Here is a 72,089-nt window from a genome sequence, read left to right as displayed (position 1 = left end):
GGAGGGTTAGGTCATATTGGGGCTTCTATTAGGAAGATTGAAGGAATAGTTCATCCAGCAAGATCCATTAGAAGTGTGTCTCTTCTCATTGGCATAGCTAACAGATAGTGGTCTGAGAAAATAAGAGTTGACTAATTTAGTCCACTCTTATGATATAATCCTGGGGGCATTCTCCTTCTTAGATTGCCTGGGCTAGAGATCATAGCCTAAATGTTGGATGTTATTTCAGATTTAGCATGTTTGGTTTTCATTTATTCACATGTGTGTTTGCATGTGGGTATTGAGGGGGGTGATCCATGTTACATATGGGTGGGATGGGCAAAGTTCTTCCTCTGGATCTTGGCATCTGAGAAAAGCTTGTTTGATTTGTTAACTGAGAGTTAGAACTGTTGCCACCAGGCCTCAGGAATATAAAAGAAATCATCTCCAATAGTTGATCAGTCCACTAACAGCCTAAATAGTTTAAGAGCTCATCAACTGACCTACCACCCACCAGTGCTTTGACTATCCTGACTTCTGAGAGTAAGGTGGAGAGTGTTATCTAGATGGAGAGAAGAAGGGACAAATTTTGCTGTTTTACCTGGCATTGACACCATTTATATTGCTGGAAACCATCTTGAGCTACCCTCCTGGATGTCACATGTCCCTGACCAAGACCTTAAAATGTGCATAACTTATGAAAAACAGGACCGAAGAAGTTAAGTAGATCAATGATTGCACAGGTGGTCCCTGGAGAAGAAAACACAGAATATAGGTTAGGAACTTGGCATTAAATCGTTTGGGTAACTAGATGCTGATAAAGCCACTGATTTGTACCGTAAAGATATTGGGCTCTAGGAGTCAATTGAGAGTATAAAAATCCTGCCTCCTAGTTGTGTGAATTTGGACGAGTGCTCTCTCCCAATGTCTGTGTCCTCACTATTAAAGGCAGCAATGATAGTACCTACCTGTGGGTGACTGGAGGTTTAAATAAGAACAAGGCTTTTAGCACAGGATCTGTTACATAGGAAAGTGAACATCACAAAAGTCACTGCAGGTCATGTGGGTTCCCCAGCTTCTTTTCTAGTTGTTTCTTCATTTTGAAGAACATTCAGATGACATGGAAAAAGGGATTTCTCTAAGTTGAGGATTCCATTTTTACTAGAAACCATTCCTAAACATGATCAGAAATTTTGCTTATCCTAGATTTCATTCATAAAGAAGTTAAACACACAGACACCTTTAAAAGGGATTGATTGTTTTTATTTTTTATTTTTTTTTAAGATTTTATTTATTTATTTATTTGAGAGAGAGAGCATGAGAGGGGGGAGGGTCAGAGGGAGAGGCAGACTCCCCGCTGAGTGGGGAGGCCGATGTGGGACTCGATCCCGGGACTCCAGGATCATGACCTGAGCCGAAGGCAGTCGCTTAACCAACTGAGCCACCCAGGCGCCCAGGGATTGATTGTTTTTAAAATTTTTATTGATTTGACACAGAGAGTGAGCATGCACGCATGCACATGCACAAGCAAGGGAAGTGGCAGGCAGAAGGAGAGGGAGAAGTAGGCTCTCCGCTGAGCAGAGAGCCTGATATGGGGCTCAATCCCAGGGCCCTGGGATCATGACCTGAGCTGAAGGCAGACACTTAACCGACTGAGCCACTCAGTCACCACTAAAAGGGATCAATTTTGATGCCATTAGAGACAACTGCCAACTGGTTTAACATTCATCTTCGATGACATTCAGCTGAGGACTCTGAGCAGACAGAGTCGGTAGGGATGTAGGGATCTGATACAGGGACTGGAAGGATCTCTGCTAATGAGCCAGTTGATTTCAGTTCAGTATAAAATCACACTATCTAAAAATTATACCTGTCTTAAAATTTAATTAGATTCTCCTGATCATGGTGAGCTGTGTTACTGGAGGTTTCCAGACAGAAGGGGGACAATCGTTGATCAGAGATATGATTGAGAGGCTCCCATACAAAATGCATATTTGGGCTAGGTGACTGCTTAAATTATGCTTACTTCTGAGCTGCTTTGACTATGCCTTAATTTCTAGCCATGTCAACATAAATACAGCCTTCATTTAGAATTTGATCTATTAATAAGCTTTTGTAACTCTTCAGTTGGTGAATCGTCAATGCCAGTCAGAATGTATAATTCCTTGGAAAAGCCAGCAGTTAAAACTACTCGCTCAAAGACAAAGCCTAATCACCCCGAAGTTACAGTTATTGAAGTAGTCATTGAAAAGGACCTCAACATGACAGTAAAAAACAAATAAAAATTGATGAGGCCAAGAGAAAGGTAAACACAGTCTTTTGGAGAGAATTGAAAAATTTCATGCATTTACCTTTACTCACTGCAAAAACAAGGCAATTACAAGACATTTGACTTTTTAATTATACTTTTGCTACATATTTTAACTTTAATGTTTTGAAGAATCTTGGATGAAATTGTTTTAATTAAGGCCAACTCAATTTTTGGTTATTATTTATAATTAGAATTTTCCCTTAATGTAATTTCGCTAAAGCCTACAAAACAGCTAAAAAAAGCTAGCAGTATATGTAATGAATAGTTATTTATACTACCCTATTTTCTCATCCAATGAACTGAGCAATAAAAAATAAAGGGGAAGAAGGAAGCTAATAGTCACTGGGCCATCACTGTGTAGATGCCTTGCATTGCACGCGGTACCTTATTTACCTTCGAAGTAACCTGGTGAGGCAGACGTTTGATATATTTTGTAGATAAGAACTTTCAGAAACATTAAATATCTTGTCCATGGTCACTAAGCCAATAGATGATGGAGCTGGAATTTTGACTCAGAGTTGCCAGAATCCAAATAAAATCCATCTCTGTTACTCTAAGGTGGAGGCATTCCTATCTGGAACTCACATGCCTTCACCAATTAGGCAGGGACATAAACGGCTGATTCTGAAGGGTAGGTGGGAGGGGGTATAAGCCACATAGAGGCTGAACTGGACAATGTCTATTTTGCCTAAAGGCACTCGCATCAAATTTAAAAAATCATTTTGGCAGCGGAACAAACTTCTACCCTTATCAGGCATGCATACCAAGAGTTTGCAACCTCCTAAATGCTGTTAAATTTTCATGCTTTAGATTAAATGAATGCATAGATTGAACAAATAGATTGGAGAGACAAAATCAAAATGCAGTTTTGACTTTGTCTCCCTCTATCTCTCAAGTTTTATTTAGTGAAAAATGCGAGCGGGAAAATCCCGCTAAAAGTGTGAGCAGGTTCAGTGAACTTTTCCTAGGTAAAAGACATGGCCACAATGGATTCAAGTCACAAGCATTCAGAAATTAGAATCTTCGCTCCTCCGCAATAACCCATATTTCGTAATTGATTTGTCACGTGTCTTCTTTCCCTCAGCTTGGCCCCCTGCGTGGGAGAGAGGATTATGTCCTTTTCTTTCTTCCTCAGATTCTCTCTCAACTCACAGCTTTTTGTTATCCCCAGCAGGGGAGGAGGAGAGAGGACAGAGAGAGGCAGGGAGGTACAGATTGTAATAAAGCTCCTCCCTGAGATGTGCTAGAGTGAGCTGGCTCAGGCAGGTACTTAGCATTCACTCTCTTTGGGGTTCTTTCATAGCTCCCCCCGTGATTCCCATTGCTGGGGATTCCTCGCCTCTAGTTGTCTTGGGAGGAGGAGGGGATGCAAATGAGTATCAGTTTGAGGTTTCATCTGTGAGCTCTAGCATGTCTGAACTCCACCTTAGCTTTTTGTTGCTTGAGTCTTTTCCTTCCTGCTGGACCCGACTGATGCTGACCTCACACTGGCTCTTACTTTTGTATGGCCAGTGAAGGCACATGGGGATGCTTGTGTGTTCTTTCCTCTGGTAATTTCTGGGAGGACAGGCTAGTTCCAACTCTTCTCAGCAACTCCCCTCTACGGTAGTCAGTCACTTGTCTGCCACCCTGGATTTCTCAGGCTAAGAGTCAGCTCCCAGTCCACTCTGCCTCCCAAAAAGGGGGATGTAAATCACATAGACTGGGCTCTCTGAGTAGCTATTTGAAGTCCCTGTTTACTAGGCTTGAGGTGAGGGAGCAGTTAGGAGAGGGGTAGTTGGGGCCAACACTGTGGTTTTGTTCAAAGGAATCCTTTAACAAAAACCCCTTCTCGGAACTTTTTTTTTTTTTTTAAATCCTTAGCCTGGCCGACAGGTCCAAGAGTCAGGGGACCAGTTTTCATTATTTTCTCTGTCAACTCTACATTTTGATCTGCTATCTATCACAGGTGGCTGCCTCAGGGTGAAACCCCAGTTTGGTAATGCTCAACTGTCACTCTGGGTAAGGCTGATGCCACAGTGAACAGGACAAAAGTAACCTTTGTTTGGTTCGGTACTCCTCAATCTGATGGAACCTTCAAAATCCGGATTTAGAAGCGGTTCAACAAAGACCCCAGGATGGGCCTTCTGGGATCTGTAGCCTCCTGGAATGATGCACAAAGTTACAATGTCAAAAGACATACGTTTTTTGGGGGCGTGGTTTAGGACTCCAAACAGGTTAGGAACCTTTGGACCACGTACTGCAGAATTTGTCCATATACAGTGCCTTTTTTTCTGAGAATCCAGCCACCTGTGAGTACAAAGCTAATCCGGTTCCTTACTCAGGTTATCCCTCAAGTTGGTGAAGTCCCAGAAAGAGTAGATGTCACTAACTGTGGCTTCCACTCTGTTCCTTTCCTCAAAACTTAAAACTTTCAATTCCCTGGTTGTCAAAGTTAAGCTAGCTTTTAAAATAATTTATATCAGTTTCTTCCAACATGCTTTAAAAAAAAAAGTAATATGGTGGCAGTTGGTGAAGGGGAGTTAAATCATGTTTTTCACCAAAAACATCATTATCTCATATATATATTTCTGGTTAGATTCACATTTTTTTTGTTACTTTATTTCAAAAATCCTAAGGAATTTATAGCTATAGAATCTTTAATGCAGTTTAGGGCAGAAACTATTAAGGCAGCACAAATAGAATTGGGGGAAAAAAAACACACCAAGTAATGGAGCGGTTAAGATGTTCTAATTAAAGTTATAATTGTAAATTGAGTGCATGAAGAAAACTTGAAATTTTTTCTCATCTGGGCATTTTTGTTCTATATTTCAAATTCTTTATACTGAAATTTCCATGTTTTACTGAATCTATGCTGAACCCTAAATAAATTAGCAAGGAATTTAAAAAATGAAACTTTTCAGAAATACCAATAATCAAGATAATAAAAAAGGCATTATTTTTATATGGGTTTTTCTCTCCTGTTCCAAGTACTTCTCAAAATTTTTCTCAGACATAACTTCTCTTATGAGGCAGATGACAGTAAGTTTGAGCACCACTCAGGAATCATTTGGGTGACCCACACTCAGCCCCCTTGCAGAGACCTTTACTATTTCTTTCAAACCCTTGGCTCCCTCCTCATGACAGTCTCTACTCTTTGCACATAATTTTGTTGCATCAGGACTTCAGAAAATAGAGACCTTGAGGTTGCAGCTTTATCACCTTTCTGCCCACCACCGTTCAAAGCACATAAAACTGTTCTGTGCTTTCCCCACTGTTTGGGAGCGAGCGGCTATCTCCTGTGCCCTCACCTAAGCCCTCACCTGTGCTGGGCATCCTGTGTCCTCCTGTTTCTCGTCACTGACTATCAGTTTTTTCCTGTCTCCCATATTTTCCGATGCTCCATCGTTTACAGTGCTTTCACCTGAGCTTACAAATATGTTTTCCTATTTTCACCTCATTCTAATATCTCTGCACCCAATTCTGTATCATCCTTGTCACACGTCTTCCCCACTTTCTTTTTCTTTAAAGATTTTATTTATTCATTCGACAGAGAGAGACACAGCCAGAGAGGGTACACAAGCAGGGGGAGCGGGGAGCCCAACGTGGGGCTTGATCTCAGGACCCTAGGATCATGACCCCAGCTGAGGGCAGAAAATCTTAATGACTGAGCCACCCAGGCGCCCTTCCCCACTCTTTCAATTCACATTTACCCTTCCACCCTTTGCAGGCCACCAACCTACAAAAATGGTGCTCGAAAGACCATTTTAAAGGAAGTAAAAATGCACAAAAAGAAATAAAGACCACGTATGGCATTAGCACTCTTCTGAGCCTTTCCCCATATAGGTCCTATTGCTGACAACTTTATCCTCACAGTCATGCAATTCTGTGCCCTGCCTCTGTTCGTTGAACATAATGCCTGATATATCGTAGATGTGCAGTGGGTGTTGAATGAATGAATAAATATTTAACAAAGTTTGTGTTTTTTGTATTAGACCAGTTATCTATTGCCACATAAATACTGCATAACAACTATAAAACCTCTGTGACAAGCAACAGTAAACATTTATTTCACAAATCTGCAGAGATCAGCTGGTCTGGGTGGGCTTAGCTGATCTCATCTGGGCATCCTCATGTGGCAGCTGTGGGCCATCTAGGCAGCTCTGCTGATCTTGGCTGGGCTCCCTCATGTATCTGGGAGTTGCCTGGCTGTCAGTTTAGAATACCCTCAGCTCAGACAATTGGGGATACATGGCTCCACTCCACATGTCTTGGCCTCTAGCAGGTTCTCCTGGAATTATTCTCATAGAGATGGCCATGGTGCTAGTGTGGGGACAAGAACATTTGGGCCATGTTTGCTCACATCTCGTTGTCCAAGTCCTATAGCTGAACTCAGAATCAAGGGGGAGGAAAACTGACTTGCCTCTGTTGAGAATAATTGCAAAGTCTCATGGCAAAGAGTGTGAATCTAAGAAAAGGTAAAAAAAAAAAATTGGGGTCATTAGTACAAGCAATCTATCAGACTCATATTCTTCAGGTTGTGATCATTTAAATCTGATTTATTTGCATCACTATTCCTAAACATTTGTAGGTAATAGGTTGCCTTCCTTTCTCACTCCTGTAGAAAAATCTTGTAATAGTCATAAGCGTATCACTTTTTTCTCCTCTGGAATTCATTCCTTTGTGTATCATCAAGTGGCTCAAATAAACCAGGGTTTGTTTTTCCTACATAACAAGTTTGGAGGTTACAGGGTGGTTGTTGGCATGGGTGTGGTGGTTCACTGATTTCAAGACCATGTCTCTACAATATTTTTGGTCTTTTATGTTCAGAATATGGCTACTACAGCTGCAACTACCACTTTCCCATTTAAAGCAGGAAGAATAAAAGGTGCACCAGCAGACCTACTCTTATTCTCCTTGACCATTAATTACTATGACGCATGGCCACATCTGGCCAGATGATGGCAGAGGACAGAGGGCTGAGGATGGGTCAGGGACTCGACAGTGTCTGTTCTATCTGGTATACACTCCCAGGAGGGGGATGGTCAGGTCAGGGTGCAATGGCTTTTTTTTTTTTTTTTTGTGCCCCTTACTATGTATTTTCACATTGCTTTTCAGCAGGACTTTCCAGTTCACAATACCATTGGCAGCATGCCTTTATCATACTTTCACCATGGCCTTGCCCACATTCTTTGAATGCTAATGAAGTTGAACACATGTGCTATTTAATAATTTCTCCTAGAAGTTTTCCATTTATATTCTTTGTTTTCTTTTTAAAATTATTTTCATATTCATTTAAAAGTGCTTTTTACAAATTGAAGCTATTAACTCTTTTTGTCACATCTGTTGCTTGTTTCCCATTTTCCTTTTAGTCTTGAAGCCTCCCATTTTAGAGACATTTAAAGATTTTATTTATTTATTTGAGAGAGAGAGAGCACGAGAGAGAGCATGAGAGGGAAGAGGGTCAGGGGGAAAAGCAGACTCCCTGCTGAGCAGGGAGCCCGATGCGGGACTCGATCCCGGGACTCCAGGATCATGACCTGAGCTGAAGGCAGTTGCTTAACCAACTGAGCCACCCAGGCACCCGACATTTAAAGATTTTTATATGGTTGCCTTGCCTGGCTAATATTTTATAGATATTTCATTTCTGCAGGACCACTGCTAGCCCATAAGACATCTTTTTGTGAAATAAAAAAGTCATCCTTCTGTAAAACATTTTACTTCCATCTGTTAGAAAATTATCAAGTCATAATGATTTTGTTAGAGTAAGCCACTTGAGTACCATCTTCTAGAAACATTTTCTGATAAATACACAGCTCTCACATTTCTGTAGGTAATTGGTACCTCCATCGTTGTGGTATGTGTTTAAACTTCCTCCGCTGAGCATGCATGTTGAGTTTTGAAAAAGGCAGAAAAGATTCATGCAAATGGTTAAGTTGCACAAAAGGAAGATTATTAAGAATTGGGCTCTGTGGGAGACTAGAAATAAGGCATAATTGGCTTCGGAATCAATTAAAGTCATTAAAAAGGTGTCTGTTTAAAGATTTCCTACATTGAATTAATTGAAGATAAATTTAAGATTATATTACAGTTACTGACAGTAATAACAGCATATGGAGTTATCCAACTGAAATTTAAAAGGAAAGTAAAAGATGTACGTTATGGATTTCTGTGTTTTAATCCAAACATTTTTTTTTTCAAATTAGAATAAAGTTTATTTAAAAATATATTTGTAAATTGTGACTACTTCTGAATAAGCACAATAAAGGTGGAAGGAAACCTTTATTGTTAATTCTTTTGTTAATTACTTGTATGATTTGGGGAAATCAGTCTCTATGAGCCTCAGTTTCTTCATCTGTAAAATGAAGACAATGGTATTGGCTCTGTGTAGCTTATAAAGGTGTTACAATAATTATTTTAAAGGGATTTAATGGAGTCCAAAGGACTCAACTTGTTTAAGTAGGATGTACATGGGAACTATTATTCTTAGCAATGCATTCAACTTTATAAAGTATTAAATTTGCTTACTTGATTTGAAATGATTGAACGTTAAGTTAAAAAACAAAACAAAAACCATCCCACCCCTATCCCAAAATCTAAAAAAACCCATATAACTGTATCAGCAAGAAAGTAAAGTGAAGTTAAGGTCTTTTTGTGACCAGTATCTTTTCAAGCCAATTTGGTGTGACTTCATGGTTTGGGGAAGAAACCTTGATATGGAGAAGAAAAGCTTCAGCTCTAATATTAACTGTAAACTGAGTCTTCTCAAAGGTTGTTTAATTTGGTTGTAAATTAAAGGACACAAAATCTAGTGGCTGTTTTCCTTTTGGTTTGGTTTAGATCCAGATTTTTTCTATTAGCTATCTCAAACATACATTGACTGGTAGATATGTAGAAAAGATACTAGTTGAGGGAGTTTGGCTTATAAGTATAGACAGTTTTGGCTGGATCTATATAGAGAATCCTTTTGAAAAAAATACTCAGTAGCTTAGTTAAAAAAAAAAAAACCAAAAAAAAAACCAAAACAACTTATCCATTTAACTTGGTTTGCCAGAGATTTTAATTCTATGAGTTTCTCAGGAATAATCTGTGAGTTACTTAAAATTAAATACATTTTTAGGGGTGCCTGGGTGGCTCAGTCGTTAAAGCATCTGCCTTTGGCTCAGGTCATGATCCCAGGATCCTGGGATTGAGCCCCACATCGGGCTCCCTGCTCGGGGCGGAGCCTGTTTCTCCCTCTCCTTCTACTCCTCCTCCCGCTTGTGCTCCTTTGCTCTCTCTTGTCAAATAAATAAATAAAATCTTAAAAAAAAGGCTGTTTTCATCATAAAATTATCAGTTGTTTTAGTTTATATAGTACATAAACTTGTAACTATAATTCCAGTTTGAACAGTAATTGTCATCACTGTGGAGATAAACTCTAAGCTGATAAACGCTCTGTTTAAAAGAAGAACATGTGATTCATTCTCTCGTTCCAGACCACAGTGTGCTAGTAGAAGATTTTTGCCTTAGGGGTAGTGCTGTTGCAGTTTTATTGGTATGGTGTATTATAATCTTAGCTACCGCTCTCCTTTTCTCTATCTGTCTCCCCTTTACACATAAAGTTAAAGAATATAGAAGTCAACTTTCATGAAATTAAACCTAAGTACCTTAAATTCATTGTAGACACTCTAGACCACAGCAGGACTTCAATATGGTCAACTAAACATTGGGTAAACAGAACACTGCATGAAAAAATTGGGTTTGGTTAGGAGTGAGACAGGGCTAATGAAAAAAGCTACTGGTTTCTGTTTTAGATGGGTTGGGATTTAAATGTGAATTACTGAATTTTATTGTGTCTTTTAAGTACTATTCTGACATTTCTAGTGATCTCCATAAACTTTCATTGCTCTATAACAGTTTATTAAGCTACGGGGTCTTCATAAATATGCAAACTACCTTAATAGGATTGCCTTCAATGACTGCTCATCAATTTGGTATTGAAAGGGCACCAACCCAGTTGATAAAAGTATCTGGTGGTGGAATAGTCTTTGGCATTCCTAATCTCAAAGCTTATTTCTCTCAATGAGGGATGGACATAAACTGTTAAAATAATAGAGTCACATTATTTATATGAGGGGAAATGGCTATTTTGTTCATTAGGCCTAATGTCTTTTCTGTAGCTACATTTCACAAATCTGTAAATAGTCTTAATAGAGGAAAGTTTGCCTCTTAATAATTTTATTTCATTACACAGGCATTTATTGTTTGGGAAATAAATCATTGGCAAATGAAATGGGCAAAAAATTGGTCTTAGAGTAGATCAGGAAAAATGCATATTTATTAAAGAAATTCTAGGGGCACCTGGGTGGCTCAGTCAGTTAAGCATCTGCTTTCAGCTCAGGTCATGCTCTCAGGTTTCTGAGATAGAGTCCTGAGTCTGGTTCCCTGCTCGGCAGGGAGTCTGCTTCTCCCTCTCCCCCTCCCCTGCTTGCACTCTCTCTCTCTCTCTCAATAAATAAATAAAATCTTAAAAAAAAAAAGAGAAATTCTAGAATAAAATAATTTACATACATTTTTAAAGATTTTTTTTTTTATTATTTATTTGACAGAGAGAGATAGCGAGAAAGGGAACACAAGCAGGGGGAGTGGGAGAGGGAGAAGCAGGCCTCCTGCTGAGCAGGGAGCCCGAGGTGGGGCTTGATCCCAGGACCCTGAGATCATGACTCTAGCCGAAGGCAGTTGCTTAACTGACTGAGCCACCCAGGTGCCCCTAAAAGAATTTATTTAGAATAGGGTCTAATTTCCTGCAGAGAGAAAGTTTATACTAATATTTTAAAAAATGAAGTTGTTTAAGTTTAATTTTTATTTTGAAATAATTATAGATTCGTAAGAGGTTACAAAGAAATGTGCAGAGAAGTCCCAGGCATTCCTTCCTAAATCTTCAATACCAATATCCCACACAACCATGGGACAATATTACAACCAAGAATATGACATTGGCACAATCCATAAAGATTAGTCAGATTTCATTTGTTATACATGCATTGTGTGTGTATGTGTAGATCTATGCAAATTTGTCACTGTGTAAACTGTAACCACCACCACAATCAATACTCAACTGTACCATCACAAGATTCCTTTGTGTTCTCTCTTTACAGCATATCCATCCCCTCTCCTATTTCTACTCCCTGGCAACCACTAATCCATTCTCTATTTCTATAATTATGTCATTTCAAGATTGTTACAGAGATAGAATCTTTCAAGATTCGAGATTTGCTTTGTTCACTGAGCCCATTTTTTTTGAGGTTCATTCAAATTGTTGCAACAGTATATTGCTTTTGATTACTGAATAGTATTCCATGCTGTGGATGTACCACAGTTTGTTGAACCACTCATCCTTTGAAAGACATCTGGGGAGTTTCCAGTTTTTGACTAGTATGAATGAATCTGCTATGAATGTTTGTGTATAAGTTCTGTGAAAATAAATGCTTATTTCTCTGGGATAAATGATAAGGAATACAATTGCTAGATCATGTAGTAAGTCCATTTTTAGTTTTGAAAGGAACTGCCAAACTATTTTTCAGAGTTGTTGTACCATTTTACATTCTCACAAGCAGTGTATGAGTGATCTAGTTTCTCTGCATCTTTGCCAGCATTTGGTGTTACTATTTTTCACTTTATTTATTCTGATATATCTGGAATGGTATCTCCTTGTAGTTTTACCTTGAATTTTTCAACTGGCTAATAATGTTGAGCACACTAGCTATTGTTTAAAGACTCCACTTTTCTTTAATATTTTTAGAGACTATATTAGGGATTTCCAGAGAAACAGAATGAGTAGGATCTCTCTCACTCTCTCCCTCTCTTTTTAAAAGATTTATTTATTTATTTATTTGAGAGAGAGAGATTAAGAGTGTGAGTGGGGGAAGGGGCACAAGGAGAGGGAGAGAGACCATCTCTAGTAGACCCCCCACTAAGCACAGAGCTGGGTCTTGTCTCGATCTCATGACCCTGAGATCATGAACTGAGCAGAAATTAAGAATTGAATTCTTCACCAACTGAGTCGCTCAGGTGCCCCAGGATCTCTCTCTCTTTCTCTCTATCTCTCTCTCTGTCACACACACACACACACACACAGGGAGAGAGAGAGAGAGGAAGAGAGGTGTTTTAATTTATTTTAAGGAATTGACTATGCAAAGGTGGGGGCTGGCAAGTGTGAAATCCATAGGGTAAGCTGTAGCCTTGAGTCTGAATGCTGGAAATTCAGGCAGAATTTCTATGTTGCTGTATGGAGGCAGACGTCCTTCTTTGAGAAACTTAAGTCTTTGCTCTTACGGTCTTTAATTGATGGGATGATCCCTCCCCATTACCCCCATTATGGAGGGTAATCTGTTTTACTGAAAGTCAAGTGATTGCAAATGTTAATCTCATCTAAAAAATACCTTTACAGTAATATCTAGGCTAGTATTTGACCAAACATCTGGTCACCATAGTCTAGCCAAGATCATGGATAAAATTAACTATCAAAGATAATTTTCAATGAATAAACATGTTATATAAAAGATTATTTTTTTAAAATTATAAAAATATATATAACAAAATTGACCATTTTAACCATTTTTAAGTGTACAGTGACAATAAGTACATTCACATTTTTGTGCCACCATCACCATAATCTACCTCCAGAACTGTTTTCATCTTGCAAGACTAAAACTCTGTTCCATTGACAGTAACTCCCTATTTCTCCTCCCCTCTCTCTAGCAACCACTATTCTACTTCCTGCCTCTCTGAATTTGATTACTCTAGGCAGCTCATGGAAGTGGAATCACACCGCATTTGGTCTTTCATGACTGGCTCATTTCAATCTACGTAATGTCTTCAAGGTTTACCCATGTTGTAGCATGTGTCGGACTTTCTTTCCCTTTTAGGGCTGAATAATATCCTGTTGTATGTGTAGACCACATTTGGTTTACCCAGTCATCTGCTGATGGACACTTAAGTTGCTTTCACCTTTGGCTATTGTGAATAACACTCCTATGAATATGGGTGTGCAAATACCTGTTCACGTCTCTACTTTCAATTCAGATGTGAAATTTTTGGATCACATGGTAATTCTTGTGTCTGGTAATAAGCATCTTTGCCGCAGATCTTTGCTGCAAGTATTTTTGCCACAAACATTTTTGCCGCATAGCTAATTGGCTGTAAGGCAATTTTGCCATAAAATATAAAAATACAACTTATTGACAGTTTGGTTTCATTTCTCTGTTGATGCAGTACTCCCATTTTTATATTGTATAAATCTTAGCCTCATAATGGCCTATACAGTGACAGAATTTTGAGTCTACATTTCCTGTAGAACTTGGGAACATGTATGAAAAAAAATGTTACAACATGCCAAGAACAAAGAACAATGTAGAAGGCTTTTACAGTGCAATACAAAGCTCAGTTACAAAGACGCACCCTAGTATATGGACACTGATACCTCTCTTAATGAAAGAAGAAATTTTAGTGAAAAAAGAAAAAGTGCAATAACAAAGTGAGAAGAATGAACTAAACAAACAAAAATGTGTAATATGAACAGAAGATTTTGAAGACAGCTGCTTAGGTACAAGGCACAAAATCAAATCCATTATTATTTCCAGTATTGCCATGAATCTACACTATACATTTTTAATGTATTCAAATATTTTTTATTTTGTAATCATCTTTTTAATTTTTAAATTCATTTTCATGTTTTATCATCTTTTTATTTTTCATGATTTTATCTTTTATGGCAAAATCACCTTATGTCCAATTAGTTAGGTGGTGAAAATATTTCCGTTGAAAATATTTGTGGTGAAAGTACTTGTAGCAAAAATGCTTGAGGCAAAAATGTTTATGGCAAAACTACCCAGAACTTGTAATTCTGTGTTTAGTTTTTTGAGAAGGCTCCAAACTGTTTTCCACAGCGGCTGTACCAATTTACATTCCCACCAGCAGAGCACGAGGGTTCCAATTTCTCAACATCCTCGTCAACACGTGCTATTTTCTGTCATTTTTTTAAAAGATTTTATTTCTTTATTTGAGAGAGAGAAAGTGTGAAAGAGCAAGAGTGGGGGCGGGGGAGGGAGGGGGCAGAAGGAGAAGCAGGCATCCTGCAGAGCAGGGAGCCCGAAGCTGGCTCGATCCCAGGACCCTGGGATCATGACCTGAGCCGAAGGCAGACGCTTAACCAACCGAGCCACCCAGGTTATTTTTTTCTTAAAAACTTTTTACTTGAATTCAGTCACTGTACAGCAGTGTTTATCTTCATTAGCAAATCCGCTTGCTAAGTAGCACTTCATGAGAGCCTACGAGGAGAAGGCAGGCTTGGCTCTGTGGTGTAGAGCTGGGTTACTTTGGGCAGGTCACTTAATGTTTTTCTTAATTATAAAGCAGGAATAGTAATATCCACATTGGGAAGGATCAAGGAGTTTTTAAGTTGCAAGTTAGCATACAGACAGATGCCAAGCTTATTATTGTTGTTCTTATTACTATATTTCCTGAAACTCTCTAATTTACCAGAGTGCTTTGTCTTAGTGTTTTTACAGGTGGTAATACGATAAAAACATAGCCTCTAATAACAGTCCTTACTCCTTTATTTCATTTTCTCACTCGGTATTCAATAACCTGCAGGTCTTAAGAATGATTTTTATCTTTAATAATTTTAATAAATAATAAATGGTGACCTACAAGTTTATAAATTTCTAAACACTTTTTACCAAACTATTTTTACTTTTAATCTTACAGCAGTCCCAAGGGTGATATGTGGTTACTCTGTCACTGGAGAAATGAAGACACCAACCTTCAGATAGGCCAGCAGTGTGCCTGTGGGGATGGAGCCAGACAGGGCTGTCCCTGGGGCTGGGATGGTGTCCTCTGTCTCCCCAGTCTCAGTGTGATCATTTTCCAAAGAAGCAACTGTAGCTTATTGATCTTATTAAGTTTTTATTTCAGGTTTATCCAGGGTAATTGTCAGACCAACATTTAATAAGGGCTACCTCTACAGGATGTCCTATTTTATTCAGCTAATTACTTTTTGGAGAATTTTTGGTGATCCCACGAAAACATGCGATATGAAAACATTTACCAGTGTCAGAAGATATCCCAAGAATCCATCAATTTTACTTTTCATACCTACTCAATATATTTGTTACATTTATAATGTATGCACCTAAATATCTTGTTCATAATAACATGAGGGGCAACTTAAAGGTGTTTTAAAATTCCGGCTCTTGATAGAAGATGAAAGCAAAACCAGAATAAACCAACTCGACACAATCACCACCACCACACCACAGGCAGCTACCAACTATTGAGAGAGAGAGAGAGAGAGAGAGAGAGAGAGAGAGAGAGTGTGTGTGTGTGTGTGTGTGTGTGTGTGTGTGTGTGTTGGGGGGAGCAGGGAAGTGCCATTTTGAAAAGTCTAAGTTTGGGAGCGTTCTTTTTTGACCTTTTCTTGGGGCTAAAATATGACACTTCATCGTTCTTGATTTGCTAGAGCCTTCCGTCCTCTGGTTTCCACATCTCTCTTTTTTTCCCATAGGTTTATCACAAATGCCCCTAACCTAATGTTCCAGAAGAAAATGTTTGGTTTTTTTTGGTGGTGAGGCAGGGTGCTGTAGGTCACTTACAATAGATAGAGCTGTCAAAAGTCTAACAAGTCATCTGTGTACACTGGGACACGTGCTACATTTCTATTTGGTCTCAGTAGAAGACCAGAAGAGAAATGCTGAGTGCTCCTGGCACCCACCCTCTGTACTCCAAGGCTCTCCTCTCCTCCTTGCCCCTCTTCTCTGTCTCCCCTCTTCTCCTTAATATGTGGGCACAAGAGCATGTAGCAGTAATGAAGTCAATCGACAATGAAGACTTTATCCCAAGAAGAGGAGGCTTCTTCATTCTTTACTCGACCACAGAGAGTGGCTCTATGACCAGTCATCCATCCTACAAATTTGGGCTGCTCTTCACTGGTGGAAAGTGAGAGTATAAAGCATCAGCACAAGTCAATCACGTCCAAAGGGAAAAGCGACCCAAAAAGACTGGGTTAGTTGGGTCAGGACAATACAACCCTAAGAGGAAAGCATTTTCTAATCAGACTTGTTCATTCTTACTGTGTATTCCTATTTTATTCTTAGCCTTTCCCAGTGGTCTGTTCTTTCTGTAAGTTTCCTCTGGGGGAAAAAAAAAGTAAAAATTTACATTTATATGTGTTTCTGTCAACTGAAAAATAAATGAAAAAGCAATTGGGCATCTTTCACCAAATTGGTGAAAATTTTTACTTAATATCACAAGAACTAATTTTGGCCCACTTATTCAAAACATATGCTGTGTTATTAACTTATTTCACTTAGTTTGCCATCAACCTTCTTTCTCCTGGTGGTTATGAATTATAAGCAGTGATGTAGATCCCATTCTAAATAATCGGATCTTTATTCTCCCTGGTGACTCTTGGGAGGTGACTATGAGCTGTGGTTATAAAATCCAATTTTTCTTCTATCCCAAAGGAAAAGCAATTGGTGAGTGATCACCTCAGCTGAAGACAGGATAGACTTGATAAAATATTTCATTAGTACTTTAACTACTGTGGGAATGTGACTGCCAGATTTTTACTGATAAAAATGGAAAAACACTGACGTCAAGTCAGGGTAACTGGGCACTGTTCCTACTTAACTAACTGAGTGACCTTGGCTAATCATTCAAACTTCCTCCTTTTCATTTATAAAATCAGGCTAAGAATATCTCCTTCACCAGTTTTTAAACGATCATAAGAGAAAATGACATGAAAGGAATTTGAAAAGTAATTATAAAGTATCCTGCCTGCTCATGTAAAGTAGCATAATAACATTATTAAGAGGAAAACAGTGAATTTACTTTTATTGTTTCCAATGCTAAGTAGGTTTAAGTGGCGTATTTATGCTGCTTATTAGAGGTTTATTTTGGGAAATATTCATTTCTTAATAATGCTCGGGAAAGACTGAATGAGATCGCTTCCAGGACTGAATGTATTTGTATGTGGAAAAAGATTAAGCAGGGAGTCTTTTCTGCTTCAAAAATCAGTGAAAATGCTTCTTCATAGAAATTTTTCAGAAATATGATAGATCATGATTTCTTTATATTCTTTTGAAAATGTCACTTTATTATGATACCCATTAAAATAGCAAGGAATTGGAGACAAAAACTGCCCATAGAAACCTAGTCAACATTGTTCTGTGTCCAAGTTATTTTTTACTCATTGATCATATCCATTTACAATTTTTTACATTCTACAGTAATAGTACAGATAGAACTTTGTAGTCTTTATTTTTACTTAATGTTACATCATACTCTTTTCCACATTATTAATCTTTTATTATTTAAAAAAATTTTTCTCTTCTCTTCCTCAAGGTAAGCAATGTAAGCAGAGTGGTACATGTCATTCTATCTCTTCTCCATCATGAACATCTTTGAAATCAGCAGACACAGATCAAACTCATGCATTTTAAATAGATGCATGATATTCCATAATAAGGAATTTATTCTTTTATTTCCCTTCTGTTGGCATTTAGTGTTTCTCAAGGTTTTTTTTTTTCCCCCCACTACAACAATGCTGCAAAAAATATCCTTGTATTCATTTATCGGACACACATTTATTGAGCATCTACTATGTGTCAGGTACTGTTCTAGCTCTTAGGAAACACTTATGGACAAAACAAAATCCCAGTCCTCATGAAGCTTCTGTTAAAGCTAGGGGAGGCAGTCAGGGAATAAGAAACACAATAAAAATTGGATTATGGGGTATGTTAGAAAGTGATAAGTGTTGGGGGAGAAAAGAAAAAATGGAACAGTGAAAGGAATTTGGGAGTATCTGGGGTTGAGGTGAATTGAGTTGTAATTTTATTTAATTTTAATTTTATTATTTTTAATTGAGTTGCAATTTTAATTTGAGTGGTTAAAAGACGTGGGACTCTATCCCAGGACCCTGAGATCATGACCTGAGCCGAAGGCAGACGCTTAACCAACTGAGCCACCCAGGCGCCCCTAGTCACAGGAAGTTTTAAAAATATATAGTTACTGTAGTATATTTCATCACAGGCTCTATCACATTTGATTCATCTATCACCCTATTAATGCATATTTAGATTGTTTATTATCATTATCATTTATTATTATCACTATTATTTTGCCCTTTTAAGTAATGGCAGCAGCATTGTCATTACATAAAGTCTTGTGTTGTTAATATGAGAAGAAAAGCTGTCATTTTTTTCATTCTCTCAAAGTCATTGTGGGAGAGCACATCTGATGTTGAATTTAAAATGATTGTTCCCACCATATCTCAGATCAATGTTAAAGTGCTCTAGGAAACGTAGACTACTGCTATTTTTCTTTATGTACAAATGGAATAGTCTGTTTTTATTGGCTTTATTGGTCAAACTAGTCAGCCGCTAGTCAGACTAGCTAGAAACACATGACATAATTTGAACGGTTTAGTGTAACAATTTGTATGTTTTTTGCTAGCTGGACCAACTTGGTTTCTTTGCTTTGTAGAATCAGTTAAGACTGGTCTACTTTGGGTATAATTTGGTTTTACTGTATCTGTTGAGATACTTGGCTATACGAAGTGTGGAAGAATCTGAATAATTCTTAGGGCTCTGGTTTGGGATCAGTGGTCCTACCATAGAAGAAAGTGATAAATAGTAACAATTTAAAGAGTGACCGACACTCATTGATCGCTTATCATGTGCCGGGTATGTCTGAAGCACTTTGTGTGAACCAATCCATTAAATATTGCAACAGATGATAAGCTAAACACTATGATTACTCTCATTTTGCAGGTGAGAAGGCTGAAGCACAGAGAGGTTAAGTAAACTTCCCCAAGATCACAGAGCTCTATAGTGGTAGAGGTAGGATTTGTGGGGAGGAAGTCTGGCTCTAGGCTTTGTGCTCCTAACCACTACACTATACTTTGTTCATTTATTTTCCTGTCTCCTTGACAACTCTTCTGGATCTTGTTTCAATTTCTTTACCATTAGGAAAGAGAAAGTTTTGGGTCAGCATTTTTCAGGCAGTTTCTCTATTCAGCCATATAAAGTAATTTGAAGTTCTTTCTGTGGTAATAGATGTGAGAATTGGGGTGGGTTTTGGCTTGCATAAGCTATGTATGTAATTAAGGAATCTTTCAGATACAGGGGTTGTACAAGTAAGTAGAAGTCAGGTTGCCACTGCCAGTACTTTGATAAAAAGGTAATTAACTCCATTATAACTAATTTTGTTGTGTTTATTTGGCTAAAAGAGTGAGAGATATTAAAATCATTTTTAATTGATTTTGTTTCTGGTCGAGAGCTAACAGTGTTAATGATTTGAGCCATTATTAGAACACATTTTAATATTCTAGATTTCAAGATACATCTCCATGCTTTGGATTTCTAATACGCAATGCTGGGTAGGTCCATTAGCACTGTTTAAAAGAATATAGTGGTGTATCCTGTAAGCACATAAATAACTTTCTTTGGTCCTTGGTTCTCCAGATCTTTCTTTTTTTAATATGTGGTTGGGTCAGGCAACATGCTCCTGAGGCTCTTTCTGTTCTTATGGAACAGTGGGACAGTTGACTTGTCACAACTGGGGGCAGTTCTAGTTTTTTTTTTTTTTTTAACCACTTTATTGAGGTATAATTGACCTGTAAAAAGCTGTACATATTTAATGTATACAACTTGGTGAGTTTGGGCCTAAGTATACACCCTGGAAACCATCACCACCAGCAAGGCCATTGACATAATCATCACCTCCTAAAGTTTCCTCATACCCCTTTTATTATCTTTTTGGTTTTTTGGGTTATTTTGGTGGTTAGAACAATTAACATGAGGGGCGTCTGGGTGGCTCAGTCGTTAAGCCTATGCCTTCGGCTCAGGTCATGATCCCAGGGTCCTGGGATCGAGCCCCGCACTGGGCTCCCTGATTTGCAGGAAGCCTGCTTCTCCCTCTCCCACTCCCCCTGCTTGTGTCCCTCTCTCACTGTGTCTCTCTCTGTCAAATAAATAAATAAATAAATAAATAAAATCTTAAAAGAAACAATTAACATGAGATCTATGCAGTAACGGTATTATTAACTATAGACACTATCCTGCATAGTAAATCTCCAGAATTTATTCATCTTAGATCATTGAAACTTTGTACCTTTGACCATCACCTTCCCATTTGCTCACCTCTCTCCCCTGGCAACCACCATCCTACCTTCTGCTTCTGTGAGTTTAACTATTTTTGGATTCCACATAAAAGTGAGATCATATGGTATTTTTCTTTCTGTGTCTTTTGTAGGCCAGTTCTAGTTCTTTCTCCTCCTATGCTTAGGATATTTCTCTTAATTATATACATTCTTATTTTTTTCTTTTACTTTTTTAAAATTTTAAAATTTCAAATTTATAGAAAAGCTGCAAGAATAAAGGAACGTTTTCTCTTGATTTTCAGAGCAAGTTGCTGACATGATGCTTCACCATTCTAAAAGAGTTTATATTTCCTACAAAAAGATATTCTTCTACATAACCACAGTATAATCATCAGGAAGTTGACAGTGATATATTACTCCCATATAATTCTCTGGCCCCCTTCAAAGTTTCATCACTTGTCCTAATAGTGTCCTTTATAACAAAAAGATCTAGTTCAAAATCATACATTGCATTTAATTACATTCCCTTAGTTTACTTTCATCTGGAATCCTCAGTCTATCTTGACCTTGACATTTTTAAAGATTTCAGGCAGGTGGTTTAGAATAGCTGTCATTTGGATTTTTTGATGTTTGTGAAAAAAATTCATTTTGTCTATTTTATGTATTTTTGGTAGGGGTATCACAGACATAATTTTTGTGTTCTTTTTATTCATTCTGTCTGGTGTCACACAACTTCCGTTTTCTCCTTTACCCATGATGTTACCTTTAATCACTTCATTGAGGTGGTGTTTGTTAAGTTCAGGCACTGTAGAGTTGTTCTTTGTTTCTTTGTAGTTAATATGTACTATGTGGGCAGGTACTTTGAGACTTTGTAAGTCTCCCACTTATTAAATTTCATCAACTAGTTCAACATCTATGTTTAATAGCTAGATTATTACTATGAAATTACCAAATGATTTTTCTAATTCTAGTTTTTTTTTCTACATTTATTGGTTGGTGTTGTAAGAAAAACCTTTGCCTTTTCTCCTTTTATTTATATTAGTATAATCTCCTGAATTCCTATGTTATTTGATGGGTTACAATCTGTTAATCATTTATTTTGATGCTCACATTGACCCAGCTTTGGTCAGTGTGACTCCTTCAGGCTGCTTCTCCATTATCTCAAAATGTCTCTGTCAGTTTTTCAGGCCTTTTTAACTTTTTGGCACAGGATCCCAGGATTGTTTTGTACTTTCTTTCCTTCAGCTATGTCTCCAGGGAGCCTTGCTTTCTTTTAGTGGAGAACAGTATTTAGAAACCAAGATCTGGGACTAAATGTCCTCAGTGCTCTTGGGGTGTCTTGCTCTCAGAACTTAATGTACGAAGCTATTTTATATGCATTTGAGTGTGTGTGAGAATATATACACATGTATTTCTGTATCTATCAATGTAACTGAAAACCATGAGTTATACTAATACTTCCAATTCTAATCTAACATGAAGTTTATTCGTTTTGTCTCTTTCCATTTTTGTAACTCTCTTCAACACTGAAAAATTTGGCTTCCATTATCTTCATTACATATTTTTAAATTTGATCAGTGCCTTATATAGAATCATTGTCTCCCCCTTCCCCCATTCTCAGCCCTGCCTGAACACGCTTCCCACCCCATTCAGGCTCCGAACCTCAGGGTGGGCCACTGCCATCACCCACTGGAGCATTTGCCCACTCTCTGCCATGTGCCATGATCGCCCACGGCACTGCTCAGGCTCTGACTCTGAATAGGGCTGTGCTCACCTCCACTCCTCCCCACTCTGCACATCACACCTTGCTCTGCCCTGCCTAATTATTTTTGGTTTGAATTATCCAGGATGGAAGGAAGATCATTATATTCTTTTGATATTTTATTTGTTCTCTATGATACAGGAGTTTTTACCACATCTTGTAGAAATCAGGACATACAGAGATTGTTTGCTACAGTTCATGACTTTGGGAGCTCCAGGTAAATTTAGGTCATTCTGATACCAGCTCCAGTGCCTTTGTGTTAGGATTTGCCATGATATTTATTTGTTATTATTGTTTAAAGATCTATTTATTCATTTGAGAGAGAGAGCAAGCGAGCACAAGCGGGGGGCGGGGCAGGTAGATGGAAAGGGAGAAGCAGACTCCCTGCTGAGCAGGGAACCCAATGCGGGACTCGATCCCAGGACCGCGGGATCATGACCTGGGCCAAAGGCAGATGCTTAACTGACTGAGCCACCCAGGTGCCCAGCATTTGCCATGATATTTAAACAGGGTTCTCTTACTAATGGTTCCCATCCAGCAGCTCAACAGTAACACAGGTCCAGACAACTCTGCTTGAAGGACAGATATGTACTCCCAAGTGCCAGAATTACCTCAGAGACCATCATTCTGATTGTCCTCTCTGTCTCAAGGAAATAGATGGGAGTGAAAATCAAAACATTCAACAACTGGTCAGGCACAAGTTCTGACCGATAAGAGTGAACACTGGTTGGGACACCTGGGTGGCTCAGTCGTTAAGCATCTACCTTTGGCTCAGGTCATGATCCCAGGGTGCTGGAATTGAGCCCTGCATCGGGCTTCCTGCTCAGCGGGAGGCCTGCTTCTCCCTCTGCCTGCCGCTCCCCTGCTTGTGTTCCCTCTCTTGCTGTGTCTTTCTCCATCAAATAAATAAATAAAATCTTAAAAAAAAAAAAGAGTGGACACTGGTTATTGTGCTAGAGCAAGCATCATCTAGCATCCCTGCCTGCCACCCAACCTCCTCCCTCCCCACCCCTTTCCCCCACTCCACCATGTGCTAGGTTTTATTCCTTAGGAGGTTCAGGAGGTTGCTGGTGAGGAGGCTGGAGCTTACAGGGTAGCAGTGACAACACTTGCAGTCACTCCTTACCAACAAATATGGAACAATATCAATATTTGAACCATCGGTATGGCCCTCCCGGTGCATGCTGGATGGAAATCAGGCTTCTAGGTGCTAAGGCAGACATCATCATTAATCCTCTCACTTGGCAGGATTTGGGAAAGGGAGAAAATAGATAAACTTGCCCAGTATATTTGGGGTAAAGAAACAATAAACTTAATGTTAGGATGGGAATGTTCGAGAAATTGCCTTATGTGTTTTCTGTTGTTCCTTGTTTCTTCCTATCTGGTCAGGAGACCTCCATCACCTTTGTTAGAAAGATTATAGCAGAAACAAAGAAATCCCAGTTTCTGATGGACTGCAGGGTATACACAACACTCTGAGCAGTTTTCTTCCTAAGCCCAGATGAAGTTTTCCTAAATTAGAGTAAGAGAACAGGAAGGGAAGTGAAATGATATTAGATTAAGGCATGTTTCTGAAAGATGAGCCCTTTGTTTTTTGCCACCCTGCTTTATTCTAAGGGTAGGGCAGAGGACAGAAGTTCAGACTAGATTGGGGGACATGACAGGAGAGGGGACTTGCATGAAAAGCCTCAGAGAGCCTCACTGAACTGCCCATAACAGCAGAATCCTCTTCACGCCCCAGAGGGGACATGGGAATTATAAGGAGCCTTACGTTAGGGAATAGGGGACAACTCAGCAATGACCACCTATAACACATCACAGGAATGACAATGTCTTAGGAGATGGCAACACACAGAGATGATGACTCAGACACAATGACTATCCCAATGCCTTTTTGCAAGGATGATAAACAATCTGATAACTAAAGGCCATGGGGGAGGCGGTGGGAAAGGGGGATAATCTCTGAGTTGCCCTCTCTCTACCTTTTGGGGAGTGGGAATTTTAGTAGAAATTAAGTTCGGTTATAGAAAAATAAGTTTCCATGTCCCCGCACATCCGAGTTGTTGATCCACTATTCTTGCTCTCTACACCTGGTACTTATCAGTATAGCTACGCCAGGATTTTATACTTTTCTTTCTAGACGGGCCAAAGTAAACTGCCCAAGGTGTGAACGAGACCATTCTGACTCGGCACTATAAGAGCTCAAAGACACTCCATGAAGGCAGGAACTTTTGAACTCTACTCTTTTGCAAGTGACAGTGACTTGGGGGGAATATAATTATCCAGGACAGTTCTACCCACATATAGCATCTGGTTTTCAGTCAGCTCCTACTGCTTGAACACACATTGGCAGCAGGCTTGACTGAGGCACAAAGGAGTCAAGTGGCTTGACCGGGCCACACAGAGAGGCGGCTGCTCGGTCCACCTTGGGATCTGGGACCATTATGACATTCAATTATCTGCGGTAAACACTGGGTCTTCCTGCCTTATGAATGCAGCTGCAGTCTCTTGCTGAAAAATTCGCCTCCGTTCACATAGAAGGCGTAATTAAGAACACAGCTGCAAATTGGCTCTTCTCAACAATTTTCCCTGCTGTCCCATAAAATGTGAAAAATACGGGCCAGTACATTGATTAGACAGACTCTTAGGGCTGAATTGTGTGTAATCTATCCACTTTTGGCACTTTGGAATAAGTTTTTGCTCTTCCACTGGAATGTAAAGGAAGGAACAGAAAACAACAGTAGCCTGGGTGTTTCTTGGTTGGACTTTTCATGGACACAGAGCGAGCTGATACAATCAGCTCACATTCTCATGTGAATATGTAACACACACATGCACGCACATCCTGATGACGATACAGAGGGTGTATTTTGGGACAAACATTGATCTAGTTGTCTTCTCTCTGGATGTTTTGAGCAAAGAAACTTTGAAGTAGTTAGTCATGTGTTTCTGCTCTGCCCATCTCTGGGAGATGAAAGAAAGGAAATCTGGGTGGGTTTACCATGCTTCCCAAGGGTCTGTTCTGTCTATTTTAGTGGTGTTGTGTAGGATAGTGAACTCAGACAACCTGCTTTCAATTTCCACACCCACCATAAAGCTCTGAAGTCCTCAGCAATTAATTTTTAGGAGCCTCAGCTTTTCCATCTGTGAAGTTGCACTGATTATTCTTGTCTTACAGAATTGTGAACATCAAATATAGCTGCAAATTTATGCTGTCTAGCGCATTGCTTGGCCTGTAGTATGTGCTCAATAAATTGCATGATTATCTAAACCTTCACTGAAATTTAGAAACAAGACACAAAAAACAAGCCTCTTAGAGGGAAGCAGGGTAATCTAGCTTTGTTTTCATTGAATCATCATGACATTCATACAAAATAATTTGAATTAGGATGGGGCCAATGACTTAAAAAAACCTGGGGAGAGTATTGTTTTGATGGAAGTCCTCCGAGTCATCTGTATTTGGGGGTAAAAACTCCAACAATGAAATCCTTTATAACCTAACTCTAATTCTTTACAACCTAACCAGAGAAAAATGGTATTGTGGCACTGAGTTTTAAGGCAAGCCACGTATGGAGGACAAGGTAGAGAGAAGGCACCGTAAAGACACAGGGTACATTTTCTTGCATCTTTTTTCTTTCACTTCACTCTGATTCTTTTCCAAATAACAAGCTCAAGAGAATTCTTGGCACTGAGGGGGTGCTTGGTCTTTACATGACCCCCAAAGGAGAAGAAAGGTAGCAAGTGTGTAACAACAACTTGCAATGGAGGGGGACTTACACTCTTCCTCCTGGGCCACTGCCCTACTTTTGCTCCTTGGGAAGGTCCAGCAGGAGCAAACCTGAGGTTTGGCAGTTTGAGCAGGCTCAGTTAGTGCACCTGTATCTTCCTCTGTAGATGTAAAGTCAGCTTCTAGATCCACGGAGGACATCTCAAATCAGAAAGTAATGTATTCCATTAAGGGCTTCTGCAGCTTTTCTGTACCCTTTCAGCCACCCCCTCTGGTCTGGCCCACCACATTCAATCATGAAGAAATGAGCTGAAGAAATAAAAGGACATGCATATAAATAACATTCTTTGTGGAATAAAACAGATGTGTACATCTCTTTGCTCATACTTATTTTAATGAAGACAGCTAAATTCATCTTAAATATTCATCTGTATATAGGAGAGAAGAGCTCTTCAGATACGAATGAACACAGATTTCCCTGTGGCAAGAAAAGGTGGTTGGATTTACCATGTTAGGCGAAGTGCTAGTCCACAATTTAAGTCCCTACAAATGCCACTCAGAGCCACAGTACTTGGATGAGTGCAGGACACCGGGCCAGCAGGGATGGCATTGCTTAACCTTTTGTTCTTCACACCCCAGGAGAGCAGACAACACCTCTATTTTCAATGTTTCTTCTGAATGATTTCCCGCCTAGTAGATTGACAGGTACTCTGATTATCTGCCTAAGGAAAATGAAGGGATAAACAGCCGAGAGATGAAGATTGACTTGAAAGGACTCCATCAAGGAGTGTATGTTACACTTGGATAAAGAAGAGTATAACAGGGGGACACAAAGAGAAATGTCAGATTAGCACCTAAATATATTTTGAAGAGAAACATAGCATTTTGCCAAACTGAATAGTAATGATTGCGGATTGTCACTGTCACAAGCTGAGAGATTTGTTTGAGGAAGATAAATGCCTTTCACTTTTTACCGTTTTGAACAGGGTTCCATCATGGAGATCTTGAGACACCTTGTGGAGTAATCTGGGGTACAGGCCAAGAATCCTTACTTTAGAACCTTCCCCGGTCGGGTGAATCAGACAGGAGTCAGTCAACCACCACAGCAGAGGTGGACGGCATCTTCACCTCTCGTCTCTTCATCCCAAACCCAGACTCGCTGTTCTGTTCGAGAGACCGGGACTAGTTCCCGCCAGCCCCATTCTGGATGTCTCCAATGTCCTTTCCACCTTGCCCAATCCGCTCAGCCCAGAGCGGTCTGAGGATGCCTGCTTTCCTGTGTCTGATTCTCTCCTGCTCTACACTGTCTGCTGCACATCATCCTTCTCCTTCTCCTGAACCCAACTTAGAATGGTCTTTAGGACAGATGGCATGTAGCCCAATATCATTACCTGATAACAGACTGTATCCCAGGTGGACACTCAGCTGACTAGGGGTAAATGGAGACAGAGAAGATGGAAACGGAAGACTATTTCCTGCTCAACCTTCTGGTTCCAACGGATGCTCTATAATGGTGTAAGGGGGGCTTGTATTTTTCCTTGAACAGTATTGAGGGTATTTGCTGATGTCGTATTGGGCTTGGGCACTGAGGAAAGGAACACTACAGCCATGATGAGCAAGAAGAACCGCTGATGTAAGTGATCAGCGGCTGTGTAAAATACACCGCTCATCTGTTTTGTTTTCATTTCACAGAGTTGAATGATCTGGTGGGTTTCAGGAGAACTTTCTGTCAAAACCAGTTCTGTTAAAGAGTGATGAAGCCTTAGGAAACATCCCTGCATTATCTCCTCTCACTGAATTAGGAAATGGAGCCAGGAGCCCAGGCTATTTTATGACCTCTTAGCCGGGTGATCCCTGCTTTGCCCGCATGTGTCAAGACCAAGGCATGGCAGGGGAATTCACTTGTAGCCTGGACAAATGGGGTCATTAGGCCTTTATCTCTTTATCCTTGGCCATGATTTGTGCTGCTTTAATCCCCATGCTCACATCGCTGCCGAGGCAGGGCATAATTCTTGTCATTAAGAAGGTGAATGGCTGTATGTGTTTGTGTACACATTCTCCCAGCTCACGCTTCACCTCTTTTTTGGGAAAATGAAATATCCTGAGTCCCTGATAACTGAATATGAAAAATGCTCCGGATCTGCTTTGCTTCAGAATCTGCTCTCCAGCTGTATTTATATCGATCTCAGTGGTAGGGAGATGTCCCATCTTTGTGAGGCGAGGAATGGGCCCATCACCGTGGGGCCGTGGGGGAGGCTCAGCCTTTGGCGGCTGGTGCAGGATTTGCCAGGCCCTTGATCTCCGACCTTAACGAGTCTACTCAGCCCTTCCCTAGACCCTGTCTGAGCTCATTTCTGGTATTGGTTTTCATTGCAATTCTCTGCTCACCCTATCCCTTCCACCAGGAGCAGTGTACTCTTGTCATTTTTTTCCACGGGGAGGATTTGGAATATCTGGGTAACATAAGTGGATGAGCACAAAACCTCAGAAGAACTTGGTGTTCTATTTAGCAGCTTGTGGTTTCAGCTGTGCCAGTCTGAAGGGAAGAGCTTTTTAAAGGTCTCAATGGCTATTGTTGTCTTCTGTGCTGGAGACGATGCTAACAAACACACTCACTCTCTGCTGTTTCTGTTTCAGGAGGGAGTAACGGCCCCCCCTCCCCCACCCCCAGCCCCAGCCCAGGCATGTGCTTCTGCCTCAGGTATGTGACAGCACTTGTCAGCTACCTGCCTTTGCTCTCTCTCCCTCCCTCTGATTACTGTGGGTCCTTCTACCCAGTGTTAGTGAGCTTGTGCCTCAGGGTCCTTAAAGCATGTCTTCTGCCCTCCCCGCCCGCAGACGGCTCTACTGGCCTCTCCTGACTCAGCTTCCAGCCCCCCTGCTGGCCCCATCCTCACACGTGCTAAACCATCTGCACTGGGTTGCAGAGAAGTGTATCCAGCCTGACAGCATTCCAGAAAGGTTAGGAGGGATTCCCTGAGGAGGGGGGCAGAGCACTTTGGTGACCTGCTGCACATTCTCTCCAACCTTACAGATGATGGCTTGACAACATGTGGAGAAACTGTGACAGTATTTTCTCCCCAACCCTTCCAGAGGCTGTCCCCATGCTGAGAGCCATGGGGCCCTGATGGCTTTTCACTGGGGAAGGAGACACGACCTAGGCATCTGCATTGGGTTTCCCTCAGGGTCCTGAGGAAAGAGCCTCAGGCTTTCATGGTACCACAGTTCCCCCTCACGCCACCTCCTGCTCTCACGAAAGGGACTATTTGAGAAAGCTGACTGCAGCAGCTTTGACTGCTGGCCAGATCCCTGGCAGAGGCCTGCACTGGCCAGAGCCAAGCATTGTGTGTGGCTGGTTTTATGGTGCGGCCCGGGCACCTTGCTGAGGCTCCAGCCGCAGGATGCGCATGCACCATCAGCAAACCCAGGCTCTCTGGAGTGTGGCCGAGGTCCACTGTGGCCGGCCAGATCAGGCCAGACTTGTAATCTCCAGCACATAACTGATTTGTTAGGAAACACCTCTGATGTGTTACGATAGAAAATCACCTAAATGTCCTCAAGACAAGGAGGCAGCCTGCTTGCGTGGGCTGTGCTCTACAAGCGAACACGGGATGGTCAACAAAGTCTTTCCCGAGGTGTCACCATTGAGAATTTATGTTGCACATTAGGTCTTCCCTTGTTTGTAATGCTGATTGTGGTTGCCGGCACTTGATTTCTCCTCATTTTGCAGATGAGTTGGTTTGAAGACTGGAATTAAAACATGAGTGGCTTATCAGATAGCAGCAGTGAATGTGGCAGGAAGCCTAGAACCCAGATGTCATTTTCATTTCCTTTTTCTTTTCTCTTCCTCTCCGGCTTTGCTTTTCAAGTTGTTTTTTGTATGGTTCATGGTGATCAAATGGGTCTCTAAGATATTTTTGCTGTAAGCATGCAGATTCAGTTTGGAAGGAAGTATATATTAGCTATGTCAGCGCTGGCCGAGGGAACTTTCTGCTGTGATGCAAATGTTCTCTATCTGCTCTGGACCCTTCTGTAGTTGGCAGCGACAGGTGGTCACTGAGCATTTGAAATATGGCTAATGGGGCCAAGGAGCTGAATTTTTAATTTAATTTAATTTTAATTAATCTAAACTTAAATAGCCACTTGTGACTACTGACTAATGTATTGGACAGTGTCGATTTATAGACCAACCCATTCATTTTATAGATGGAGAAGTGAGACCCAAGGAGATCGCTGGAATTTACTCAGCAGCACGTAGTTAGTAGTTGACTCAAGCCATTTAAAAGGTCAATCAGCATCCTTAGACCAATGATAGTAATTTTTTTATATTTTGGCATACTGTTTTAAAATTCTTTGTACTTTAAAAAGGGAAAGAAATAGGCTAATATTAAAATATATTTTGTGACAGGTTGGCTGTCCGCATAAAGGCCTGGTACACGGGGAGGGGTGGCAAAGGGAGTTAAGTAGGCTGGGAAAGGCCAGCCTGTAATCCCATGGCAGGCCCTTGAGTGGAGCTGTTGTATAAGAAGTTTTTGAGGCCAGCAGAATCCCAAATCAAAAACCCAAACCAGAGAAAAATCCACCTTGTTCTTCCTATTCCTGCTCTGTCCACCCCTAACCGTTTATTCTTTTATGTTCAGATCTTTGAATATTTTACTTCCCAGTAGAAAGAGAAATAAAATTCTCTCTGTGAGCCTACAAAAATAGAATTCCATATATAGGGGAGAAAAGTCTGAAGTTTGGTTCTTGTTTTTAAAATATGTCGAGAATATTATGTGGACTAACTCCTAAAGGGAGTTTAAATATATTTATCAATTTTTTTAACAGATAAGGATAAGGTGGCATGAAGCCATAACGCATCAGTACTCTGAGGTCCTGTCCTTTGAGGACACATTCTTCAATGACATCTCAGGTCTCTTAAGTTGTGAGTCTTGGAAATTGTGCAGGTCATATGGGGGAGAGGTGGGGCAACACGTGTTTCCAGGCAGTGGTAGGAAGGCTATTAGCAGATAATGTGCAAGGTTGCAGTGTAAGGTTTCTGAGGACCTGACTAAAGGGCAGAATAAGAATTTTCCATGTGAGCCACCTAGTGTGTTAGCATCTGAGGCCCCCTGATTCAGTGTCTCCCATCCTCTTAATGTTGTTCTCTCTCCTGGAGAGAACACTTCATGTAGACATTCAATAATGCTGTGTGCCTTGTAATTCCCTTAAAAGTTAATGAATGTGTTTGAATTAATTTTAATAAATGTTGATTAATTGCAGTTTGACTTGTGTTTTGAAGAACAAAGGCATCCCACAGTATTGGCAGCTTTTCCTCAGTTGCTTTGAAGATGCTCACAGCAGGGGGCAGTGTGGCTTTGCAGATGCCCCAGGGAGAGGGTGGTGCACAACCAGAGTGGAAGTACCCACCAGACTTTTAATTCCGGCTCCAAGGCAGGAGCCACCACCAACCGCGCCCCTGTGCACCGCTCCCCCCACCCAGCCCCGTGCCCAAATTAGAGCCTGGACAGAGACAGAATGAAGGGTTCAAAGAAAATTCACTGAGATTGATGTGAATTCAATTATGAGAATTATGTGAGTCTTCTGAAACTTGACTCAATCACATTTTATTGAGTTTCTGACAGGTTCAGAATCACATATGTGAATAACATGATCACTGCCTGCAAAGATTTCATGTAATGGCTTTGTGTGTGTGTCTGTGTGTGTGTGTGTATGTGTCTGTGTTTGTGTGTATGAGAGGTGGGGAAAATGGAGAAATTGTAATGAGATGATACTATAATATACTGCATGTAGACAAATACATATCTTTATCTATCTTATGTCTACTACATATAGAAACTAGAGCAGAATAGTAATTGCTTCCACAGGGGTAAAAGTCTCTTGATACAGGTGCACAGAGAGGGAACATAACTAAATGCTTTTTTTTTTTTTTTTTAATGTTTTTCTTACTAGAGAATGAAGAGACAGGAATGGTTACCTTCCAAGGTTACTTTCAGCTCTGACATTCTAGAAGTTTGTGAATATTTTCGTATACTTCGGCACTTTCTCTATACCTTTACAGTTTACAAAACGGACAACTGTCCTTCAAATCACACTGGGATGAGGAGAGTCATGGAGCTGGATTACTCTCAATGTCATATCTCATTTGGCCTTTGTTTGCTAGTTAGGACGCCTGTCCAAATGGCATGTGATCATGACCAAAGCAATTAGGGAGATTGATTTGGCACACACGATTTCATTCTCTGCTTCCTGCAGTGAGAGATGGAGGACCCTATCAGGGTCCAAGATAACCAAATTTGATTTTACCCAAATTAGGACATCAATTTTTCAAGTTGGTTTAGTATTGTTATATTTAACTTAAACCTTATTATCTTTTAAAATAAATGTCCCAGAAAGAAGATTTTCAAAATATCTTGTTTACTTGTCCTTTCTAAAGGTCTTTTTGTCCCCTCTGCATTAGTTTATGGTTTAAAAAGAAAAATCCGGTGACTTTTCAAATTAATTTTATAGTGTTATTTTCTGAGCCTCTCTGTGTATCCTGTACTGTGTCACATCAATCTGTTCATTAATTTTAGGTTGTTTCATTTTATTACTATTGTTTTTTTTTTTATGTCCTTTGAAGGCATTAAAATGCCACAGAATAATAAATTTGAACAACAACAACAAAAAAAACATGGCTGAAACAGCTCTGATATTTCTGGATATTGATTCCCTAATTGGATTAGAGTCTCCCTTTGACAGAATTCCAACAAGGTAAAGGGCCAGGCCATGATTCACAACCGGCTGGATTTCGTCCCAATGACTGTGAGTGATGCTCATTCATTCAACAAACACTGATTAAGGGTCTATAGTGAGCCTGGCTCTGTGTGCTGCCCACCTTGTTCACACAGCTGCTTCCCTGATGTCAGTTGTAGGGTGATTAGGCAAGAAAGGCACCATGAGCTTTGGAGTCTGCTCCAAAGTCTCCTCAGAGGAGAAGAGCCTCTGGGAATCTCTTAGGAGAGCTGAAATGGCAGCTGACCTGAGCAGGGAATGCTGGGGTTTTCCTCTCCGTGTGCCAGGAAATCACGTGTGACTCCTGCGTGACAGGTCTGGACTTTATGGGAAGCTATTGGATCAGCCTCAGAGCCTGTGTAGCTGTCCCATGAGCTCAGATCATAAAAGTTGAATCCACTTTCCAGTGGGGATATGAGACTATGATGCCAGCAGAAAGCTTCTGAAATTGCAGCCCATGGGGAAATATGTTTGGTGAGATTTTGAGAGAGATTGGGAGCCTTGTGGATCTTTCACTGAAACATTTACTCCAGATATTCATACAGAACTGACCGTGAATGTCTATTTTTTTAAAAAAAAGTTTAATTGGCCGATTTGCTTTCTTTCAATTAAGTTTTCTAGACCTTTGTGACTTCTTGTAGGAGGAGTAAGCCAAGTTATCCTGTAAGATGCCTACATCCCGCCATGCCTTCCCATTCTCATACCTTCACGGCCAGCCCCCTATGAGTAAGCTGGCTATTTTGCACTTTGGAAATCAACTCATGACCAAACATTTACCATGTAGTAAGTGCTTTTAGATACCTTACTTCATTTGATCCTCACAACAACCCTCTGAAGTAGATATTACACTTGTGACATTTTATGAAGGATCAGAGAAATTTCATCTGAGAGGTAGGATTTAAATCCAAACCTGTGAAATTCCAAAGTGCATGTTGTCGTAGCCACCAAATGCAGCTGTCCCCGCAGGGATGGGAAATGCATGGCAGAGAGATGGGCTGACAGTAGTCTCTACAATATTTACTGAAGCGTTGGCGTTGTTTACACGAATGTCACAGCTGAGAGAAGCCAAACGGGGCAAAAAGACTGTTACTTAGCATCTCTATCAACCTTCACATTCTTATAATTTGTAAATCTGCTAATACTGTGCTAATGCACATTTCAGCAGTTTGAGAAGCAAACAGCAGTATTAAGTGTTTCATTGTTTCAGATCTGGTTATCTTAGCCTTTCTCACTGTTGCCTTAGCTTCCTTGTTCCTTATCTATTTTTATTTATTTGTTTGTTTGAGAGAGAGTGAACTCAAATGGGGGGGGCAGAGAGAGAAAGAAGCAGACACCCCTCTAAGCAGGGAGCCCGATGCGGGACCTGATCCCAGGACCCTGAGCTCATGACCTGAGTCGAAGGCAGACGCTTAACCAACTGAGCCACCCAGGTGCTCTGTTCCTTATCTATTAAAGTGGGCCTGCTGGAATATTGACATTTGGCTAATTCACGAAGATAAATGGGAAACTTCTGGGTAAGGCCCCCCACTGTGGTAGAAGCAGGAGAGAGGGATAGAGATGGCCTTTGGCTTAACCATGATTTCCCCACATATGCAGTGTAAAAGAGCTTTCTTGGGTCTTAATTCTTTAATTTAAAAATGAAAGTTTAAAGGTAAATGGCTCTTCAAAAGAGGAAAAAGCCCACTGTAAACTGAGTCTTGGTGATATAGGGATAATAGTGTTAACCCAGGGCATACTTCATAAACAGAAAGAGCAATTAACTAGAGCTGGCCTTTGTAAGACTTATAGTGAAATAAAGTGAAATTGTGTCCAATGGGATCTGCTTACTTCTGTTCTTTATCTGATAACCATGAAAGAATTCAACAGGAATAGTAAAATTGTATCCTAACAATGGCTCCTTAATTCATACATGGCTTTTATCTATCCAGTTGTGTCCTTTGACACACTACAAATCGTCATGACCTCATGGTTGGCAAATGAAGTACATTAGTTGCATCTGCTGAGAGTTTTGTAAAGGCTCTACTGTATCCTCTCACAGTTTTTAAGACCTAGCTTGCAAGCTTGTACTTTGTATCACTAGCAGGATCCATTAATGTATTTCTGAGATAAATATAGCTGTAATAAATGCCTCTGAGAGGAGAAAATCGTGTGGCCAATATCTTTGCAATGTCTCCGAAGTATGTAAATCCTCTTTAGGACAAAGTTGTTGCCTGTGTGTATTGCTTTAAGTAAAAATATTTCTTATCTGCATGACAATTGAATTTTGGTGGCTCTTTTTTCCAAACAATATCTTTGTTTTTTTTTTTTTTTCCCCCTGAAATGAGCCCATAAATTAAGATTGAACCTGGCAGGTAAAAACTTATATTATCTCCATCATATAACTGAACTCATAGGCAAGCTCCCAATGCTGACCTGAGTTTTCTCATACTTCTCAAAGCAGGATGGCCACGATGACACTCCTGAGATTCATATTTTTGTGTTTAAACAATGAGGGTGAACTTGAAAGTGAAGCTCTATAATGACTTGGAGTAGGGGCTTAATAATGGTTTCTAACTGTTATGTACAAAAAAATGAAAGGAATCTGCTAGTTTTATTTTTTCCTTCCTTTATAAACCACAAATTTATTAGTTTAGGGAAGTGCCAGGCACTTACAAAGCCCGAGATGATGCTTTTACAATTTATACAATGCTTTCATGTACGTCAGAACCTTTACTTTGATATTCCAGATGTTCATGAAATAATAGTGAACACCGATGACCGTTAAAAGCATATAGTTAATTAACCAATATTTGGCTTAATTTTATATTTTTAATTTGTAGTTCTATTTGCTTCTTAATTGTTTATTTGCATCATGGCCAATTTTCTCATCTAAACGACTGCTGTGTTGCATATTTGGACGTGACAGTGGTAAATTTTAGAGTTGACAATTTAAGGATTGATATAAAAATGAATAGGATTTCCTCAAGAAGAGGATTAGGATTTTGCCTGAGGGAAACTGGTATTTTCTCAGTCTGTGACCATGCTGGTGAAGCTTAGAAAGTAATTCTAGGCTTCTGAATATATTTCTAAGTAATTCTTGCTTTAAGGAATGGAAAGACTTTTGTGAGTCCAGATGGATTGTCCAGGTGATGCTGCCATGAACACCTCGGGGAGGTAGAGTGGAGAGTGCCCTGTGGACTACTCGGTAGAGAGAGAGACCACAGAAGCAAGGCCAGAGATGTGATGGTGAGGCCAGCTGGGCAGACTTTGCCACATTCCAGAACGATGCTTTTTATTTCCCTGAAGGGTTTGCATTTTTGTATCTAAAATGAAGAAGAGGAGAAAATATGATACCAAACTTTTTTTTTTTCTCCCTGAAACTGTGAAGGGAGGGTCTTCTAAATAAGACAATGATGACAAGGCATACTTTTGTAACAGGTAATAATCCAATGAGGAAAAAATCTTTATTGCTGGTAGCCCTGATATTTTAGAATTCCTATGCTAAATATTCAGATGGTAATCTTTCTTTTTTCCCCCATTTTTTAAAAATTTAAATTCAATTAGTTAACATATGTATTATTGGTGTCTGAGGTAGAAGTCCATGATTCTTCAGTCTTATATAACACCCAGTGCTCATTTCATCACGTGCCCTCCTTAATGTCTATCGTCAAGTTACCCCATCCCCCCACCTCCTGAGATCTTTATTTCTTTGTAATGGATAAAGGAATGCATTTGTGTGTGCTGTTTCCTTGAGTTCAGAGATAAAATAAACAAAATGTAATTGTTTTCAAAATGTTCGTTGTATTCAGGAGAGATGTAAAATTTATTTTTCAAAGCAGGCAATGTGTCTATGTGAACTGACTGACGGAAGAGGCCAGTGCTATTTCCAATACCATGGGACCATCTCTGATGGCTGTTAATTTATGAGACAAAAACTGATTTGGTATAGTTTTGCACTAGAAGGGAGGGAAAATGAGTGCCCTAGAACTTCCATAAACTCTCTAGTATGTTGGCATAATGAAAACTTCCCACCGGAGACAGGATGATGGTTTACTGAGAGTGGCTAAGAATCACGTGCTGCTACTGAAATAAAAACATGTATTATTCACTCTACATTAACCATAAAGGCAAATCTAGTTTTTCCATAAGAAATGTTTCTATGTATTTTTTTCTTCCTAAAATTCATGATAAGGTGTACAATAAAAGTCATGTCTGCTAGCACATGGACAAACAAAAGCAGACACAAGGAGAGGATACTGTAACACAGGTGGTAACAGAAATAAAACAACTCTGTCTTATAAGACACAAGAAAACTTTCACCATACAACAAAACTGTCTTGGAAAAATATCTGTCACATTCAAGCAATCATAGCTCTTATCTATAATATTATTTTATCTTAGAAACAGATTCCAGATCTATAATATTATTTTATCTTAGAAACAGAAACCTTAGAAACAGATTTTATCTTAGAAACAAACAATTTTTTTTGATACATCCACTAGATATCCAATTAATATCAACCATGTTACTATTAGATACAATTTTGACTTAGTTAGAAGTGGTACTAAATCTTGAATTGTAATTTTGACCTGACCTAAGTCAAGTTTTCTTAAGATTCTGAGCGAAGTGTAATTAATAAAAACCAATAAATAAAAAGATGATGTAGATTAATCAGATCTGGAGAAGCCACAGGAAGTATGCAGAATGGTTGCAGCCCATACATCACAGGAAAATTAAAAATGGAAATATGTCAGAAAGGGAAATAAAAGTGAGAACCTTATGGCCTCCTCTATACTTTAATTTTTAACTTATAATGAAAATCAGGGAGGGGGTATATTTTAGCAGGTATAATTTGTGGTGTGGAAAACAAAGGAAGTTGTGTAAGAGTGATAATCATGAGTGTCAGTGTGAAAAAAATGAAAACAGAAAATCTGTTTTCTCTGTGCAAGCTGAACAAGCCTTCCCTAGGCATTTTGTAGTGAACCCTGAAATTCCAGATCTCTCTGCCTGTAAAGCTTTAGTTTATTGTAAGTCTGCTTACATTCACTTTAAAAGGTTGATTGACTGGGGCGCCTGGGTGGCTCAGTTGGTTAAGCGACTGCCTTCGGTTCAAGTCTTGATCCTGGAGTCCTGGGATGGAGTCCCGCGTCAGGCTCCCTGCTCAGCAGGGAGTCTGCTTCTCCCTCTGACCCTCCCCCCGCCATGTGCTCTCTCTCTCAAATAAATAAAATAAATTAAAAAAAAAAAAGTAAAAGGTTGATTGACTTAGTGGACCTCTAGAGAAGTAACAAATTTGCCTTGGTTTGGATACTATATTTCATTTCTTAAAAATCCCATGCATCTCATTAGGCTTACCTGTGACTAAACTTGACGAAATCTATGCTATGTTTATGTAACTTCAATAAAAAAAAAATATTTGTGGGCTCGCTTTAAGTGAAGTAATGCAAAGCATGAGTGGGACATTAATGAGGTCATTAGCATTTCTGGGAATAATGCATTATCAGTCGATATAGGGATGATTATTTATGGTTGGATTACTCCATGAGGTAAAAGAAGGCAGAGCAACTATTTCAATGGAGGTTATAACTGGTCTTGATTAAAAAGCTTAAAGGAAAAAAGATATGGCAATGATACATATTGAAGGTACATTTATGGTAGAAATGAAATTGTTTGGAGCAATGATGTGGTTCTGTAGGGGTACAGTTTAACTTTTTCCTTCATATTTTCTTAAGTTAGGTATAAAAAGAGTGTTAGTGTTTGCATTTTAGACTTTAGACAATACATTAGACTTAAAAAATAGAGATGACTATTAGTGTTTTATTTGGTTCTTCTGTAGCAAAACCAAACTTTAAAATGATAGTTTGTTTAGAAAAAAATTTTTTAATGTAATCCCTTTGCCCTACATGTGGCTCAAACCCAGGACCTTGAGATCAAGAGTCAAATGCTCTACTGACTGAGCCAGCCAGGCACCTCTAGAAACATTTTTTTAACCCTTTTTTATAGTTTTAAATTTCTAGAGTTTCAGAGATGTAACTTTGATCTAGGAGGATGTTATTTGTTAAACTTAACAAATTTATGATAAAACATATAAAGGAAATGAGGTAAGCACATGATCTGTACAATGTCTCAAATTACACTTAACTCTGTCAGGATTATGGCTCCCCCATTTTTTTTTCCTTAAAGGAAGATTATAAAGAACCTAATTAGATTCTTGATGAATCTTAGCCTCCTGTAGATAAAAAGAGAAGCAGAAAACTCCAATTACATAAAAGATTACTTGAGTGAGCTACATAGAAGTGATTTTAATGGGATTGGCCATAGTTGATGGAATCGACAGATGTCTGGCCTCTTCACTAACACTTTACCTGAATCACTAATATTCATTATTTCGTTGTGCCTTAAAAGATTTGGGTGCAGAGACCACAAGGAGGAGTAATTAAGAGCTGAACTGTGTAGCAGGGCAGTTAGGGGGGATTTGAATAAGGTGAAGTGAGACCCCAAGGAAAGAGACACAGGGAGCTTTCATGGCACCAGCCAATGATGACCAAATTTCAGTTTTGTACAGGTTAAGCCTGGGGTTTTGAAGTTCCTGGCAAAAAGAAAGAAGTAAAAAGTAGTTAGTGGCTGTCTATTGACTAGACGGGAACTCCTTGAAGGTGGGGAACTCCTTGAGGGCAGGGACCGGGCTCACTGCTCCATCCCAACCCTGCCTGCCAGAGTGTGTTCAGTCAATAATTGAATGAAGGAGAGAATTACTAAAGTGCCAGGAACGTTTAACAATCTTCTACTTTACTATTTGAGTACATTCTGGGAAAAATAAAACTAAAGTGAGTCATTTGGGATTTGAATCCTATTGGTAGTGAAATCAGGCTAATAAAATATTAAAGAAAATGAAAACAAAACAAAACTTAAACTCATCTCATTGCTGTAATTATTCTGGACCAGAGCCCAGTTAAGTCCTTTAGAGTTGCCCTACTCCAAGTGTGGTCTGCAGACCAGCGCACCAGTGAGAGCAAGGGTTTTGAAAACTTTATAGCAGTGTGAACGATTTTATGTAGCTTGAATCCAAGAAGGAAAAAAAAAATATTTTGTTTTTGTATGTCTCTATTTTTAATTATTCTTTTCAGTAGTTAATTCTTATTGAAGTTTACAATTCTATCCGTCCATGATGGATTGGAAAAAAACAACAAAAGTGTTCCTTCATCACTGATCGTTAGAGAAACACTGCTTTAGGGGACTCAAGCTCTGAAAATATTATGCTATTTTCTCATACTACTTGCAATTAAAAATAAAAAGAATCCTAAACTTCAAAATAAAAATTTTAGGGGAAATGGCACAAAACTGAAATTCTTTCTAGATGTTCTGCTCTGTCTCTCTGGGCCTCAAGGACATGCTCCATCTGCCTCTTGGCTAATAGAGCCCTGCAAGGAGAGCCCTGAATACACTGAACAAAACTGCTAGTGACTTGCAATTTTTTGACTGACTATAGTATCTTGGGCAGCCAGTGGAGCCGTTTGGGAACAATCTAATCCACACGGGTGTTTCTGCTTTCTGTAATCAGGGGGTGTTTTCTCCTTCTGTGGCAGTCTACTTTCAGGGCATATTGGGGTTATTTCTTGGTAATGAATCCCTATCCCCAACCTGGTTAAGACGAGCGACTCCAATATAAGAAGGGAGCAGGCAAGCGCAGGAAAATATAATTTAACATGCAGTTATCTGCTTTTTGTAATTTTCGGCTCAGGGCCGAATAGTCTGGACTGGAGAGATTCTTTGGATTGCTCTGTCAGATGGGATAAATCTTTTTGCTTGCAAAATGAACAGTAGGCTTAAATGAACACCACCAGTTTCAGAGCGGGTGCACCCAATTCCACACTTCTGATTCTGTTAGAACTCCCATTGATTTTAATGATGATGTTCAAAACTTCAGTCTGTCACACCTTGGTGAGAACTGGCCTCATAAAATGCACCTGAAGCTGGTGGCTTTTACTGGTAGGTATGGTAACACCACTCACCCTGGGGGAAAATACTAGTAATTGGCTTAACTCTTGCTGTTTGTGATTAACCAGCTCTTCTGGAATAAGATGATTTTGAGTGCTATGCCAGTAATTTTATAATCATATGGAAGGCTAGCTGGCTAGAGAACAAGAGTAACTCTGAGTTCTTTATTCTGTTTTTCCTTTCAAAGATCCATAAACCACAAAATTGTGTTTAAATATTCGAGGAGGTCTAACAATTAAATAAACAATGTTGAGTTCATTTTGTGATCTGCTCATCCTGTCAGTAGAGATCTGTCTTTACGGTGATATAAAAGAAGAAGAATCTTTATGCGGGCACTTCTTTTACGGTGATATGGGAGATTCATGATGGCTCCATCTCCTATGGGAGCCATGCTATTTCCTCCCTTTGTATCTGTGTTTTCACTTGAAAAGTAAGATGATTGAACTTAAACACTTCTAAGGTCTCTTTTAGTTTGCAGCTTATGAAAATTTTGTTTGAATTACTATTGAGTACCATGTACTAGATGCTGTGGAGACTATACAAGAAAGGAGCAATATCTTTTGATGAATATATACTTATGTGCCACTTAGGTAGTTATCGCAAGATAAAAATAAGGTATTTTATGCTTTTATTTTTGAGCAAAATCATAGGTACCTCAGAAATTCCTCATACTTTGTTCCCCAAGTGTCGAAGAATTCCCGAGGGTCTGGGATGAGGTGAGGGATGGGTTAATATAGAGTTGCTAAAAGTTAATGGTTAAAAATAAAATAATTTCCTAGAAAACATATATAAGCAGTCCCCTCCCTTATTGAAAAATGATATGAAGGCTGTGTAAGATTATTAGTAACTAAAGGAATCTGACAGAACTGTCTAGAAGGTGAAAAATTGTTACTATCGGTTAGGATAGACTAAATTTGCTGAGGTAATAGACAACCTCTGAATTTTAGAAGCTTCGTACAACATGATTTTTTACTTAGGATGCAGTCCTTTGCAGGTCTGAAAGACTCTCTGCGGCATCTGTTCTCTATGCTGCAACTTAGTGAACCCACCATCTTGTAGAAGGACCATCTTGAAGATTCGACTTCCTCAGATCATGTGGCGGGGGAACAGAGAGCAGGCAGAGTTTTTCATCAACTCTTTTTTTTTTTTTTTCTTAAACCCTTCAATCTGGAAGTGACAGAAGTCCTTTTTACTTACATTTATTGGCCAAAGCAAGTCATCTGGCTACAGCTAACTTCAGGAGGGCGAAGCAATAGAATTCTTCCCTGTGCATGAAAGGAGAAGGTGTTGGGAATATTGGTGAGCAGTAGTATATTTACCACAATTATCAAGTATTAAAAAAATAAACAGAGGTGTGAGGGAATGGGCAGTTTGTACACTGCTGGTGTGTATGAACTGGCTCAGTTTTATAGGTGTTCATGTAAAACAATTGATAAAATATGCAGTTGCTTGGGTCCAGAATTTTAGCTATATGACTCCAGCTAACCTTTATTGAGCCTTATTATGCACCAAGTACCAGATTGAGACATTCACATACTTCTTTATATTTAGTGCTTACTTTTGGGAGTTTATGCTAAGGAAATAAGTGTATGTGTACTTTTTAAAGTAAGAAACATTCTCTTTTTAAAAAAATAGGAAAAACCTACATATACACCAAGAAGGAACTCACTTAAATAACATAGCTATCAATCCAATAAAGTACTATATATTATTATGCATCTGTGTTTTTTTCCATCATCTATTATTGAGTGAAAAGGAGTTACAAGAAAGCAAGTATAACATTGTCACATGAAAAAGTACATATAGGGGAAAAAAGTTTGGAAAGATAAACACTTAATGTTTTTACATGTAGTTCCCTCTGTGTCATAAAATTACAGAATCCTGAATCTCTTACAATGAGTATGTGTTCTTTTTAAAATAAAAAAATTAAAATACTTTGTAATCACTTGTTTTTTATTGCCTCGATTTGCAAAAAACAGCGTTAAAACATTATGCATCTATAGAAGACATATATAAGAGGGCTTTGCTTTCAAAAAACTAATAGCCTTACAAGGAGACAAAGTTTTCACATGTTTTAATTAGAAAAGAGTATAAAATAATACAGTATATTGCCCAATGTGTATGGTGCAAAGGAAAATTGCTGGAGGAGGTCAGGAGAAGTGAGAATGAATGCTGCCTTGACTTATTGGGAAAAATTTCATGGAAGGAAAACACACTTAGTTTGGGTCTTAATGTTGGCTGTGGTTGAAAAGTTGAGGTGAAAGGGAAATCATGCAAAAAAGTGCTATATTAAGGTAAGAGCTGACATGGTGTTTGAGGCAAATCCAGCTAATTTTACAAGGTATCAGAGGAAGAGAAGGTATTCTCCCATTATCTAGAATGTGCCAGATGTTCTATTATCAGATATATAATGAAAACACTTCTTTGAAAAAGTAAACTTCAAAATTGATTTTGGTTTATTAAGAAAGTTAATATCAGGAAGATTCTTTTTTCCCCATCTTAACTATTTTCCCCCTCCCTGCACCCCTACCCTCTTAGTTGAATATAAGACTAGGCTTTTATATGAGTAAGGAAAAACAAAATTATTGGCCTGTTTATATATTTAAACTGCCTTTTTCTTCTCTTCCCCCCAACACATGTTCCAAGTAATCCAATCTAGAATTCTTTTCTATATTATAAAACTAGTATTTCTTAAAGAATACAAGTCAATTTAATTATTAAGATGTAAATTTCTTTTCACTTCTTGGATTTGGTTGAACTTCTGGCAGTCAAGTGGAAAGAATTTATGTTCCTTATTGATCACACAGAGAAACCACTTTTTATATTAATCTATATTACCTAGCGTTCTGGATTCAACAACAGATTTTGTTATTCAGTTAGTTATAGACCTTTCCGTAACTATGAGTTGAAATCCTGTCTAGGTCCTAACAGGTGGATTTTCAAAACAATTTTGTTTTGTTTTGTTTTTAGATTGAGAGCATGAGCAGGGGCATTTTCTTGCATCTTTTAATATCAATTTAAAGAAGCTCAGAGAACTTCCACTGTGGAATTAACATAAATTTGTAGTAAAACATTTATTAAAATGCAGTAGGTCAGCATTCTTTGCAGAGGATTTCTTTAAATAGTAAGATAAACTTCAATAGTATTCTAGTTGTAAACAAATGTTCTCTAGGTTTGCCTTCTGTTTTCAACCCAATATATTCTATATAATTCAGTTTTAACCTCAGCTGTTCTCCACCTGTAGCAGTCATACAGTAAACATTTGTATATTACCTCAGTATTTTTCCTACTCAGGACCTTGTCCATGGCAGAACTGATGAGAAAAGTATATCCAAGTCCTGCGCTTAATAGAAAAAAAAAAAAAAAACATGCTCCTAAATAGCAAGAAAGCTACATAGACTTAAAATGTTGAACAGAACGATAAACAGTTTTGTTTTGGTGATTTCACTTTTAAAGATATTGCTGCAATTATTTGATTATATAACTTTTATTTTTTTCTCCCCTAAAGGAAAAGTGAAAACCGTCTAAGCAAATGGTGAAATATTATGTTGAATGTGATTTTCCTATTCCAGTTTTAAATGTTCTCAGGGAAAAGTGATGCTGATTGCAGTTCCAAGTTCCTATTGTGCTGCAGTGCTAAATAATAAAAGTGAAATATATTTTTATAACCCAGGAGTGCAACAGAGCTGTAGTTGGCTCGACCACATACAAGGAACCCTTGTTTTGGCTGCATTTTGCTGGGGATGTTTTCTCTATTTATAGAAGCCACAAGCCTTCTGGGGAATGACTACTCAGGGTAGCCATGTTTCTGTCAAAAGATCTAAAAAAAAAAAAAAGATGGAAACCTCTGGTGTAGAACATGTTGATCAATATGTAATGATATGGCTGGGTCAATGACTTCTAATTTTCTTGACTTGTAAAATGTCAACTGTATAAGTGTATTGGCAGGTTAAAAAAAGTTTCTAAGTAGAACAAATGCCTAAATTTAAGATAGCTTTGTTATCTGTTTTATTCATGAGTGTCACATTTTATTTTAGATAAAGTTTATGGTTAATAGCATCTCCAGCCTGCAAGTATTACACCATGCACATTTTTCTTTTCCAACAGAAATTTTGATTCCTCTTTCCTGCAGTGAGTTTTCATTCACACTGCATAACATCACCCTGGAGAAAAGCCCAACATTTAGGATGTACCTAGCACCTAGCGAGTATCACAACTTGTGAAGATGCAACATCTTTTGTTTACTCATTTAAATTCTTTTTCTTTTTACATTTCTGGAGACCATAAATAAAAAGTTTTTTATATGTAAAATACTAGAAACCAGGGGTGCCTGTGTGGCTCAGTTGGTTAAGCGACTGCCTTAGGCTCAGGTCATGATCTCGGGGTCCTGGGATCGAGCCCCAAATTGGGCTCCCTGCTCAGTGGGAAGCCTGTTTCTCCCTCTCCCACTCCCCCTGCTTGTGTTCCCTCTCTTGCTGTCTCTCTCTGTCAAATAAATAAATAAATCATATTTTAAAAAAAATACTAGAAACCAGGTCACCTCTCAAATGTTGTTATCTCCTGTGACCTGGGTCCTCTGCCTGGTTCAATGTGTATGCTTGGATTGGTGTTTCTCACATTTGGGGTTAGGGGAACCCTCCCTTCCTGCACCCCTTCCTTCTCCTCCTTTTTCCTTTTTCTTCGAAAAGTGTTAATTTTTTGTCCCAAGAATGTGCTATTTGTTAAAAGCTTAGAAAAGCCTGCATCCTTTCACCATTTACTCTCATAATTTTTTATTTTTTTAAGATTTTTATTTGTAAGTCATCCCTACACCCAAAGTGGGGCCCAAACACAGGACCTGAGATCAAAAGTTGCATGCTCCACACTCCAGGGACTAAACCACCCAGGCACCTGTCTTTTGTAATTTTAATCTTTTCCTTTCAATTCAGTCTCTATCATCAGAAAGTATGTATAAGTTTCTCCCATCTTCAACATATCATTTTGTAATCCTATGTCCCACTCTAATTACTGCCCTTTCTCCTCCCAGGCATCAATTCTTACTCACTTTTTTTAAAGGTTTTATTTTTTGGTTTGAAAGAGTGTGTGCATGAGGGGGAGGAGGGGCAGCAAGACAAGCAGACTCCCCGCTGAATACAGAGCCTGGGGTGGGGTGGGAGGGCTCTGGGTTCATGACCTGAGCTGAAGGTAGACACTTATCTGACTCAGCCCCCCCCAGGCGCCCCGACTCTTACTCATTTTTAAAGCCGTTCTGCTCAGTCTTCTGCCTCCAGAAGTCTATACAACTTGCTCTGGAAAATGACACCGGTGACAGATGGTCTACTCAACCTGCTGGTTTTGCTATCTTATCTGGGCCACATTTTTTTTGGAGGGCTACTCTTCCTCTGCCTAGCCCTAAGTGTGCCGGTGTCCTCCAAGTTTCTGTCCTTGCTTCTCTTTTCAGTTTCCACACTCTTAGCATCTCCCATGATGAGAACCACAACCCGTATGTCCACTCTCAAGAACAAATTCCAGATCCAATTTTCTTTTCATTGACAATTATCACTTAGATGCTCCTCAGGCAACTCTAACTCTTTATGTCTAAATGCTACTATTCCCTTTCTCTCTGCTGTTTTCTCTTGGATTTCCTCTCTCACCCTTCTGGTTCTGGAGTTAGAATACCAGCAATCACATTTTCTCCTTCATCCCACCCATCTCACTCCATCTGTTTAGCAAGTCATAAAGTCCTGAAAGAAAACCACCATCATACCACCCATGTCTGCCCCTCCTCTCCTCCCCAAAGCCACTGCCCCATCTTAGTCCTATAATATTGTTAGCCTCCTGACTCCAGTTACTCTGTCCCTTCTTATTACTAATGTTAGCGACCTTCATGTGTTTGCTGAACACCTCAAATTTCAAGACTTAGATTAAAGGTCAACCCCATGAAAATTTTCCTGACTTTCATCTTCCCAGTGTAAAATTAGACGTTCTTTCTTTTGTGATGCTCTGCTGTATCGTGCATACCTTTTCTCAGGGCACCTGCAATTGTACTGCATTTACATGTCTTTCTCTCCGCATTACACAAAAATTCACCATAAAGCAGGGATGATGTTTATAAAAGCGTGCCTTATTTGTCTTTGTATTTCTTATGCCTGGATCACTGGAAATATGAATAAGTGGCAAATGAATGAAAACATGGCTGGATTTTTAATCTTTTCATTTACTTATTTTAAATATTTTCAATTTACTACTTATATATAATTCTGTAAACCATATAATAAATCTTTATTTGAATTTTGCATTCTTTTCTATGGAAAAAAAGTAATCCCCAGAAGTGTGATTACTGGGACAAACAGTACAAATATTTTGAAGATTCTTGATACATATTGCCCAAATATGTATTAGAATGTTTGATGTTTTTAACCGTTCCAAGTTTCAGTAAATATTTATTTTTGTACAATAATATAGTAAAATCATACATTCTAACTTCCTACTGGGGAGTTATTTTGGGACTGGGTAAATATTCAGTTTCTATTTGCAAAGTGACATAGCAACATGCAGAATCCAGTTAAATTACCTTCTATCTCCCAATGCTATGGAAAATATGGTAGGTAGCATTCAATAGAAGCCAAATAGGCAATATATAAAAGCTTAAATTTTTTTCTTTCTTTTTCTTTTATCACAGTCTGATAAATTCCTAGTGGACTTTGATTATCAAGACACAGTGAAAGGCCTACCTTTTTAACCTTCCTTTCTGAATAGACTATTGATTCAGCTTAAACTGCTTTTTAAAAATTCAATATGCACATCTGGGGAGTTTGCTACCCCTGTGCTTTACAGGAAGGTTGTGAGGATTAATACATTTATAGAGCATTATGTGCCTCTTAGATGAAAGGTTTGGTATAAAATACAACTCAAGTATTGTTATTTAAAAGCAAACTTTCTTTGGGAAAAGAAAAAAGGCTTCCACAGTAACTTTTGATTAAAAGTTATGTACTCCAGTACTTTTTTCCAAAGGCGATCTCCAAGGAAGTCTTGAAAATTGTATACGCTGCCATCTGCTGATATGATGCAGCATAAAGGAGAAGTGATATGGACTCCTTTTTTCCATCTATTTTAAGCTCAGTATGGCCTTGATTTGGTCTCAACTCATCCTAGCAACCCTGAGTTTATTGTTGTATTTTATGTATGTTTTGAGTCATTTCTTGATTGATTTTAATTGTTTAATTGGAACTGAATTCATGTGGATAATTCCCTGGCAGAGCTCTCTCTCTCTTTTTTTTACAGAACAGATCCCATGTGATCAGGAACGCATGGGGTTTTGGTAGCTATGGTAACCACATCATAAGCCTTGATGGATGGCAGGTGCTTTAAGCACGTCAACTATTAGAACCTTATGGGCACTCGATGTATTCAGCCAAGAATGACATTCACCCACAGGGATCATAAAACAAAAAGAACCTTTACTCTTGATTTTGCAGTGAGGAGATAACAGACACATACCAACGAGGACGTAATGAAACTGGATGAGGATTACTCTGATAAATACTACTAAAAGGGAGAAACCTGGGGCAAAAACAGAGTGTAGTTTAAATGGCAAAGCAGTGTAATCATTCTCTACACTTTAGTGTAGCTGATAACAAATACTGTGTATATTATCTGTGTGTCTTGATATCCTGAGTTGTGTATGGGTCACAAATCAAATCTTAGGGATCAGTTCTCAGCCCAGAACTTTTACAAATTGTAATATATTTATCTGAAAGATAGGAAAGAAGACATTCATTAGGTTTTTGATGACCTGGGAAGTGGGAATGAGGAGATGGTGGGTAGCTTGTTGGCTGACAGAATCGGGATTCAAAATTACTCAGGTTAACTGAAGGTGGTAGAACCCATGAAAATGTGGTGAGAATGGCAGGACAGTTGAAGTGATGAGCACAGTGGTCAGACTCAAGGACGCATTTTCGAAAGATACTGAATATACAGAGGAGACTAAAAATAACTAGGGACCCATAACAGAAAATAATACATTCAAGAGAATAGGTTACTGAGTGCTACTTAATACCTCAAGAAATTCAGAAGCTGGTAGGTTTGAATTGAGTAACAAATACAATACATGAGCCAGATTTTGAAAACAGGCAAAATCAACAGTGGACTTCAGGAGCATGTTTGTGTCAATCAGAGTTCCTAATCAGCTGCTTCCTAGGCTAAAAGAAACAAACTACAAAGGGAGTATGAGAGATTTGGAAAAGTCATAATGACATTTCTGGGCAGTGAATTCTGTTAATTATTAGAAAAACTTTATTGGGGGAGATTTTGAAATCCTCCTCCTTAACGGTCTTTAAAAAAACAGGTGGAAATTGGGTTGTCTTACAGAGAGAGGTAGAGTAATTGATCCAGGCTGCACTGGGCTCTGTGCTTCTAAAACCCTCTTCAATACTCTTTAAAACATGTTTCCATTTCTGATCGAGAAAACATAACAGTCTCAATTTTCTCTGTGAGACTGGTCTGTAAAATTCCCGGGAGTGTCAATCCACTTAATCTAATCCATCAGTTACTCAAAAATTCTGCCTTAGGAGATTTCAGTGGGCCCAGGCACTGTGAGAAAATTTCCTCTTTGGGCATTCTTAATGAACTTGGGCTGGCGATTCTTCCTTTTACTTCTCTTCTCTCCTTACAGCCTTTCCATACTTAGTTGAGGTATTTATATAAGAAATGCATCAAATTTTCAAGCTCTGCCATAATATGAATGATTAGAATAGCTTTTCTGACAGTTTAAAAAGTTATAGACAAGATTAAAGTTGCTCCAAACCCATATAGTATTTTATTGGACTTGATTATTTTCTCTGTTTGTTGCAATTATTTGGAACATTTCGGGCTTAATCAGGTTTATGTTGGCTTATATAACATAAGATATTCAAAATAGCCAAAGTAAAAAACAGTAATTTATTAGTAGATAATGAAAAAGCCTCATGGAACTAGAGGGCCACAAGTTCAGTTGAGCCTCACTGAAGGCTGGAATCAAGAACTAGAAATATGTTGGGTACCAACATTATCCTTCACATGTCCGCTACCTGGTGTCATATGTAAAACCCTTTCTACTTGACTGAGGTAACTGATCTAAGAACCTTGAGCTTCAATGTCAAATTTTTTTGAGAGCCATTCTAATAACATATTTATTTCTATTTTTTAAAAGATTTTCTTTATTTACTTGAGAGAAAGAGAGAGAGTGCAAGAGTGGGTGGGAGGGACAGAGGGAAAGGGAGAAGCAGACTCCTCGCTGAACAGGAAGCCTGATGCGGGACTCGATCCCAGGACCCTGGATCAGGACCCGAACTGAAGGCAGATGCTTAACAGACTGAGGCACCCAGGTGCCCCTAATAACACATTTAGATCAGCTGTGGACTCCTGTGCTCATCAGCTCATGGCCAGGAAGTACTGTCATACAGCAGTGGCTTCTCAAAGTTTGGCCCTAGGACATCAGCATCAGCATCATCTGAGAATTTGTTAGAAATGCCAATTCTTGGACCACACCACATATTTCTGAATAAAAAATTCTGGTGGTAGGGCCCAGAAATCTGAATTTTAACAAGCCCTACAGGTAATTGTGAGTCACTTTATTTTTTATTTTTTAAGATTTTATTTATTTATTTGACAGAAAGAGACACAGCGAGAGAGGGAACACAAGCAGGGGGAGCGGGAGAGGGAGAAGCAGGCTTCCCGCGGAGCAGGGAGCCTGATGTGGGGCTCGATCCCAGGACGCTGGGACCATGACCTGAGCTGAAGGCAGATGCCCAACAACTGAGCCACCCAGGCGCCCCTGTGAGTCACTTTAAACCACTGTAGGATGACCAGCTCATCTGGTTTTTCCTTCCGGTCTGAGCACTTGAAAGTTGAGCACCCCAGAAACCCCTCAGTCCAGGATAAACCAGAACATTGGCCACTTTATTCCATGTTTATTTCCTACTTGGTAGGGGCTGTGGGAGCTGGTGATCAAAAAAAGAGGCCTAGAAGATTCTCTTGGCAGGGGAGGTAAGAGCGGTAAAAAAAAAAAAAAAAAAAAAAAAATATGAATTGGTATTTTTAAAGCAAAAAAACTCTCCAAGTATTAATTGTATTAACTGAGCAACCCTCCCATTTTCACTGGAAAAAATTAAAATTAAAACGTATTGTGACATCCCTAGTGCAGTCTCGTAACTCTGTACTTTCAAGTTTTTAAAACATGACGAGCACTCCAGAGTTAGCTTATCAGAGTATTTTATAGACTGTTAAGCTTCTAGAGTTTCTTTTGTGTTTGTTGACTCCAAGAGTTAAATAGGAAACTGCAGTAACAGTGATGAATAGACAGAAGCTACAGCTTCTCTTGTTTTGGAAACACAAGATCAAAGTGTACTATATTTATAAATAAATTTTGTTTTGTATGAATAAGAATTCCACATTACAAAACTCAAGCAAGTCAGGGAAGTACTTTGTTGCCATGGATAGCCAAAGGTATTCCATTATTGAGCTCACTCAGGGGAAGGATACTTTTCATTGTTTGTTCTTTCCAGAAGTCTGAGACTCAAGGGAGTTATCATTCTACATTAAATCAAAAACCTCTAAACACCTTCATCGTAATGAGAAAATCTTTCACAACGGACAGTTTGAAAGGTGTAAAAGTTATTCTCTGTCACTGAGATTTTATGGGAAAAGCTGGTTCTAAGCACTACCTTTCTAAGCTTTCCAATAAATCAACACTATTGAAAACATTTAAAAGTGTCAGTGTGGCATAGAAATTATCTCCATAGAAAATTATGACTTTTTTTGCTTTTCTATTGCTTCAAGAACACTTGACAATATTGCCAATGCCTGCCACTCCTCCGAACCCTATAGCAGATGTGGATAGAATCATATATTGGAAAACATGATAGCTGTGCATTCATAAGGAAGTCTTATTGAACAAAATGCTTTAACATTTCCTAGCTGCATTGGGATTTATAGTAAATCACCAGGAATCATATTCTGTGAGATTTAAAAGAGATTCAGAATCTCCTGATTTAAAAGACTTAAAGGGGAACAGCTCTGGGGGATTTATAAAGTTTTCAAATTTGCTAATACTGGAAATGTTATGATTCTTGAAAGTCTTTATTAAGCAAAATAAATAACATCTTTTATCTTTCCAGTGGGAAATTTTAACTTCTAGGAGGAAAGTACTACACAAGGTATAAATGTTGCTTTAACATTCCATTCAATTGAAGAAGCTGGCTAATGACATGCTAAAGTTTAATTCTTTTAAGAGGCCCATTGGTGAGGGCGCGTTTATGCTTGTCTGATTTATGAGTTAATCTTGGATCACATAAAGAATGGTAGGTAAACCTAGATCAATATATGGAATAATTATTCTACAAACAGCTTGCAGGGAAATATTAAAGTGTTTGGACATTTCCGAACCTTGGGATGTCAAATTTTCCAGAGGGAAGCTAAAGTGCTTTAATTATGCACTTGATTCTTTTTTTTTTTTTTTTGTGCAAATGTACAATTAACAGCATATTATTTTAGATCCTAATGTCCTTTGAATATTAAAAATGAGCCAGGAGACAGTTCTGGTGACAGCCGTATGAAGGCTCTAGATTGCAATTTTCATGTAGAAGTAGCTTCATATCATACCTCGTGAGGCTCGTATTGCACAGCAAAGAACCATGCTGAATATCATGCCAAAGATCGTGAGACCTGCAATCCCAATACCAACAATTCCGATGAGCTGGAGCTTAACACTGATTATGGCCTCAATTTCATCAATGCAATTCTTGGGCCCTAGAAGCTCCTTTGGGCATGTGGGTTGGACCTGTTCAGAGCTTTCTTTTCCACAGCACTGAAATGTTGAGTGGAAGGTAATGAGAGTCCCGTTCCCCCTTTCCCTGTCTCTCAGGTAATCATTATAAGCCTCTTCATACATGGTCTGAACATGCCGTATGGCTACATCCTTGCCTATAAAAGCAAATACTCCAGTGGTTACTTCAGCAGCAAATATCACCAGTAGGCAGGTGAAGAAAGATCCAAGCACACACTGTGACTCCCGCATGGCTCTGCAGCAGCCGAAGAAGCCCACAGCTATCATCAGGGCCCCTGCTCCAACCAGCACATACAGTCTACTGAAGCCAAGCCCTAGGAACCGTTGTTCTCATGGAGAAAGCAAAGGACAGAAAATCTATGCACTTGATTCTTAACAAAGACCTGAGAGGAACTTTCTACCTTGTCATTAAATTATTGAGTTGGAAGAGAAATTTAGACTATTAGGTCCAGCTTCCTTATCTTACATGTGGGAAAACCAGAACCATGATTTGACCCAGGTCATAAGGTGCAAGGTGCTTATTTCATGGAAAAAACCCTGATAGTTAAATTTGACCCAACTGACAATGACTTACATGAATTTCCCTATGAATTTTGGCCTATTCTTTGGAAAATGAGAGGTTAGTTTGGGAAAAAGAGATGTTAGAATTTAATTATGTAATATGTATAAATTCAATAATTTCATATCAGATCTGTGCAAAATAGAACTTTTTCCAATAACTTATTTTCCCCGTTGAGTATTACTGCTCATCAGCCAAAAACTCAATTTCTTTATTTCTATATATTCCAACCACTTCCAGTTTAAAACATAATTGTTCTTCAGTCCATCAGATTTGGGTATGTTTTTATAGTCCAGTTTAGGTATTGTTGACTCAGTCACTGTTGGGTTCCAGCACTGTTCAGTTGAAAGGCCTCTCTCTCTCTCTGAGCTTCCTGCCTGCCCACCCTTGCTGTCCCATAGTGTTGATGATGATGTTGTAAGGCACCTGCAGTGGAGGATAAGGCTGGACATGCTTGTCCAAATCCTGGCTTGTTTTTGTTTTTAAAGATTGATTGACTGATTGATTGATTGATTTTGGAGAGAGAGAGAAAGAGAGAGAGAAGAAAGAGAGCATGCACACCATGGCGGGGGCGGGGAGGGACAGAAGGAGAGGGAGAGAATCTCAAACAGACTCCCAGCTGATCATGGAGCTCTATGAGGGGCTCGATCTCACGACCCTGAGATCATGACCTGAGTTGAAATCAAGAGTCAGATGCTTAACCAACTGAGCCACCCTGGTGCTCCCTGGCTTGGTTTTTGGTACAGACCATATCTTAGCACTAGTTCCTTACAAGATGACTCTCCTGGTTATCCTAGTCATAAGGCTCTTGAGTTAATTGTGGGATACCTGGCTCCCTTGTTTCTTATGCTTCTAGCAAATCCATGCCAAAACCAATGTATGATTCTTTTACCTTCTTGTGAAATTGTCTACCTCTGTTATTCATGCTTCCAGTTACCATATAAAGAGGATTCTCTGGCCACAACAAAATGGCTGGAAACTTTCTGCATCTGAAATGGAAGGAGAGAGATCAGACAGTGCAGGGGCCCTTTTTTGTCCTTACATTTTCTGTCTTCTTGTGTCATACTGCCATTTCTTTATGGTTCTCTTTTCTTAGTGCCCAGCACCAAAGGGCACACATGCAGGTTCTATCCCTTAGCCAACTCCTATGGGAACAAGGAGACCACTGAAATTTCTAAACCTTTGGTCTTTGGGAATCCCCAAATTTCATGGCTAGGCTAGGTGAATGCTACCCTGTATTTGGTGGGGACAAACACGTATCTTCTCCAGTTTCTCTAGGCTCAAACAACCTTTTATCTCTCTTGAGTCTGAAAAGGCCTAAGTACTAAACTAAGTCCTAACTAATTCATATCCTTTATGGATTTAGGGCCTGACAGCCAGTGGTAAAATCCTTTCTGAATTTAGATATCTTAGAATAGTGGCTTTTGGTTTGTTTTGTTTTGTTTTATAGACTGCAGCCTCTGCAGTAATCTATGCCCTTTTAGTTTAGCCACCAGAAGAGATGAGGAATCAGCAGGGATCCTGGGAGAATAAAAAAGGAAATTTTTATTGATATTTTATTTTCCTGTGGCTTTCGATAATCTAGTACATATCAGCAGAGAAACAGTAACCATTTTATACAGTTGTAAAGATTCTATGGCCTGTATGTCTAATACCATTGATTAAGCCATTTGGAAGACAATGGGAAGAACATAGCTATTTTCATTTTATTTCATGGGACAGCTTTGAAAGATGAAAACTAGGCAGGTTAAGACAGTAAGCGAGAATTTTTCAAACACTAGCCAAACCCCATTAAAAGTAGATCATGTCTCAGCAACAGGATGGCTGACTGACCGAAATGATGCCTTTTACGAATAATGGTCAACATTTAGTGAGCAAGCACAGTTCTAAATACTTTATGTGTATTCAGCAATTTAATTCTCACAACTCTTTGCGATAGCTTTGTTATAACACCCCTCGCCAGTTTATCGTTGAGGATATTGAGGCCCCGTGGAGTTAAGTAACTTGCCCAAGTATATTGGCTAGTGACTGCAGAGCTAGGACTATGCACCCAGGTTAACTGTACTCCTAACCACTAGACCATACTATTGGTTTCTCCAAAATACTAAATCTAACCATTAAGATTACTTATTCCAACCTGAGTTACTTGAAAAGAAGGCAGCACACACCCTCGAGTGCAGTTGTCTTTGCTGGGCCTGACTGAAGGTGTCCCACACTGCTCCTATCTCAAAAGGGTGGTGATGCTTATTGCCTGCAGATTTAAAAAAATATATGATTCTGGGACCCATACAGAGGGCTGGAGTTCTGGGATCTGCATACTTTTGATGGTGCCCAAGATGGTTCTGATATTATGCAGGTTTCTTTCTGGGGAGTGCCGGGTCTCTAGTTCTGGTCCCTATGCAATGCTTGTCCACAGGCTCTAGGGTGGAGTGGGAATAAGATTTGCATGTTTAAAGATCAAGAAAAAGGCCAATGTGGCTGAGGCTAGGTGAGAAGTGGGAGAGAAATAGAAAATGTGATCATAGGCGGTCAGATCACATAGGGCCTGATAGGCTGTGGTATGAGGTTTGCGTTTAATTCCATGTAAAATGGGACACCCTGGGGACTTTTTTGCAGGGACTGACATGGTCAAATTGAACATCTTAAAAGATCAAATGAAATTCGAGCAGGTTTTTCAAAGTAAAACATTTTCACTAAGCTCTCCATCTAAGAGGAGATTGGTATTAAGATATTTAAATTTCTTTAGATATTTCTTTTTTTTAATTATTTTTTAAAAGATATTTATTTATTTGACAGAGAGAGAGAGAGAGAGAGAGCACAAGCAGGGGAAGCAGGAGAGGGAGAGGGAGAAGCAGGCTCCCCACTGAGCAGGGAGCCCGATGTGGGGCTTGATCCCAGGACCCTGGGATCATGACCTGAGGCCAAGGCAGATGCTTAACTGACTGAGCCACCCAGGCGCCCCTAGATATTTCTTTCCACAAGATTGGTTTTATCTCATGTTTTATATGTGATATCATAGGCCATCCTACTGAAAAACTGTGACAGATATTTCTTAATTCTTTTTTGCTGGCTTTTTTTAAACATAAATTTGAAAGTTCTATGCTTTAAAATTCATGTACTATATTTGTTAGTTTCCTATTTCTGTTGTAACAAATTACTGCAAACTTAGTGGCTTAAAATAGCGTGAATTTTATCCTCTTAGAATTCTGTGGGTCAGAAGTCTGGCCCAGGTTGCACTGGGTTAAGATGGAAGTATGAGCAGGACTGCATTCCCTTCTGGGGGGCTTTCAGGGAAGTTCCTTTCCTTGCTTTTTCCAGCTTCTAGAGGCCATCCACATTCCTTGGCTCCTAGACCCCCCTCCTTCACCGGAAATGTTTCTCTCTCTGACCATTCTGTGATCACATCTCCTTTCTTTGCTTTTAAGTACTCATATGATTAGCAATGCTCAGATAATCCAGAATAATCTCCCTATCTCAAGGTCCTTAACTTAACCACATTGGCAAAATCTCTTTTGCCAAGTAAGGTAACATATTCACTGGTTTTAGGGATTAGGACATGGCCATCTTTTTTTAAATTTATTTTTTATTTAAAAAAATTTTTTTAAAGATTTTTTATTTATTTATTTGAGAGAGAGAATGAGATAGAGAGAGCATGAGAGGAGGGAGGGTCGGAGGGAGAAGCAGACTCCCTGCTGAGCAGGGAGCCCGATGCGGGACTCGATCCCAGGACTCCAGGATCATGACCTGAGCCGAAGGCAGTCGCTTAACCAACTGAGCCACTCGGGCGCCCTATTTTTAAAATTTTTAAAAGATTTTATTTGTTTGTCAGAGAGAGAGAGCGAGAGAGAGAGCACACACACACAAGCAGGGGGGAATGGCAGGCAGAGAGAGAAGCAGGGTCCCCGCTGAGCAAAGAGCCCGATGTGGGACTCGATCTCAGGACCCTGGAATTATTACCTGAGCTGAAGGCAGGTGCTTAACCAACTGAGCCACCCAGGTGTCCCAGGACATGGCCATCTTTAGGTGGGGCATTATTTTGCTTACCACACTGTGCTTCTTCTAGAAGGAAGTTGCCTTTAGACTCAAATTTTTATAAAGAGTTCAGTGTAACATAAAAGTTAGGAGCTGGTTTGAATCTGGCATTCTGAATGGTGATTTCTCAGTGAGGTTTTCTTCTTTTTCTCTATGAAATCAACAAAATATTTCATCATTTTCTGAAACCTCTACCAGCCCTGTTATGCCTTAAATGTGTTTAAGCTCCTATATTACACATAAATTGTTTTTCTCTCAATTGTTTCCTCTCCCCAAGTATTCGTTCCTTTTATTTGTGCATTATCTTTATGTCAAAGCATTTCTCAACTTGACATTTTCTTTCCAAGATTTAGCCTCCCATTGCACAACCTTTTTATTGCTTCACAGGAGAAACTTACCACAAAGTTATTTTTATTCCCTACCTGATTACTTCACTTTCTGACCCAACGTTATTTTAACCTCTAAAAAGTACAGATGCTTCATCTGATATTTATTAGTAAGAGGTCATAGATACAGACAATTAAAATTCTGTTGGTGTTCTTGTTTAAGTGTCAGCTTTAAAATGGATAGATTTATGTTGATCTGATTTAAATATGTACCTATATACATATGTATATATTTTATGAACTTTCACTTGTAATCTCTTCCCATCGTCTTGTGACCTAGCAGCGGACTAACTGTGAGATAGACTGCCACGAATTTAAATTTATACTGAGGGTTTAAATGCAGGGAGACAGGATTTGAAATGTACAGTCACCAACTGATGATAACTCCTATTGCTGTTATCCATTTCCAAAGACCGTATGAGCCCATTATATCTACGCTTCTATTAACTCCTTCACACAGGGATTTGGATTTAGAGCTATAGCTTTTTAAGCAAGACTTGAACTTGAAAAGTACATGAAGGCACATTTGTATATGTACTCCACTTAGCAGAAAAGACCAAAAAAACTACTTCTCACAGGTTTTGTCATTTAATTTGCTCTGTCCCTACATTTTTGTAAATGTTATGGCTGTTCCTTGACAAGTCTCTCATTTTTCAAATAGAGTGACTGTTCATGAGAGGATTTCAATTTTCAGCACTTGGCTTTTCTTTTTTTCTTCTGAAATATGCAGCTTAAATTGTGCAAATGACAGTTTGAACTTCAGCTACTCAAATTCAAATATCAACTAGAGTCTCCTTAACTCCTATGGTATTTCATCTCTGCTCAGATTCCCAATTTTTTATGTCACATTTGGGGAACTCTGCCCTTCCTACTCTTCAGCTTGAGGGGTAGAAGAGTCTAGTTTTTACATCAGTCTGGAGATGACATTTTTCCCTCAAGTTTTTCTGCCTTTGTTTCCAAAGTTTGCATTATGGTTAGTTTCCTTCACAGATGAGTAGTGTATTCTGAATCTTCCAGGAGGTGGGGTGTGTGTCAGAGACAGCTGATAAATGAAGACTGGCATCACCATTGTGTGGGGTCGATGGGGAAGCCGGGTTATAGGAGTGGCTTCTAGAGAATGTATTTTCTTAATCTCTGGATTAAAACATATGAATCTTTTGAAAAGTATATTTCAATATGAACTAACCTAATTCAAGAAAATATCCAGGACCATAAAATAGTTACTGGGTAAATTTGAAATGATGTTAATGCTCAGTTTGTGAAAATATTCAGGGCAACTTACACCAATTTGGAAATAATTGTATTTGCAGACAAATGGCACAAATATATCACAGGCCTAAAAATTGGTTTATAAAACAATCTAAACACTGCATGCAGAGTCAAGATATTTTCAGGATCTGCTTGAGGGAGTGCAAACTTTCATTTCATGGGAAAATAAAGAACTCAGTGCTAAGGAAATTGATGTTATGCTAGAAAGTTCCCTATCTGAGATATGTATACAAGCTGTGAAGGGGAAAAGAAAGCCATGTCTAACGCTTGATTTCCAAGCACTGAAAACAAAAGTCTAGACGGTAATGGGTATAGCTCAATATATTAATTCTTCAATTAACAATCTTAAGATAATTGATTCTTAAATACTTGAAAACTGATTGAAAGACTGCATATTTGCTGTGGAATATTTAAAGTTGAATCTCACATGGCCTGCACACCTATGGCTGTTTAATTGGAGAGAAAAAGCACACATGAAAGTAATTACTGATAACTTGGTTTGAGAGTGTTTACTGCTATAAGGAAGGTAGAGTTCCAATACTGTAGGATTTTAGAGGACAAATGGTTACTTTCACTGGTTCTGAAAAAGACTAGTGGCATTGGTATTTGAAATGAGTCTTGAAGCTGAACTACAAGTCTGAGCATTGAGAAGGAACAGTACAGGAGAGGCGTGGAAGGAGGGGGAGAGTAGAGGATGTAGTTTAGCTGCAAGCATGGAAGAACAGAGTGAGAGGCTGGGCACACGTCCCAAACTTTCACTCCTTAGGCCTCATCTCATCTAAAGATGTAGATTCATTGGCTTAAAAAGTATCCACTTTTCTTTTGAAGTAGCTTCCTACATTTAAAAATCAGGAGTTTTTATATAAAAATACGATTTCTAGCTTCTCTTAGACATGGGTCCGCATTGTTCCATGGTAGTGGTCAGCTCTCTTCAGATGGGGCTGTTTGTTCTATCCCAAGACCACTTTACCCATTTATGTGCCCAACTCACCTCTGCTGGGGTTTGAAATCCCCACCCTCCACCCCGAGTAAGGACCAGATCATTAAGGGTCTTATATGAACAAACTAGTACATTTAACTTCCCCCCCACCCCCTGCAGAAAATGGCTTTTGAGGAAAGGAGTGACATAACCAGAGCAATGCTTCTGAAAGCTCTGTCTGGGAGCTGGCTTGCAGATGGATGGGAAAGGGAGAATTAGATGTGGAGGGAATAATTAGGAAGCTGCAAAGTGAGTCAGTGAGAATTCATGAGGTGAAACTAAAGAGAGTGTCTAGTTAGAGGGATTGTGAAAGTGGAATTCATAAGATTTTGTGACTCCATATATGTGGGGTTTGAGAAACTAATTTGAGAGTCTAATTTGTCTCCATCTCTGTCTTCCACATAGCACCTAGGTAGGATTAAATTGTGCTTAAGGAAGATCAGAGCAAACAACTCTATGAAATTTTTGGCATATTTATTATAAATATGGTAAGGATTTTGTTCATATATAGAATTTCTTCAGGATAACCCATGAAAGAAATTTTCTGTGGCTTTGGTATTAGGAATGGGAATATGTATACTGAATAGCTGTGTGGTTTTTCTTTGTATGGCACTGTGAATGATGTAACTCCTCCTATTTATTCTTTCTCCTTGGTGAATATAGAAAAATCAGAGCCACACGTGTGACCACATTAATTTTACTACATGCACTTGTGTACTCACTTCATTCTTAAGTTTTTTTAAACTTTAAGGAAAATAAAAATAATTTTAAAATGCTTTATTTTTTATTCAAGTATAATTAACATACATGTTATATTAGTTTCAAGTGTACAATATACTATAATTTATACACTTTTCAGTGCTCATCAAGGTAAGTGTACTTTTAATCCCCTTCACCTATTTTATCCATCCCCTTACTCACGTCTCCTCTAGTAACCTTCAGTTTGTTTCCTGTATCTAAGAGTCTATTTTTTGTCTTTCTCCTTTCTTTGTTCATTTGTTTTCTTTCTTAAATTCCACTTATGAGTGAAAATATATGGTATTTGCCTTTCTCTGACTGATGTGTTTCACTTAGCATAATACCCTCGAGGTTTATCCATGTTGTTGCAAATGGAAGATCTCATCCTTTTTTTATGGCTGAATAATATTCCAGTGTGTGTGTGTGTGTGTGTGTGTGTGTGTGTGTGTGTATCATTCTTCTTTCTCTATTCATCTATGGATGGACACTTGGGTTGCTTTCATATGTTACCTGTTGTAAACATGCTGCAATAAACATGAACATACAGGTGCATATATCTTTTCAAATTAGTGTTTTTGTTTTCTTTGGGTAAATACCCTATAGTGGGATTACTGGATTATATGGTAATTCTATATTACTTCTAAACACTCCACCAAAAAACTACTGGGAACTGATAAATGAATTCAGTAAAGTCATAGGATATAAAATTAATATATAGGAATCTGTTGCATTTCTATACACTAATAAAAAAATAGCAGAAAGAGAAATTAGGAAAACAATTCCCTTTACAATTGCATCAAAAATAATAAAATACCTAAGAGTATACTTAACCAAGGAGGTGAAAGATCTGTACTCTGGAAACTATAAAACAGTGATGAAAGGAATTGAAGATGACACAAAGAAATGGAAAGATATCCCATGCTCATGGATTGAAAGAACCAATATTGTTAAAAGCTACCTGAAGCAATCTACAGATTTAATGTAATCCCTATCAAAATACCAACAATATTTTTCACAGAACTAGAGCAAATAATCCTAAAATTTGTATGGACTCACAAAAGACTCTGAAGAGTCAAAGCAATCTTGAAAAAAAAAGAACAAAACTGGAGGTATGACAATCCCAGATTTCAAGATATGCTGCAAAGCTGTATCAATCAAAACAGCACGGTACTGGCACAAAAATAGACACACAGATCAATGGGACAGAATACAGAGCCAAGAAATAAACTCATGCTTATATAGTCAATTAATCTATAACAAAGGAGGCAAGAATATACAATGGGAACAGAGTCTCTTCAAATGAGGCTGGGAAAAATGGACAGCTACAAGCAAAAGAATGAAACTGGACTACTTTCTTATACCATAGACAAAAATAAACTCAAAATGGATTAAGTGTGAGACCTGAAACCATAAAATTCTAGAAGAAAATATAGGCGGTAATTTCTTTGACTCTGGCCAAAGAATCATTTTTCTAGATATGTCTCCTTTGACAAGGGAAACAAAAGCAAAATTAAACTATTGGGATTATACCAAAATGAAAAGCTTCTGCACAGCAAAGCAACCATCAACAAAACAAAATACAACCTATTGAAGATAGGAGAAGGATATTTGTAGGTGAAATATCCCATAAGGGGTTAATATCTAAAATAAAAACTTACACAAGCCAACACCAAAAAACCAAATAATCAGATCAAAAAATGGGCAGAGGACATGAATAAACATTTTACAAAGGAGACCTACAGATGGCCAACAGAAACATGCAAAGATGCTCAAGATCATTAATCGTCAGAGAAATGCAAATTAAACCACAATGAGCTATCACTTTCAATCTTTCAGAAAGGCTAAAATAAAAAACCAGGAAATAACAGATGTTGGTGAGGATGTGGAGAAAAAGGAACCCTAAGGCACTGTTGGTAGGAATGCAAGCTGGTGTAGCCACTGTGGAAAACAGTATGGAGGTTCCCCCCCAAATTAAAAACCCTTTTTATAAAATTAAAAAAAAAATTCCTTTCTCTTTGTTTTATTGTCTTTACTACTACTAACTCTAAAGGTATTTATGTAATTTCATGGTATTTTTAAAGTTACCTTACATCCTTTTTAAGAACAAACTAGTGTATGAAAGGTGTATTATAATCATATTATTTAATCTCATGTTTAAACTAAGCCTGAATTTCCCCTTTTATGACTTTTTAAATATCAGATAGACAGGTAACTGGATTTGAATCAAAGTAAGATAGGGAAATATTTTATGAAGATTCTCAAGGTTTGAAAATCCAGGAAAAATTCATTGACTCAAAGACACACCAAGAAACGTTACTCAGAAATTAGAAAATATTAAAGGCGTTATCCAGTTAGTACATGATTGGAAGAAGAAATATTATTCCATTATAAACGACTGTTTAAAAGCATACATATTCTAGCATTAAGATGATGTTTATTCTGATTTGTATATAATTTTGTCTGAGAGTTATGCTTGAAAAACTTTTTCCAGGTTTGGGAAAAAAAAAAAAAAACCCAAGTCTTTGCCTGTGACTAAAAGGTGGATTAAGGACTATAACCCACTGAATTCAGACATCTTGCTAATAAGTAGATGCTAATATGGTAGTTCTGTTCCTTGAATTTTTTTTGCTTGGATTTTTGAACAATTATTTATGTTCCTTCAACATCTTTTTTTACATTCTGAAACTGCTGCAAAGAGTAAGAGATATTTTCAACCTCAGAATGGAAAGGAATTGAACCATAGTCTGATGAAAGCATGCACAGCAAAACATTAAGCAGATGGAAACAATTCAACATGCATTTTTTATTTTATATAAGAAAACTAATTTCACTTTCAAGGACTGGAAAAATGTGTTATTACCTATTTTATTTGGAATGAATACGTCTGGTATTATTCCAGTTTACAGAAAAAAGCATTAGACTGGGAGTCAGGCTTGTTCCAGATCAACCTCCAATTGGCTTGACGACCTTAGGCAAATTGGTTAATCTATTTGCAATTTACTTTCTAAAATGACATTGAAGTCTTTGAGCTAGGTGATCTCTTCCAATTCTAGCATTGTATGTTTTTCATCTGTATTATTCAGATGTGGCTAAAAAAACTTCATGGTGGATAAGTCCTCTCTGTGCGTGAAAAAGTCCTTTTGTTTTGTGGCTTTAGTTTTTAAGGGCTTCCTTTGGCTTTACATTTGTTCCTTGCTTTGTGCCTGCTTATTTTATATTTGACTCCATTATTGACAGCTTTATAAAGTGAACGGAACTAGATCATCCTGAGGAGAAGGAAGACTGATTAAGGAGAAAGATGAATAAGGCTGAGAAAGAATAAAAAGAAGCTGAGAAAATCATTAATCAAGAGAGTAGCAAGAGAGGAATGAAAACCGTAACCTCAAAACCCCTTTGATTCAGGAAACACTTTATCACTTTATTTCAAATTAACTCTTTGCATGAGTTTCCTCAGATCATTTCTATGTGTCAAGAACCATGGGTCAAAGGTATTTGACTCATCTTATTCTCCTTTTGCTTATTTTATGCCTCTTATTTACTAAAATTCTAAAACAAATTTGTGGACTCAATTCAACCACTCTGTTTGTATTCAAATCTATTCTTGTTAAACTTTTAGAGTTGATTCCTTTTTTAAAAGTCATGATTAAAAAGCCCCTTAGCTTCTGGAACACACTCTCTTGTTTCTCATTTGACCTCCCTGACACTTCCTGTCTGTCTCCCTTGCTGGCCCCACCTCGATTTTGGGATGGACATCTCAGTGTTGTGCTGCCCCAGGACTCCCTCCTCAGGCCCCGTGCTGTCCTTACCCACTCTGATCCTTAGGTGACCCTGGCCAGTTTTATTACCTATCATCTATATGCTGGTCAGAACTCCCATATGGAGACCACGGGGACACCTGCTAATTATGCAAAGCTGGTTTATTAAGTTTGCTAAGCAAGGGAGAGTCTCACCTGGACAAAGTCTCAGGGGTGTCTCAAAAGGGGGACACAGGGAAGGACACTTACAGGGCTTTAAGAGTTGGAGTTAGTCATATGGTAGTTTTAAGATGGAAGCAAGTAAGTGTGTTTGGGCAAGAATTGGTCAGAATTGAGTGACTTGCTCTTGAAATGCCTCCTTGTCAGAAAGGCCTTCCTTGATTATCTTTTATGAAATAGAGCAACTCTATTCCAACTTTTTATTCACTCAAACTGCTTTATAATTCATAGCACTTTTCCTCACTTGGCATATTTTATATCGATTTATTTTTTTATTGTCGGACTCCTGCTGTTATGTAAAGTTCCACTAGGGCAGGGTTCTCACCTGTCTGGCTCCCTGCCAGATCCTTAGCACTCAGAATAAAGCTTAATAAGTATTCAGTGCACATTTGTGGAATAAATGAATAAATGGTACTCTTAATGTTAGCTGTAACTACTTTTTAACTTTTAATTATTTAGTAATTATTTCTTAGCTTAAGTTTGTGATTACTTCTGAATCCATTTCAAAGGCTGCAAATAGTCAATGTGTCCCTAGCAGAGGCTCCTCGGTTTGAACGCCAGCTTGTCTGGATTCGTGGCTGGGGTCTCCTTGACTAGTCCATGACAGCAGTTAGTGGACATGAGGGATATGACTGACCTCTTGCTTTACTTTCCCAGTCCTTTTATTTTATTTATTTTTGTTTATTATGTTATGTTAATCACCATACATTACATCATTAGTTTTTTTTTTTTTTTGAATTTCAGCAACAGTATTTTTATTTGTAAATCATGCAACAAAGGCCTATGAAATAGGTTTTCTTAGAACAGACCCATCTTGGCTAACTCAGTGGCACAATTCAAAAGTGAAAAATTAAGATATATTCTTTGTACAGAAGAGTCTTTAATAAACCCAAGGAATGTTTTCCACCAAGACTAGACCCTAGTTTTGCATGCAAAGGCTGATGACTTTTATCACACACCAAGATTACTTTAATAGTTAAGGGACAGCAGAATCAGGCTAGCAAAAAGTCACCAAGACAACAGAACATTTCCATTTGAGAGTAGTCATTTATTAACTGACCAGATTGCAAAAATAATCATGGCAGATACCTTAGTTCATCCTTCTAATAAGCCTATTGATCTGGTCTTCCCTGTTACTAGCATCTCCACCTTCTACAAAATGGGTGGTCTTTTTCTTCATTCCCCCTTGTGGAGAAGATAATTTGAAGGGCCATAAAACGTTGTTTGATTCTTTGAAACGTTTTCCAACAGTATAGATCTTGTGAAGCAGATCCTCCTTGCAGATGATGCCATATTTACCAAGAGATCTGGCAATCAATGTGTTATCTGTCAGGGCAATTCGCTTCTTGTTGATTTTGCCATAACCTCGCTTGTAGATCAATTCATTCACCGACTTCAGGTTTGGGTACCCCCATGCTATATAAGGTTCCACAATCCTTAGCATGTTAACTGAAGCCTTGTTGAGCTTAACAAAGGTGCCATTGAAGATCTGGCAAAGGCGAAGAAGCTGCAACACCTTTTGAACCTTTGGGCTCACACCATTGATACCTCAGATCCTGATGACAAATGCCAATTTGGGTTCCGCAGGTACATAGAAGTTGCCAGCTTTTCTTGCCATCCTTGCCATTCGAATCTCAGTTCTGTACATCTGCCTATATTCCTTGTGGTATGCTTAGCTTTTTCATAGATAAGCTTCCTTCTTGCCTTTCGAAGCATCTTCTGAGCAAACTTCTTCCTCAGACGCTTGATCTTCAACTCTGCGAAATTCCTTCTCTTCTTCTTAAGGGTTTCTGGCACAGCAGGAACCTTCTTTTTCTTCTCTTTGGCACCCTCCATGGTTCCAGCCGGAAAAGAGGAACACATCATTAGTTTTTGATGTAATATTCCATGATTCATTGTTTGTGTATAATACCCAGTGCTCCATTCAGTACGTGCCCTCTTTATAAAAAGGGAAGCACCTGGCATTTCTCTTGTTCTTCTAATTTTCTTTCCCTTCCTCATTTCTCATTTTCCTCCCTCCCTCAGCTCACCTCTTTTTTTTTTTCTTTTTTTCAGAAGGGAGGTTGTCAGGTTAGCAATTTACTTATTTGATCTAATTTTAGTACAGCAGAAAAATTAATCACTGATTTTGATTTCTGCCAGAGCTTTCCAGAACTTTCTTAAAACCATGTTTCATAGTCAATGCTTATTTACCTAAATTTACAACTAGTTTTAAAAGAAATGGAGTGTGTACCATGAGTGCTCCAATTTGATAATGAGCAGCATGTGCGAGGATAAATTTCATATGTGGTATAAGCACTGGATGCTTTGTGAGGGTTGGATGAAGAGATGAGATGATAATTAAAATTGTACCTGACACTGTAAAGAAGCTAAGGATGTGCATCTTCTGTAAAATAATTTTCGGGGGTAGATTTTCTTTTGATTTAAATTTTTATCAGTATGATACATGCACAGGTCTAAACATTTTTTTTAAGTCCCAGGAGGTTTACAGTGTTTAAAATGGCAACAGCAGCGGCCCCTGCTGCCCTCTTTACTCTTCTGCCAAGTCTCAATTCCCAGTGATAACTGCTTTGAATACTCAGCAGGTTGTATTTTTTTTTTCCTAGCATTTACTTTTAAAAATAACTTGTTTTTATTGTTGTCTCTTGATTTACCAATTCTAGATTCTGTCTTGACTTCCTCTTATGGTTAGTGAGCATTTGGCTTTCCTTCATCACTCCTCCAAATCTCTGCCCTTATCACTCCAACAGAGTTACATCATAATAAAACAATTATCCTTTACATTAACATAACTGCAAATGCTATCCCCTGAAAATCCAATTAGTGTGTTATGATTCTATTTCCTTTCTTAAACAATGATTTGCTTTTCCTGTAGTTAACAACTATCCAATTTCTTCCCCCACCCCCAGTAGTTAGCATTTGACTAACTTATTTCTTGATAATTATCCTTAATTTTTCAAATGTTTTTTCAGCTCTCCCATTAGGGCCCTAGAGTTGGATAATTCCAAGAAGCGCCACTCTCTCCGGAGTTGTGTAATATCATGGTATTGTAAACCTGTCAATAGTATTTTCCAAGTCACCTATTGCTTTTCCATATAAATTTTAGAATCAGCTTGTCAGTTTCCACACACACGTATGCACACACACATAAATTCGCTAGAATTTTGTTTGGGATTGCATTAAATCTATAGATTTGTTTGAGAAGCACTGACATCTTAATATTTATCCTTCCAATTCTTAAACAAGGCATGTCTCTCCATTAATTATGTGTTCTTTAATTTCCCTCAGTATTGTTTTATAGTTTTCAGTGTAAAGGTGTTATACATCTTTTGCCAGATTTATCTCTAATGCTATTTAAATGATATTGTTTTAAAATTTTAATTTCTAATTGTTTGCTGCTGGTATGTAGATATACAATTTATTTTCCTATCTTGATCTGACATCCTGCAACTTGTCAAACTCACTTATTAGTTATAATGGCACTTTTATAAATTTCATTAAATTTAACACATAGGCGATAATGTCGCCTGTGAATAAAGACAGACTTAATTTTTTGTTTCCAATCTGGATGCCTTTTATTTCTCTTTCTTCCCTTATCACACTGTCTACAACAGCTAGTATGTTGAATACAGCAATGAGAGTGGACATCCTTGGGTTGTTCTTAATCTTAAGGGTGGAGCGTTCAGTCTGTCATCATTAAGTATGTTTAGTGGTAGGTTTTTTGTGGGCATCTTTTTCATATTGAGGAAGTTTCCTTCTCTTCCTTGTATGCTAGAGTTATTATGAGAAATGGATGTTGGATTTTGTAAAATGTGTTCTCTGTGTCCATTGAAATTATAACACAATTTTTGTTTTTTTTAATGTGATGTATTGCATTGATTAATTTTAAATGTTAAACCACACATGTGTTCTCTTTTTTTTTTTTTGGTAAGATTTTATTTATTTATTTTAGGAAAAAGGAAAGAGGGTGGGGGTGTGGAGGAGGAGGAGATAGAGAGGGACAGACTCCCTGCTAAGCTGGAAGCCCAATGTGGGGCTCTGTCCCAGGACCCTGAAATCATGACTTAAGCCAAAAACAGGAGTCAGACACTTAACTGACTGAGCCACCCAGGCGTCTCTGAGCATGTATCTTTGGGTTAAACTCCACTTGGTCATGAGGAATTTGCTTTTAGATATTGTTGATTCAACTTTCTAAATCTTTGTTCAGAATTTTTGTGTCTGTGTTTGTGAGAAATACCATCTGTAATTTTCTTTTTTTGTAATATCTCTGTTAGGTAGAGGTATTACATTACCAGCACAATGCTGGTCTGATAGGAGTCATTGAAAAGTGCTACCTTATCTTCAATTTTCTAGAACGTTCTGTGCAGAATTGGTATTTTTTTTCCTTAAATATTTCTTAAATATGTCTTTAAATTTATTATTTCACCAGTGAAGGAATCTGAATCTGGGGTTGTCTTTGTCAGAAAAATTTTAATTAGAAATTAAATTTTCTTAGTCAATTTGGGGCCGACATTAGTTCTTCTTGGTGGTCTTTGGTAGTATGTTATTCAAGAAAATTTTCCATTTCATGTAAGTTTTTAAATTCACTGGCATAAAGTTATTCATAATATTTCATTTTTATTCTTTTAATATCAGTATAACTTATGTCACTTCTCTCATGTCTCATATTGGCAATTCATGTATTAGTTCTTTTTTTTTTCCTGATCAGTCTGGCTAGTGGTTTATGAATTTTATTGATTGTAAAGTGCATTTCTTATAAGCAGCATAATTTGGATCTTGCCTTATTTAACCAATAAGACAATCTTGGACTTTTAATTGGTAGTATTTATATTCAACGTGATTATTGATATGGTAAGATTTAAATCTATCATCTGATGATTTGTTTTCTATTGTCTTATTTGTTCTTTGTTACCTTTTTTCTTTTTATTACTTCTTTTGAATTAATTGAATTAATTTTTCATGATTCCATTTTACCGCCTTTTTTGGCTTGTTTAATAGCTTTAACTCCTTTAAAAAAATTTTTTTTAAAGATTTTATTTATTTGAGAGAGAGAGAGAGAGAGCATAAGATGGGGGAGGGTCAGAGGGAGAAGCAGACTGCCCACTAAGCAGGGAGCCCGATGTGGGACTCGATCCTGGGACTCCAGGATCGTGACCTGAGCCGAAGGCAGTTGCTTAACAAACTGAACCACCCAGGCAGCCCAAATTTTTATTATTTTAGTACTTGCTTTTGGGTTCATAGTATATTGCAGTCTGCTGTCAAGTGATTATATACTACCTTCCGTATAGTATAACATAGTATAGTATAGTATACTTCTTGCCATGGTATACTTCCATTTCACTTCTTCTGACCCTTGTGCTATTGTCATATATTTTACTGTTATATTTCTTACAAACTCCACCATACATTGTTTTTCTTTTTGTTTAAATGTTTAATTAACTTTAAAAGAGATTTAAGTAATACGATTACGTCTTGTATTTTGACCCATATAGCTAACTTTTCTTGTGTTCTTCATTCTTTTGTTCCAGATTTCCACCTAGTCTCATTTCCTTCTACCTGGAGGAATTTCTTTAATGGTTTTTGTAACATGGGTCTCCTGGTAACAAATTCTTCCAGCTTTTGTATGTTTGAAGATATCATTTTTTGCCTTAATTTTTGAGAGATAGTTTTGCTAAGTATAGAATTAGTCTTCTAGCACCCAGTGTAGTTTACTCGGAAATCCAATTACTTTCTAATTCTTGTTAAATGTATCTCTTGGAAGCTTTTAGGGTCATATCTTTATCTCTGATGAGTGAAAATTTCAGTGATGCACCTTGGTATTCTTGTGAGGGCAGTTTTCTGGCCTTTCCATGAGACTAGTAACCTTTAGTTCTGGGAAATTTTGTTTCTTTAACAATTTTCACTCTTCTAATAACTTTTTTCTTTCCTACAAGTATTAATTCAATGTTAGCATCCTTGATTGTCTCTCTATGACTTATCATTTCTTCCCTTAACAAAAAAATAAAATCTTTTTTTGTATGTGTGTATGACATACTTTATTTTCTATGCAGTTTTGGGGAAATTTATCATCTGGGAAATTTCCTAAATTTTATTTTGCTTTGTTTATAGATATGTTTCTGCTCTCATAGTTTTTTTTCCCCTGCTCTTATAGTTTTAATGTTCAAGAGTTCTTTCTGATTTTTTCTTTTGTTTTGAATATTCTTTTCTTTTTCTGAAACATCTTTGTTTTTCTATTTCAATATATTTTATTAGTTTTTTTTTTATGCTTAGAACTTTATTCTCTCATTGCTGTTTTGTCTATAGGGATTTTTTTTACTCTTTATCTGTCTCATTTTGACATCTTTCCTCAGTTATTAGTGATCGTTGCTTGGCTGTCCATTCACATTTAAGAGTGAGACACTACAGAATGGAATATTATCTCTTGAATATTTGAAGCACATGTCATTGTGGCAGGTGCTCTACAGGGAACCAATTTACTTTACTGGGGGACTCCTAATTGTCAACGTGGAAAGATATGTTTATGTATTTTCTTTAAGGCCATTTCTTTTCTCCAGAAAAGAATTTTTCAATTTTTGGGCACCTGGGCAGCTCAGTCATTAAGCGTCTGCCTTCGGCTCAGGTCATGATCCCGGGGTCCTGGGATCGAGTCCCACATTGGGCTTCCTGCTGGGTGGGAAGTCTGCTTCTCCCTCTCCCTCTCTGCCTGCTTGTGTTCCCTCTCTTGCTGTGTCTCTCTCTGTCAAATAAATAAATAAAATCTTTAAAAAAAAGAATTTTTCCATTTTCTTCATGGGAGAAATAGCTTGGCTATAGGATTTCTGGGAAGCAGGAAGGGGTTTGGGGGCTCCCAGGATTCATATGTAGATTTTCTTTTAATATCATGTTTAATGTTGCTCTTTATTATGCTGATGTCCTTGAGTCCCAAACTCCTTCCTTTTTATTTCTCCTGAGAATAAAGCAAGCTCCTGTTTAAAGTGCACTGAGGTATGCAAGTCGCTCTTTATAGGGATGTTATCCAGCCCTATGTGATGGAGAGGGACACTGGAGGTCTGTCTGCTCCAAATACAGTTGTCAGCCAATTCTATGTTTTAGCCCTTGGTCTGTTTCCACTCCTCTGTGGTACCCGGTGTCATGGCACTATTCTCCCAGGAGCAAATTCACTTGCTTCTTAGATATATCTCCTGCACGTGCTTTAGGAATAGTTTTCTTCTCTTGTTCTGAATCAGTTATGGCTCTTCCATTTCTTTGAAAATTCTTGTCTGCTATCATCTACACTTCTGTTCTCATTGCCCACGTGGGTTCATACCCTCTTCCTGTTTTAAAAAAATCATGTTCAAGCCTTCATTGGCAGTTTAATTGTTTTTTTAAAAGACTATACTAGAGTTAAGTTTAAATTGCCCTAAAGACTTCTGGCTATGTTTAAAGGAATTTAGTCAGAGAAGAGGCAGTGAAAGAGTTTTTGTTCAGCATCTACTACATGCTAGGTTTTGTGTGATATACTTAAAACTACCTTATATGTTAGGTAGCTCTATCCTCATTTAAAAGGGAGGAAACAAAGACATTTTAAGTTGAACTTTTTCCAGACTATAAAAGAAAGAATTCAGCTTTATGTATGATACAACTTCATACTTTTTTCTATGTACCAGTGCTTTTCAACTCCTAGGGAGGCCAATTGGTCCAGTTCAGGACTGTCCCAG

At 38.5% G+C, this 72,089-nt stretch overlaps 2 pseudogenes; both read right to left on the bottom strand.

Annotated features, from left to right (window-relative positions):
* Positions 1-52,135: 52,135 nt before the first annotated feature.
* On the bottom strand, positions 52,136-53,466 carry LOC114209026 (tetraspanin-2 pseudogene; annotated as a pseudogene).
* A 12,009-nt stretch (positions 53,467-65,475) lies between these two features.
* On the bottom strand, positions 65,476-66,237 carry LOC114209069 (large ribosomal subunit protein uL30 pseudogene; annotated as a pseudogene).
* Between the last annotated feature and the right edge of the window lie 5,852 nt (positions 66,238-72,089).

Source organism: Eumetopias jubatus, unplaced genomic scaffold (assembly GCF_037043125.1).
Source record: "Eumetopias jubatus isolate StellerSeaLion01/CBP00866 unplaced genomic scaffold, mEumJub1_p1.0 scaffold_1, whole genome shotgun sequence".
Classification (NCBI taxonomy): Eukaryota; Metazoa; Chordata; class Mammalia; order Carnivora; family Otariidae; genus Eumetopias; species Eumetopias jubatus.
This window is presented reverse-complemented; position numbering and strand designations above follow the sequence as displayed.